Source organism: Setaria viridis, chromosome 9, assembly GCF_005286985.2.
Source record: "Setaria viridis chromosome 9, Setaria_viridis_v4.0, whole genome shotgun sequence".
Lineage (NCBI taxonomy): Eukaryota > Viridiplantae > Streptophyta > Magnoliopsida > Poales > Poaceae > Setaria > Setaria viridis.
Window position 1 is genome coordinate 43839560 of NC_048271.2, and position 64876 is coordinate 43904435.

The following is a 64876-nucleotide window of genomic DNA, read 5'->3' on the forward strand; positions in this document are numbered from 1 at the left end:
AACGCCCGTGGCTGTGCCACCGTGTCCGTGCGTTCTGCGGCGCGCGGGGCCCATTTTTAGGAACCAAATCGGCAGTGAATCGCGCAGCCGCGGCGAGGGTGGCAAGCTGCTGAGTGGTTAGCTCCGCCGCTCCGGCGCGACCTTCCGTCGTTGAGCGGCTTCTAATGCGGCTGGTGAAAGCTTGTGGAGCTGAGCTCAAGGGATTCCAATTGGAGCAGGGCCGTCGGTCGGAACTCGGAAGCCGCCATCGCCGCCGTTCGACGGCGGCGTGAGGGGTTCCGGCGTGACTGAAGATCAGGGGCGCCGGTGGGCCGATTGGTGTCCTCGAGCCTCTCGTCTCCATCGTCGTCCGCTGGAGCCGGTGAAGATCAGGAGATGCCGAAGGGATTCTGGCCCGCCGAACCGGGACGTCCGTCGGTGTCGGAAGGCCTCATCACCGCCGGGTTCCGGCCGCCGGCGAGGCGGCGAGAGGAGGGAGAACGAGCGGTATCTCATTTGCTTAAACCATCCTTACTATTAATCGCGATCCATTTTAAAGGGTTTTACGTAAAATAGTCAGCGGTATTTTTAAATAACTCCTAATTTGGATAGGATTAATAGTCACGATCCGGTATTTTGCATAATACCCCCTAATCTGATTCCGGTACTTTTCGAACCCGTCCTCGTTCTCGTCCGCAGTGTCATCCCCTTCCCTCCCTCGACGGCGCCGTGGCTTCGCCGGCGATCTGCGGTAAGCTGGGGCACACGTACCGCCCAGCTGCACCTAGCTGCCTCCCTCGTACTCATCCTCCTGCACCCTTCTCCGTCCCCAACGAGGGGTCCCTGATGTACGCGGCGGCCCACCGGATGATCACTCTATCGGCGCAGAGCTTCTCCGAATCTGCCGCCGCCGCCGCCGCCATCCTGGGAGCGGCCGAGTGGGTCCCTCGTTCGATCTCCCCCGACGAACAAGGATGGAACTCCGGGAAGAAATTTGTATTTTTGGCACCTCAACACGTGGCTTCGCATATTTGACATTGACTTCGCAAAATTGACACTCACCACATTAACACATTGATTTACTTGGCATATGCCTCTTTAATGATTTTATTTTCTCTTTTTCTATTTACTAGATGGTGAAAAGACTAAACTACCCTTGATTTATGTAGGTACCGCCCAGCACGTCGTATGTGCCGCCGCCCGCTTGCCTCGCTCGTACGTTTGCGCTCGACGCTGTAAGATTGGCTTCGCAAAGTTGACACTCACAACATTAACACACATTATGCCTCTTTAATAATTTTATTTCCTCCTTTTCTATTTACTGGATTGGGAAAAGACTAAACTACAACCCTCAATTTTCTCAGTTTTATTAACGCGGGCTTGCGCACGGCGCACGGTGTCGACATCATTGTCCTTGGCGGCATAGCGCTGGCGGGACGTCTCAAAGACGAGGGTGTACGGGAGGCCCTTGGATTTGTAGAGCTTGTGGTTGTCCACGAGCTCGATCAGCTTCGGCAGCTCGACCACAAGCTTATGGGTGTCGTCCAGCACGATGTTATGAACAAGGTTGTCAGTGCGTCGTGAACAAGGTTGCCAGGGATGACGACATCGACGCCGTGCGCCGTGCGCAAACGAGCGAGGCGGCGGGCGGCGGCACGTACGAGTGAGGCGGGCGGGCAGCGGCGCGTCCAACGTTCTAAGCGGTACGTACATGAAAGCAAGGGTAGTTTAATCCTTTCACAATCGGAGGAAATAAAATTATTAAAGAGATATAATGTCAAGTAAATTAATGTGTCAGTGGTTATTAAATTTGGAAGTCTACTTTTGAAGTATCAAATATGCGAAACCACGAGCGTCAAAAATACAAATTTTTCAACTCTGGCGAGGTAGAAGAAGAAGAGCGCGCACGAAGCGAAGCGCCACACGGGCCGGCTAGGCCGTCCAAAGGCCAAAGCCCGCCAGCACCGCCGCCCGTTGAGAGAGAGACAAGGGCCGGCCGTGTTGAAAGCGAGATGGGCTGTATCATTCAGGCATGCCTATGTGGCTAACTGGCCATGTCCCGTTTTCGTCAAGAAAAAAACATAAACAAGCCTGCCGTTTCATGCCTCTTTTTTTAACGCACCATTTCATGCCTTTTTTTTTAACGCACCATTTCATGCCTTAGAAGCATCACCCAACAGTTGCCATCGAAGCATCACCCAGCAGTTGCCATCATCTTCATAGGATCGCAGGAAGCGATTTTCCATTCATCTACCATGTCCTTTTCGTGACTCCTATCCCTGGAAGCAAAATGTACCCGGATGGACGAAGCTGCAAGGCAGGTGTTATCTGATATGGACCTGAGCCCTTGTTTGTTTGGAATCTGTCAGAGTATCAGAGTGTTGAACGTTGAACTGATGTACTCTGATAAACCTTTTTCTCTTCACTGACTTGGCCCACTGGCACACAACATAACAAATGTCATCGTCTACAATGGCTGCACGGTGCTAAGAACACACGGCTACTTTAGTTGCGTAGAATATAGTTTGCCCCTTCTGTTTACACGATCTTGCTTCACGAGCAGTGGCCACCCTGAATCAACGACTATCAAAGCAGTTGCTTCCAAGAACCTTTGAAACAAGACACTGAAAGACCGAAGAGTATATTGCCAGATACTGAACGACTGAAGAGCGTGCCTGACAGCTTGATCTCCATTATTTCAGGTCAAAGGCTCTCCCAGTCTCCCTTATCAGTAACTCACAGATAAGTGGATACTGTGAAGAGCGAAAGACTGATTAGAGGAGCAACAAGAAACAGTCACGAGAACAGCAAAAGGGACTACTTGTAACATCAGACTGCCTGCCATTGCACATCAAACATTTACAGGAGTGCATCCTACACTGGAGAGTATGGGACAGGAACTCCACCTTCACCCTCTTCCATTTCTTTAGGGGTTCTCTAGACACACTGAAGACTGAACTGAACACAACTTAGAGAGCAGCAGCAGTAAACAGCAGCTGCATTTTTGTTCTCTTTTTGGGTCATTTTTTACTTGCTTGCTATACAAAAGGACACTTCTTCTACTTCTACTACTTCCAGTTACTAGACTTGAACTTGAAAGACCCAGACCACAACGGCAGCAGCCAGGAGCAGGAGCAAACGCTGCAAGAGGGCACAACAGCCTTGCTCGGTTACTCGTCAGGATGACGAGCCTAGCGGGGCTGGTGGATCACACGGGGGGCGCTGCTGCCCTTTGGGCTGCCGGCGTACTTGGTCGGCTTCTCGGCGTTCCTGGGCTTCTCCCGGAACCCGCGCGGCGCGTCGCCGCCCTTCGGGGAGGTCAGGTTCAGCGCCTTGAGCACCTCGTCTGCACACAGAAGGCACATGCGGGTATGCAGGTGAGCTCACCGCGACTCATGTATCGAAATCGAAGGCAAGCCGCAACGAGAGAGAGAGAGAGAGAGAGAGAGAGAGAGAGAGAGAGAGAGAGAGAGAGAGATCCGTACCGGTCTTGAGGTTGGCGGCGGGCGCGGGCTGCTGCGGGGCCTCGACGGCGGCGGGGGCGTGCTCCGGCAGGTCGCCGTAGAAGAGGTCCTCGTCGTCGTCCAGGGCGTCGGGCAGGAGGCCGGCCGCGTCGAGCTCCTCGGCCATCTCGTCGAGCTGGGTGTGCTCCCGGGACCAGTGGTCGCGGAACCAGGCGGTGGTGGTGACGAGGTCCCACCACTGCGGCGAGAAGTCCTCCACCTGCAGCAGCGCCGCCGGGATGAAGAGCGGCGCGTCCGGGTTCAGCGACGAGGAGGAGACCGCCACGGCGCTCATGGCTCACCCTCCTGCTCCTTCCTGATCGCACCAGAACAAAACCAGATCCAAATCAGATCGCAGCGAGCGCCCGAAACCACAGCTAGAAATCAAGAGCAAGCGGCGTCAAATCCCCGGCACGAGAAAGCGAGAGGAGGAAAACAAAATCCGAGAGATTTCTAGATCGAAGGAAAACCGCAGATCTAGAACGAGGAGGATCGTAACAGACGGCGATCTAGGCACGAACGCGACGCAATGCTACAGATCGGAGGAAGGCGGGCGGGATCGCTCGTCCCCGGAGCTCACCTCTCGCTTCCTTGATGGATGGATCTGCCGGCGCGGGGAGGGTCTCGGCAACGACAACGGACGGGAAGGGGAACGAAGTATCTGGTGCGGTTGGGTGAGGGGAGCGGGCTGGGCAGCGAGTGAGAAGAGCTTCTGCTTTGCCAGTGGACTCAGCGAGGACTCGGTTTATAGAGGACGGCAGGGCACGCGCAGGCAGCGACCGGGAGCGTGCCTTCCTTGCAGCTGCCACCGGGCCGGATAGAAAGCGTGTCGCCTCAGCCTCAAGGCAGCTTCCGTGCGCGTCGGTGACTCACGCTCGGTGCCCATCACACGCTTCGCAGCACACTCTCATGCTGTGTTGTCATTTGTCAACGTGGGTTTGAACTTTGAAGCGCGTGATTTTTTGAATTCTCTGATTTGTCCTTGAAAAAGCTTTTACTTTGCAGCCCGTTCTTCAATTTAGGGGGTGTTTACGGGCTTCAATTTAGGGGGTGTTTAGCTCTGGGAATAAACTTTAGCTCTATCCCATCGAATGTTTAGATACTAATTAGAAGTATTAAACATAGTCTAATTATAAAATTAATTACACAGGTGGAGGCTAATTCGTGAGACGAATCTATTAAACCTAATTAGTCCATAATTTGACAATGTGGTGCTACGGTAACCATTTGCTAATGATGGATTAATTAGGCTTAATAGATTTGTTTCGCGAATTAGCCTAGAGGTTCCGCAATTAGTCCTAATTATCATCCAAACATTCAATGTGATAGGGTTAAAGTTTAGCCACATGGTATCCATACAACCCCTAAATCCTTTTGAATTTGGGCTCCGAATCCTCAATGCACACATGCTTCGAGTCCGAGGAGTAGGACATAGTACTCTGCCGGTACAATAGAAAAGCAACGTCGCATTTGGAGCATGTTGCAGTGTAAGAAGAGTTGCTCAAATATTTCTTCCCCAAAACTATGTGGGAGCTCTTCCACAAAGTTATTCCATAAAAACATATCAACCCACAGCAGATTGCCAATAACTAGTCTCCAATATTTTAAAACATGCCGTATTATCATAATTGGGCCCAGCCAACACCTCTCTGCTCTCTCCCCATCTCATTCTCTCTTCTTCTTCCTCCACCGGCTCTTGAACACCACGTCCGACACGATGATGCGGTGCTTGTGCCTGTCTAGCTCCGGCGACGGCAGCACCCTCACCGACGCCGCGTCCTCGTCCGCCTGCTACTTCGGGCCGGTGATAGGAACGAGGCATGAAAAGTCAGATTTGTTATCAAAAAACAAACAAAGCCTCGATGGCGGTAGTTTAGCGTACAAAGTCTGCTCTTGCGTCGGAATGGCCCTGCCTCCCGCCCTTACTAGGAGCTGAAGACGCCGTCGATGATGCCATTGACGGGGTCCCCCATGACACAGTCGACGTCTATGACCTTGTCGGCCACGGCGGCGTCGATGGCCTCGAGCGCCGCGAGCGCATTGCTCTGCAGTTGGATTGGGCCGCGGTACCTCCCTTCCCCGCGGACGACGCTCACATCCTGCTCCAACACCAGCACCTCGAACCCCTTCCGCTTGGCGGCGAGCGTGAATGCCAGCCTACCAATGCCGCCACCGGCCACCAGGACGCGCGCCTTATTGGGCTCCGGAGCTGGCATTGCCGCGGTGGTGACGAGCCTCGCGCGGCCGCTAGGGCTGCGCCGCCACGGTGCGGACGTGGTGGGGAGCGCGAGCACCGTCCGGGTGTGGCAGGAGGTGGCGGAGGGGAGCGAGACCGCCGTTGAAGGGCTCATCATTGCCCGCGGCGAGCATGGGTGAGGAGGACAAGGGGTGGATAGCAATCGGGAACCACACGTAGGAAGTTCGAGGTGATCGGGGAAGGACCGGCCCCTGCATATATGCGAGGGCGATAGAGGTATTTTTAGCATCCGCGTATTTTTACACGAAGGATGTGAGAGTTGTTGGAGGTAAGTTTTTTTTTTCCTAAATAAGATTTTGAAGGCAATGGGAGATTTTGGAGTTGCTCTTAGTTGACTCCCCGACATGATAAGCTTAAACTTTTTTAACCGGCATATGGTAAACGTGCAAGCGCGACGACCCTGCAGGCTGCAGAGCGGCGCCGATAAGATCGATCGAGCAAGTAAAAAAATGGATCAAGTTTTTTATCCAGGTCGTGTGACTCGTGTCCCCGCTACGGAGCGACGGGGAAAACGCAAAGCAAGCGGCTGCGCGCATGGAGGCCTGCCCCGACGCGACCGGCGTATCGCCACGGCCGGCCCGGCGAGACGCAGCTCGCCGTCCAATCAATCCTTGGATGGATGGACGTGTCGTCCTCCATGATTCGCGCCCGAACGGTGGCCCACGTCTGGCCACCTGGCCCCCGGCGGGGTGGATAATAAAGCTGGTGTTATCCTCCCAATTATGGCCATGATTGCTCTGCCGGCCCCATCGGTGTTTCGCAATTGATCGTGGATTTGGTAGGAAAACAACCCATCAATCAATTGAGCGAAAATGGGTCAGATCAACCTGCTTGTGCATCTGCAGGGTGTTTAGCCCCGTCGTATCGAATGTTTGACACTAATTAGGAGTATTAAATCTAGACTAATTACAAAATTAATTATACAAACTCTAGGCTAAATCGCGAGACGAATCTATTAAGCCTAATTAGTTCATGATTTGACAATGTGGTGCTACAGTAACCATTCACTAATGATGGATTAATTAGGATTAATATATTCGTCTCGCGATTTAGCCTAGGGGTTCTGCAATTAGTTTTGTAATTAGCTTATGTTTAGTCCTCATAATTAGTATCCGAACATCCGATGTGACAGGGCTAAAGTTTAGCTCCTGGTATCCAAACGCCCCCGTAATGTTTTTAAAAGGAAAAAATATAGTAGAAATGAATACTTTGGATATGCTTTTGCGTCTCTAATCAATTAGGAGTATCTTCATGCATGGCTTTTTCCCTCGACGTTGTCGGCTTTTCTAGCTTAGACCAAGGAGGCAAGGACCCTTGTTGAATAAAAAATATATAGTGTTTTTTTTAACTCGGCAATAGTTTTTGAGGGTTGATGGAAATGATAAGCGTTGTGTTAGCAAGGCGGCTATAGGCGTCGAATGCTGCGGAAACCGGAAGGGAAACACGAACTTGCGGCCAGTAGAGGAAGATCCAAGGGGCTCAAACCTTTGTGACAAGATTTGGCGAGTTGGGTAGTAATCCAAACTGGCCCGTAATAACTTCGTCAATATCACGTGTGAGCATGCGAATGGGTTGTGTGTACGTTTCTAAAAAAATATGTATAAATTGATAATGGCATTGGCTTTAGAAAACCCTGGTAATATACTTTCCATTTTATTTTTTCATTCCACCTACAATATTTGCAAAAATAAATTTTCATGCACAGGCTTCGCATGAAAATTGTGTGGAGACAAATCAAGAAAAGAAAAAAAAAAGGGGGCAACAATCAAATTGTGAGACGGGCCGGTCATCACAAAACGGCAAACCCTGGCTGGGCTAAGAATAAACAGGCCCATCCACGCGTACGGCCTTAAGGGCCTAAAACCCGCCGCTCTCTCTCGTCTCCCCCATCGCTCCGCAGCCGCAGGCCCCGCAGCAACCACCACCTCCTCTCGCCGCCGTCGCCGCCGCCGCCGCAAGTACAGCGCAGCCGCAGCGCCTCGCCGCCTCCGATCCCCCTCCCGAGGCTAAAACACTAGCGCATATCCCGCGAATGGCGGCGGCGAGGAGCCTGATCCTGAGGCGCCTCCGCTTGGCGGCGGCCCCGTCGTCAGCGGCGTCCTTCAGGCCGGCAGCCGCGCTGCAGGAGGCCCTATGGGGGCGGCGGTGGATGTCATCGGAGGACGCTAAGGGGTCATTCCTGGACAAGGGCGAGGTCACCGACCGCATCATCAAGACCGTCAGGAACTTCCAGAAGATTGACGACCCCTCCAAGGTATATACACTGGTGTCACCCTCTCCCTATCTGTGGCTAACTGGAACGAGAGGTGCTTAGTAAGCCGATACGCTGATTGCGCCCTTCTGTTTAGCATTTTCCTTAATTAGCGTTTCTCCCACGAGTGAATGCTGAGGGAAACGCAGCCTCAGCTTTGTGGTTAGATCTATGCGCAATGTGGAATAATGATAGCATTTATATGTGGGGAAGTTGGATTAAGCGTTGAAAGAGTGGTTTCAACTGGGCGTCAAAATAGCTACAAATTGTGTCGTTACGTTCCTGTGTTCAAAACTTCCAAGGCATGGATAGTTGGTAAAACTAAGCTCTCTAACCTCTGGATTCTGTGTTTTGCGTGAAGCTGTATGCTAGCAAATGTTTTATTTTCCCATTCAAAGGAAATTGAGCAAAGGCTACAAATGAAATGATGTGTTTTTCGGGAGAGAAAACAGGCATTAGTCCAAAATTGGGTGTTCCCTATACATTTTGTTTATTTCTTATACTTTTCATTTTTTTTAAAAAAAATGTAGACATTTTCAGGTCAATTTTTTTCTTGGGGATGATTATCTTTACTATTCTCTGCTTTGCACTGCCTACTGGCAGAGTAGCCTTCGTGCAGAACACAGGAGAAATCAAGCATTTACATCAACTCAGGCTACCATATTGTATATCATATCAATATTTGCAAGCACTCTAGCTAGGCTGAAGACATGAATGCCAGGGTGAAACAGATTTCCATTATACTGCATTTGTAGCCTTTTTCCATGTAATGTAATAGATATTAGCAGTCAAATTTGTATCACACTTATGTAAAAACTGAATCATGCATTTACATGCATATAAGTAATAGCACACTTTGCAACATAGTAAGGAGTGAGGACCATAATCTTATTTTCCCAGCTTACTATACAGCGTTACAGGCGGTGACTATTTAATAATCTTATAGCTGCTACTTGTTACAAATGTGTCAAATCATCTGTGTACGCCTGCATTGGTGTATGTATATGCATCATCAATAGATCCATTCGTGAGGGAGGCCAAGCTCATCGCGGCAATCATGAAATGCAGCACCTGCTTCCTTCATCTTGCATCCCTGCTGCTCATGTGCTGTGACCAATGCATGGGCATGGATATGGAGTTGCTGCTGTTGCTTTTGTTGGCATTGATGCCTATTGTAACGTGGCTTCAGACTTGCGCTACTAGACCTTTGAGTTTTAGCCTGCCCAGTCATGTGGTTGTACGCCTCTGCATGTGGCAGGAAAACTCCAGTTCCTCTGCTGCTCTGCTTTACTGATGGCGAAGCAGTATCAACTAGTTGCTGCTTTGCCAGAGCAAATCTTGGCAGATTAAGGGTTGCGTCCATTATTCTGCCATTGCCCAAAAATTGGCATGTTTTCATTGTCTGCGCATTGGAATTGCTGTTGGTGAAATGAACCTGTCTGTCCAGCCGATAGGCCTGTGGCTGTGGGGGGCATTGGTGCCGGTAGGTGCTGCTTGTCCTGGCATGATGGAGATGATGACGCTGGTGTCTCTCCATGGTGCTGTTGAGGACTCCGACGAGACGAGAGGCAAGCTCCTCAATAATAGTTAGGTCAAGTTCATCAGCTTTCGTAATGCCAATATCCAGAAGGATCTCTGATGGAAGCCACCAGTGAACTTCATTGAGCTCCGTCATCTGGCAGCCAGCCATTTTGAACAGGGATTCAAGCAGTTGTTGATGCAATGGGGCTAGGGGGATATGGTATTGGTAGCTAAGGGCATCAAGGATTTTTTGACTTCTGTGCGTGTGGATGGATGGAAAGTTGGGGAATAAATACCTGAAGTAGGCACAATTTTGACATGATTAAATTGTTTTCCCGCTGTTTCTATTTTGGGGTTTTGTATTTTGTATTTTGCATATGCATTTATCTTTTGTTTCTTTTACATGTGTTTTGTGTGGATAGTACAGTGGAATCCTGCAAGCAAGCTATATTTAGGAATTGATATTTTTACATTCCTTTTGTGTGTTTGTCTTGATTCCTCTTAGCTGATGTTGTAGAGTGTTAGTAAGTAGGGTCTAAACTAGTTTTTCTGCGATTCCTTCCATGCATTTTTCATGTTTCCAGAATTCAGATGCATCGAGCAATTTCTTGCAAAATTGGATTGGCACGATTATGAAAATTAATAGTAGGCAATTATTGATCCCTAGTATTTTTAAGAACTCTTTCATAGATTTTGAATTAAATTTGATCACCACACAGTTCATATGAATTTCTGGATTTTAAAAATTAAAAATCACCAGTGTGCACAGACTGCAAAGTGTTCTGCTAATCCACATGAATCATTGTTGAATTACCTTGTTACTTCTGGGCTATGTTATGTAGCCATAACAGCACAATAATTGCGCAGGCAGGGGAATTAGCACTAGCAGTGAGACAAACATTATTGTTCAGAAATCGGTGCTTATGTGTAGAAGTTGGCTCTCGATGCATGATAACTTTGGGAGTCGGCAAGAATCAATGATAACTGAGAATCGTTCATAATGCCCTAAACCTGTCCGATGATCAAGAATCTAGTTTGCTGCTGCTTCTTGTAGTAATGCATGATGGAGCAATAAAACATCAGGTTCAGGTTTCGAGCTGCTAGCTACCTGAGTTCTCACCTTGAGTCCCCATCTTATGCCCTCTTTTTTTTGTTGCACTCATTTGTAAATTCCAATAAGTAAATGCTATTGGTACATGAGTATGTAGTTATTGTTCTTATGTTTAAGCTAAAATGGTTGATGCCAAATCCTGATCAGTTTCCTTCTAATGATTTGTAGGTGACACCAGATGCCCATTTCAAGAATGATCTTGGCCTAGACAGTTTGGACACAGTGGAGGTTGTCATGGCCCTGGAAGAGGAATTCGGATTCGAGATACCTGACAATGAAGCTGACAAAATCGACTCCATCAAAGTTGCAGTTGACTTCATTGCCTCACACCCACAAGCGAAATGATCAGGCATATTGCCTTCTATAGTCTTTTAAGGTTTTTATGAAGAAGAGTTTGGCTTAATGATCTTGTGACGGTTTCAGCATTTTGCTGTTGCTACTGCCCTTTCTGGAATGTTTTCTGCTACTATGAATTGTCTGCACTAAATAAGATCTTTGATCCAGAGAAGGAACTAGTTTTCCTTTATGGGGCTTTACCCTCTCACCAGAGATATAGTTGTCTTTGCTTTTATTGGCCTATTGGGATGCTGATGAGGCACTTCTGAGCAGTAGAGCAATGAGTACATTACCGAGTTGGCCATTATTGAAGTGTCATGCTTTGCAAGTGAATTCCCCCTCTCCTTTTATTGTCATATCTACTGTCTCCGTCCTGCCAAAGAGTGTCCTAGCTCAAACTGTTTTAAGTTTAACCAAGTTTAATGAAGATTATCAATATTTATAACACTAAATAGGTAATGTTATGAAAATATATTTCATAACGAATATAAGGAATCTAATGAAACTTGCTAGACATCAAAAGCATTGATATATTTTTATAGGAACTTAATCAAACATAAGGTGGTTTGACTTAGGACAGAACTAAGATGACACTCTTTGCGGGATGGAGAGAGTACGCTTTTGCTGTAGTGTGAAGTGTTATGCAAATTATGTCAAATCGTTTGCGCTGTGTTTGATTGACACAAGGTTTCGGAACATGATACATGTTATTCCTCTTCACTTTGAATTTATACAAGAACAAGAACCAGATTAATCTGTTCTAGCAAGTTAGCTCTCTGCACTGTCACAACGAATGAACAATAGCTGAAGGAACAATTATTTTATTCCCGCATTTGCTTGATTTAAATCATGACTCCAATGCTTGCTGTCTAACATTTGCATGTTGTAATGCTCTTTCCATGGTCAATTGGTCATTGTCCGCTTCGTGTTTAGTAAGTCCATTCCAGTGGCAGCGCGAGCTCCTGATGCGGAAGGACGTGGACGCCAAGATAATGCCTCCGCTCCATATGGGCAGCCACGGCTCCCATTTCCTGCTGCGACTTCACGGTCACCATGGCCGCCTGCTGTCCACGCTGATGAATGACACGGGCATGGTTGCCGTTGCCCAGCGGCGGCAACCTTGCTGCCTTGGCCGTGCGGCGAGCGACCTCAGCGCGCGGGAAGAAGACGCCGGTGCCAGTGCCGCGGCGCGCTGCCGTCGTCGTTGGCCGTGCTCCACCGGCGAGCGGCCAGGTTGGTGTGGAACCCGGCATGGTGGGCATCGTCGGGTGTATAACCACGCTGTTCCTCCTCATCAAGCCCTCCATGACCTGCCACGGCACGGCCGGCGGCGACGGCAAGAACGGCGGCGGCACGGCCATCACCCTCCGCAAAGTGCCCTTGCCGCCGGCGAGATCGAGGGAGCCACGTCCAACAGTCACCTGTGGGTGGTGGTGGCAGGGCGTTTTCTTTGGGGCGCCGCCGAGGACGCTGGCAAGGCGCGCGGCGAGCTCGTCGACGACGTCGGGGACCTGCCGCTCTGCGGGGTCGATGACGACGACGCCAATGTCCTCGAGAATCTCCCCGGGCAGCAGCCTGTTGATGTCGGCGTCGTCGAGCTCATGCATGCGGTAGCTGTCGGCCATTGCGAAATCGATCGGTGGTCGAGTTGAGACCAATGTGGAGAGCAAGCTTAGCTTGAGCGCGGCGTGGTTGCTGATGTTGGAGCTAGCTTGCGAGAGGAAGAGAGGCTTTCAGCTGTGGGGATGGAAGAGGGGTAAAGCGACGATTTTATATACAGAGCAGATAGGCGGGGAACTGGAAGCTAGGCATGTGTTTTTAACCCTGCATTCCTCTTTTCGGTGTTTTTTGCTAAATTTTGTGCACGTTTTATTGTGAGTTGAAAAGACAACGTGTTTTCGATGCATTTCTAAACAAACATTGATTTCTATATGAGCATGCGGGGTTCTAAATTGAGGCTTTGGATATTTTTATATACTATCTTTGGGGTTTTTGTAGTTTTTTCTTGCATTGCGTGCCTTTTGATGAAAACTTGCATTGTATCTTGGCCAATGGAAACATGGATCATGTGAGAAATTTGGAAAATGTCTATTTACAGTACAGTTTGTTGCCTCGGATCTTTTGCCTCTCGCACGACCATGAGATAATTTTTCTAGTAAACCAAGTAGCACACTACCAATAAATGCCTATATTAATTGTGCAGCGTAGGTATATTTTCATTTCCTTCTTGAAATGAATGAGAGATCATGGACTCATGAAAATTTGTAGTACATGTTTTGAAACCATGTTTGTGCCGCATGTGCATCATCGATATCAAAAATGTTGCTTATAGATCCCCCCCTCTCAACATTTGCTGATTAAAGTTGTCATGTGCAGTGTCAAGCAAACCGGGGTAGCACGTGGGTGTGCTCCATATGCATCACCTAATTTCCGGCTTCATTTTTTCTGGATTAACAGGGTTCCTTTATCCATCAAACATTTATGCATTCCTCTTTGTATCCCAATTTTGTTAACCAATAAATAACAAAAGCACCAAAATCATTTCAGAGATAAAAGAAACACTATTGATTTTGTGTATCATGTTGTGCATATATGTTTTCATTTTCTTTTGAATGGGTTGAGCAATGAACATATGGAAGTTTGTAGGAAAAAAATGCCTTTAGGACATGGGCATTTCAAAATCAGATTGTTCCGGACAAACATGACTCTGGTCAATTGTTGACAGTTCCGATCCATATCATTTTTGTTGTTATTATTTTGTCTTATACAGTTCATAGGTGCACTATAAATTTCTCAATGCAAAACAAGAAACGTTTACGTACATCAAGTCTTTTAAACTGCAATAAATAATACGACTAAACATAAACAATAATGCAGCATAACTTGCATGAGTGTAGCTCATCGTGCTTATGTGTTGGTGACAACATATATACTCCCTCCGTCCTAAATTGTAGGTCATATTATTTTTTTGGATACATATTTTTTTTTGCTATGCACCTATATATACATTATGTCTAGATACATGGCAAAGTTATGAATCCAAAAAAGTCAAAATGATCTATAATTTGAAATGGAGGGAGTACATGCTAATATGCTATCCATTTTAAAAGTTGCATTTACGCAAGAACTACGACCGTCAGATCAAGTCCAGCTTATTGAGCATCGGCTAATAAGCTTATGCACTGCTACAACTCAACAAGCATTTATGTTAGGGCTGTGTTTACTTGGTACAAATCAAGGTGCCAGGCATGCATGTAATGCTTGAAAGCTGCCATTATCACTGTATGATTCGTGGATTAATAAGCTCATTCCTGTGGCCGTGCGAGAACACCGGGCAGGCATGAACACCAAGATATATACTTGTGCTCCATTTGGCCAGCCATTGGTTGCATTATTTCTTGCCGCGTCTTCACTACCAGTCTACCACCATGGCAGCCTGCTGCTGTCCGCGGCGATCATGAAAGAAATGAGAGTTCTTTCTGTCGCCCGGTGTCCGTGCCGCTGCCTTGGCCGTGCGGCAAGCACCCTCAGTCCGCGGCAAGAAAACACCGGTGCCAGCCCGGCGACGCGAGTGTCATGACTCATGACCGGCAAAAACCATGTTGTTCCTCAAGCCCTCCATGGTGTGCCAAGGCACGGCAGGCGCCGGTGAGAATGGCGCGGCGGCACAGGCACCACCCACACCGAAGCCGACGGCGCGCCCCCTGCCTGATGCAGTCACCGGTTCTATCTCCCGGACATGGACGCTCAAGCCAGCAGCTCGCGACGGGCCTCGAGCACGCGCCATGTCACGAGTTGCCGCGGCAGGTTCGCGGTCGCGGAGGCGCAAGCGCCGCCGGGGAGGACGCCGGCCGGATGACTGTACAGCGGCGCGGGCCGGCGGGATCGGATGCGCTGATCCAGAAACGTCCACGCCGCGGCAGCGGCCGTGCGCGGCGATCCCTGCGGGAGTGCGGGTGCTGCATTCGTCGCGCGGGGAAGGCGGGGAGAGCCTCGCTACTTCGCCGCGCAATCCCGATCCAACGTCCAAGATAGGCCAGGGGTGGACGGTAAATGATCGGACCGGCCGGAACCATTGGCGACGGGCCGGCGGCCACGCCGTCTAGACCTCCACCGCCGGCATTCCTGGTTCCAGAATAGTCAGCAACGTGTTACAGCCGCGCAGAGTGAAGTTTTCATCGACTGTCGTCTTGGACGTGTGGTGAACGCCGCCGTCGCGGCGGCGCGGTTTGGCGCCAGGGCTCGGGCGGCGATGACTGCGAGGTGCAGGCAGCGCGTGCTGGTGGAGTCGCTAAGTAGTCGCCCAGATGGACAGGCAGCTCTCTGTGTGTGTCGCAGGCAGGGGAATAGCCGATCTGGGACGGCCTTGCCCGGCGTCGCCACCCGCTTCACCACGGCCGCAGACTCACAAAGGTAACCGTCCCTTTCTTTATGCTGCTCAATCATGAATGCCTGCCACTGCCATTCGGGTTTTCGTTTCCTGAAGATTGGCCGGGAAGGTGGCCGTCATCACCGGCGTGGCCAGCGGCATCGGCAAGGCGACGGCCAGGGAGTTCGTCCGGAACGACGACAAGGTCGTCCTCGCCGACGGCCAGGATGACCTGGGCCGCGCTCTCGGGGCGGGCGACGCCGCGTGCTACACCCGCTGCGACGTCACCGACGAGGTGCAGGTCGCCGCGGCCGTGGACCTCGCCGTCGCGCGCCACGCGTCGTGGGCTCCCTGGCGCGCCCGGAGCTCGCCGACTTCGACCGCGTCATGGCGATCAACGCGCCCGGCGTGGTGACCGGGGTCAAGCACGCGGCGCGCGCGGGTCCCGGTCCCGGTCCCGGCCCGCCGCGGCGGCAGCATCATCTGCACGGCCAGCGTCGCGGGCGTGCTCGGTGGCGTCACGCACTCTCGCCCCACGCGTACAGCGTCTCCAAGGCGGCTGCTGTCGGCGTCGTGCACGCCGGGGTCGGGGAGCTGGCGTGTTAGAAATCAACTGGCGAAACAATTATGATTATAACCACAAGAGGCGCAGATTTACGTGAAAACTCTTTTAGAAGCAAGACATGAATACATAAAAAGATGATCTTCACTATTCAATATATCTGGAGATCTACAAATGCTAGAAATTTACAATGAGTGGTTAAATCAACCCAAGCGGATTACAAGAGGAATAGAAACGCAGAATGAATTGTGTTACTCTCTATCGTACAACATTCAACTGGTTTATATAGACCAGAGCATGCAGGCAATCCAAACAACGAAGGGCTGAAAAAAACCCATCCATGCAACCTGTAAACATGCATGCAAGCTCCCAGAAAATGCCTCCCCAACTTAGGACAAGCTAAGTTAGACATCGCATGTAGAAGCTTTTAGAAATTCGGAACATATTCCAACAAACTCCACCTTGAGACGAATTCCCTTCTCCAATTGAACGAAGAATCATTGATATAATGCCTTTAACGACAATAGTAACCATACACAAAAAAAATATGGATTATAGACGGCAGCACCAATTAAGTTTGAGCAAGCTTAAACTTAGTACCAGGAACTGACTTTGTCGTCATGTCTACGAGATTGTCATGAGTACTAATCTTACATACTTTGATATCACCTTGAGCAATAACTCCTTGAATATAGTGATATCTAACATCAATATGCTTTGTTCTCTCATGGAACATTTGATCCTTTGTAAGGCATATAGCACTCTGACTATCACAAAATATAGTGATACAAGAACTATCGCTACATAGTTCATTGTATAAACTTCTCAACCAAACAAATTCTTTGCATGCTTCAGAAATAGCCATATATTCCGCTTCAGTGGTAGACAAAGCAATAGTCGCTTGCAAACTTGCTTTCCAACTAACAGCGCATCCATCAATGGTGAATACGTAACCCGTGAGTGATCTTCTTTTATCTAAATCACCAGCATAACTAGAGTCCACGTAACCAACAAGTCCAATTTTAGATTTTCCAAATTGTAAACATGCATTTGAAGTTCCTTACAGATATCTAAAAATCCATTGGACCGCTTTCCAATGCTCTTTACCTGAATTAGCCATGTATCTACGGACACCACTTAATGCATGAGATAAATTAGGACGCAAACAGACCATGGCATACATAAGAGAACTAACTGCACTTGAATATGGAACTTTAGACATGTACTTGACATCTTCATTTGTCTATGGACATAAATCTGAGATAATCTAAAATGTGCAGCTAATGGTGTACTCATGACTTAGCTTCATACATGTTAAAATGATGAAGAACCTTCTTAATATAACCTTGTTGACTAATGTATAATTTTTCAGCATGTCTTTCTCTAATAATTTCCATGCCTAAAATCTTCTTTACTGCACCTAAGTCCTTCATCTCAAACTCACTACTCAATTGTGCTTTTAGTTTTGTTATTTCCTCTTTATCTTTTGCAGCAATCAGCATGTCATCGACATACAAAAGCAAATAAATGGTTGAGCCTTTAATAGTTTTTAAATAAACACAACTATCATAATTAGATCTCTTAAAGCCTTGAGAGATCATGAATGAGTCGAATCTTTTATACCACTATCTAGGAGACTGTTTTAAACCATAAAGAGTTAGGTCCTCTTTTCCAGGAATAACAAAAAATTCTAGTCGATATGTCTTCTTCCAATTCCCTATGTAAGAAAGTAGTTTTAACATCCAACTGCTCAAGTTCATAGTCATGCATGGCAACAATACTAAGCAAAGTTCGAATAGAATTATGGTTAACAACAGGAAAAATACATCATTGTAATCAATTCCTGAAATTTGGCTATAACCTTTAGCAACCAACCTTGCCTTGTATCTCACTTTGTCGCTTGGGGAAATGCCTTCCTTCCTTTTGTAAATCTACTTGGGGTGGATATGCTTCTTTTCTTTTCGTAATTTTACCAAGTCACAAGTGCCATTCTTTTCAAGTGACTCCATTTCATCATGTATGGCAGTCACCCAATTTTTGCAATCGGTTGAATTAATAGCCTCACAGTAAGTTGAAGGTTCTGTATTACCTTCAATTTCTTCTGCCACACTCAAAGGATAAGCGGCAATATTGATTTCATTAATTAATCTCTTTGGTTCTATAATTTTCCTCCTAGGCCTATCAACGGCAATGGAACGCTATCGCGGTGGTGGCGACTGCGAAACAATGGGAACATCCTCAATAGTAGAGGAATCATCAACAATAGGTTCGACTGAAACACTATCATTTACTTTTTGTGGTGCATCAACAAAATGCTCCACCTGCACACTTGACTTCTATTGACTCTCAATAGGAACATCAGTAGAACTATCATGTAGCATAGCAGATTCATTAAAGACCACATTTCTACTAATTAAAACCTTTCTAGTTTATGAATTCCACAATTTATATCCTTTAACTCCAGATTTATATCCTAGAAAGATACATTTAATAGCTCTGGGCTCCAATTTTCCACTATCAACATGAGCATAGGCGGTACAACCAAAAACTCTCGATTCCGAATAGTTTGGTGGGGATCCAGACCAAACATCTATTGGAGTTTTCTTATTAATTAGAATCGAGGGTGACCGATTAATAAGATAGCAGGCAATGGAAACAGCTTTTGCCAAAAACTTCTATGCACTCCAGCATTAGACAACATGCAACGTGTCTTCGAGATGATTGTTCTGTTCATACGCTCATTTTGCTGGGGTGTGTAAGAAATGGTGTAGTGTCTAACAATGCCTTCTGACTTGCAATATGAATTGAATTAGTTCGAACAGAATTCCATCCCATTATCAGTGCGAGGCTTCTTTACCTTCTTTTCGGTTTGCCTTTCAACCATTACCTTCCACTCTTTAAAGGTTGAAAATGTTTCCAATTTGTGATTCAAGAAATAAGGACAAACTTTTCTAGAATAATCATCAATAATTGTCAACATATAACGAGCACCACCTAGTGATGTCTTATGAGATGGCCCCCATAAATCAGAATGCACATAGATCAGAATACCTTCAGTTGTATGTGTTGAGGTATTGAACCTCACTCTCCTATGTTTGCTAAACACACGATGCTCACAAAGTTGTAGCTTATTGATGTTATGTCCATCAATAAGCCCTCTCTTGCTTAACTTTGCCAAACCAAGTTCACTCATATGCCCGAGACGCATATGCCAAAGCTTTGTAGCATCAGAATCAGATAATGCCTTTGAAATTACAGCGGTATTACCTGTAATGGTAGTACCTTTCAAGAGATACAAATTGGAAGATTTCAAATCACCTTTCATAATGATAAGAGAACCTTTGGATATCTTCATAACTCCACCTTCAGCAGAGTGTTTATATCCTTTCAAATCTAGAGTACTCAACGAGATGAGATTTCTCGTCATAGTTGGAATGTGCCTCACATCAATCAAGATCCTAAAAATACCATTGGACATCTTGATTTGAATGGATCCAATGGCTACAATCTTACGTGGTGTGTTATCACCCATTAACACATAACCATCATCTTGCACTAACTGATAAGTGATAAACCATTCTTTATGAATGCATATATGAAAAGTGCAAGCAGAATCAAGAATCCATTCATCATCAATCTTTGCACATCTAGCAAAAGCAAGAAGCACATCACCTTCACTGCCACTTTCAGCAGCAACTGAAGCATTACCTTCATCTTGAGTTTTACCTTTATAAATGTGCAATTTTGCATTTCCTTATTTTTCAATTTATAACACTCAGATATATAATGAGTGGTCTTCTTGCAATAATTGCAAAACTTTTTGGCTTTGCCTCTAGACTGTGAACGACCTCTATAGCCATTTGAAATTTTACCTCTAGATCTACTAGAGGATCCTCTCTCCATAGTCCTGCCATCTCTCCATAATCCTGCCACAAACAAATAAGCCTTTTGCTTGTGGACTTGAACTTTCAACAGATACTCTTTGTTTCATCTTTTCCTTGGCTTGCCAGGTTTCATAAACTTCATGAAGAGTGAGAGTATTGCGACTATACAATATTGTATCTCTGAAGTTTAAATATGAACTAGGCAGGGAACACAAAAGGATTAGACACAAATCCTCTTCATCGTACTTTACCTTCATTGACTCAAGATCAGCAACGATCTCTTTAAACTATGAAAGATGATCCAACACCTTTCCTCTATCTTGCAACTTATGCAAAAATAAATTTTGCTTAAGGTGCATCTTACTAGTGAGATCCTTTGTCATGCATAGCTGCTCCAACTTTAACCAAAGTGTAGCATTCGTTGTCTCTTTTGACACTTCCTACAAAATATTATTTGACAAATGCAGGTGAATTTGAGATAAGACCTTACGATCTTTTCTTTTTTCATCGCCAGACCAATCGGTGGCATTTTTCCTACCAAAACGCTCCAGCGTATTATCTAGATCAGTATGCGCTAGAACCGCTCTCATCTTGACTTGCCATAGAGAAAATCTGCTGTCTCGATCCAACAATGGAAGATCATACTTCAAGGATGCCATGTTGAAGAAACCTGAATTGAACAGCCAATGAACTTGGCTCTGATACCACTTGTTAGAAATCAACTAGCAAAACAAGTATGATCAAAACCACAAGAGACACAAATTTATGTGGAAACTCCTTTGGAAGCAAGACACGAATACACAAAGATGATCTTCGCTATTCAATATATCTGGAGGTCTACAAATGCTATGAATTTACAATGAGCAGTTAACTCAACCCAAGCGGATTACAAGAGGAATAGAAACGCATAATGACTTTGCTAATTCTGTTACTCTCTACCATACGACATTCAACTGGTTTATATAGGCCGGAGCATAAAGGCAATCCAAACAACGAATGGCTGAAAAAAAACCCATGCATGCAACCTGTAAACATGCATGCAAGCATGCTACCACAAAATGCCTCCCCAATTTAGGAGAAGCTAAGTTAGACGTCCAACGGTCGATGCATGTACAATCCTTTACGAATTCGGAGCATATTCCATCACGCATGAATGCTGTCTTGCCCAACTACATCGCATCCAACGAGTCCAAATACGTAAACAGCCACAACCTCATCGTGGACGGTAGTTTCATGGTGGGAAGGCACCCAACATGCCGCCACCTGCAGCGTGACCACTATTCCAAAAAGTTCAGACAAGTCCCGTACGTTATTCTGCCGTACAACTTAGGACTGAAGACCCCAATCTTATTTCCACAGCTTGAGTAGACATGACAGCAATTAACATCGACGATGACAACTTCACAATTTTCTTTTGGTTCAGCCACTTGTTTTGTCGTCGGTTCATCAATAGACCCACTCCTGCGGGAGGTCGAGCTCGTCGTGCCAACCGTGAGATCCAACATTCGTGTCGCTCCTCTTGTTGCGTGCCTGCTGCTGCTCCAGTTCATGTGCGGCGGCCACTACATGGGCATGACCGCATGAAGACGGAGCTGTTGCTCGCACTGCTGCTGATGCAACTTCTTCACGTCTGTGCCACTGCTGAGTCCTAGCCCCGTTGGTTGTCCTGTGGTGGCACACCTGCTGTGCGCGTGGCAGGAAGGCCCCAGTACCTCTGCTGATGCCTTGCTTCGGTGCCGGAACGACACCAACTCGACGCTAGCTCGCCAACGCCGCAAACCTTTGCATACTGATGGTGATTGCCATGTCCACCGCGCTGGCGTTGCTGAAAGGATACAATGCATGGACTCTCATTGGTGTATCGGCATGGCCATCAGCGATGCGCCGCCGACTGTCCATTTGATGGACCTGAGTCTGTGGGGGTCGTTGGTTGTGGTGATGCTGGTAGGAGTTAGTCACCAAGGCCAGAGGGAGACAATAGTGTTGTTGGGAACCTTTCACGGTGGCGTCGAGGACGGTGGCGAGATGAGAGGAGAGCTCCTCGAGGATGCATATGCGGCGCAGCTCGTCGGCGTTTGTAATGCCAATGTCATCGAGGATCCCCAGTGGCAACAGGCGGTGGACGCCGTCGAGCTGCTACGTGTTGTTCTTGCAGCAGTAGTCGGCCATTGCAAACCAAGCGGTGGAGATAATCGGCGTTGATGCCTAGCATGGTCAAGGTGCTTGCTGTTGGATCTTGGAAAGGGTGCAAAGGAGAAAGAGCAGGAAGAGATGCTTTGAACTGTGGAAATGCAGGGGGTTAGCACGAGGATTTTATAGAGCTGAGATCTGTAGAGAAAGGTAAGGCATGATCTGTCGCGCTGAAAAACTATTGCGCGACTCCTATCATCTTCTGACACGCACTCTTGTAAGCAACTTGAGATTCTCTCAAGGTCGGAAGATTTATCAAAGCAAATAACACCTGTCGCATTCCATCTACATCATGGTTGACATTATCAATAGAATTTTGATTCGTTTTCTTTAATCGCACATAACTCTCGCATGCAACAATTGTTTTCAATTCTGTTTGCACCATTGTGTTCCTTATAATGAGATCTACAAAACAAGATCTATATTTGATATGTTTTGAAGTATTTTTATGTAACTGACAACTTATATTGATTGTATATTAGCAACTTATGTATAGTTTGTATGATAACTTATGTATCAAGCTTATGTATGTTGCAATTAGCTTATGTAGAGATTGTGTATCTAACTTATATGGAGATTATGTAGCAACATTTAATCCTATATTGTATGTCTACTTGTCTAGTATAAAATTTATGTAGAGACAAATAATGCATGTAAGATAGTGTAATAACTTGTGCGTAGACACTTATGTAGTATGCTGGTAGTAACTTTATAGATAATGTGGTAACTTATTTAGATACTTGAGACAGGCAAACAATATGATGGTACAACTTACTTTTGTAGCAATTTATGTTCATAATTTATCGAGAGGTTTACGCAAAAGTCGCTACACACCTAATATATAAATAGCTACTACATATTTAAATAAGTTGCCTGTAAATAAAAAATATTCCAAAATATATGCATCATGGATCTTATCATATGAAAAAAAAGAACACGAGTCACAATAACCCACCTCCCTCCCACTTGACAGTAGCAGGCTGGATCGGTCGCGCACTCATGCGCTTGCGCGACTAGTCATCAAATAGATTTTTCCATAGAGAAAACATTAAGCACCTTTGCCATGTTTTTTTCTTTGTTTTCAACCCCGCATCTCTTCGGAGGTTTTTGCATGCTTATTAAGCTTAACTTCGCTGGTGTTATCTTTCCTGGTTGTGTTGTGTTTTACTGTGACAATGTGTCTTGTATGTCCGTTAAAGCAAACATGGGTCATATGTGTATATACATGGGATAAAGTGGCTATATTTGGAATGATGATATGGATTTTTTTCCGTTAGTTTTTTTTTTGTCAGTGACGATGTGCTGATCTGCATTTTATCTAAAAGAAACATGGGTAATCTGGTCAGGTAAAATAAATTTATTACAAACACAAACATAGTAGGAATATCTGACTAAAAATATTAGATACGCAGGGCACCTGATTAAAATTTACATTGTTGCACAATACTGCTGATCAAAGATTCACTTAACCTTTATATATTCAAAACAGAGAACTATGACTTACAAAGAGCAGATCGAAGTGTGATTTAATAAAAAGAAATTACAAAGTGTGGTTTAATAAAATGGAAAAACAAAGAAGTGCAGATCGAAACTACGGGAAGAGCTGTGCTATTGATCTCACATATACACATTAAAGAGCCTAACCAATTTTCACACAACAATTTATATCTAGAACAAAATATGCTATAGTGGTAGCAGATTTAGCTAAAATCTTAATTTAATTAGTAGAAACAAACGCCTTGGTCTATTCAAAGTCTACAGGCTTGCATACAACAACACCGCTCAAAAGTCAGGAGGATGCGATAGGGAACTCGGTACAGTGAAGGTATAAATGGAATATCATGCTGAGACATTGATCATAATTCACGGAAATTGTACATGGAGTTCTAAATTGGTAAAACATGGCTGATGGTTGATTTGGTATAACTACTACGGAGAGAAATAAATAGTTGATACTTGGTAGTTGAATACGTAGCACTATTATATACCCAGGTGATATTCTACATCTAGAGAACTTCAAGTAGTAAATCTTCAGTAGTTACCGTTCAGTCATTTGTTTACAGAAATTTGGTTTGATAAATCAGTGTGGTGTAGCTATACCAATTGAAAACATATAACATACATTCCCAAAAAGAGTATATATAATATACATGAATACAAGCCATGGTTTTCTAATATTTCTTGAATGTCCATGTGTTAAAGAGTAAGAAATAATAACAATATCAAATGTTTCAAAATCCTGAAACGGAACTATAATGATTATTCTATATGTACGCAACGCAAGGTAAAACTCGCAGGCTATGATAGAACAGACTTTCAAAGTACTATGTGATAAACGTTGAGTTCCTTACCTTTCACTACATTCAAAGAAAATTCAACCTGAGGCTGAATGTGGTTTAGAACTACAAAAAAGCATTTAAATGATTAGAAAATAAAAATAAACTATGCGCAAAAATCTATTGAGCATCCAAAAATGTTAAAAACAATATATTTCAAGATAAAGTCATTTACCCATGTGATGTAGATTTTTTTATACAAAACTATATTAATTGTTTCTCCCGACTGTTTATCTAGGCTTTTTGACAGATGCTACTGAGAGAAAAATAAGTAGCTTTATGCATAATAAACAGTATAATCTCATTTAATAAATTAACTTTAGCATTTGGATAAACATATAAAATAAAGAAACATTGTTTCAAATGTGTTTAATGATCTAGTAGTGAGGCTATGATCAAACATTCCAACATATAAGATGCTATGCCTCCATCAACACAAAAGAACGTGATACAAGTAAATTGAACTATTGAACTCATAACAAGCCGCACAACAGAATAGGTAGTGTAACTAAATTCACCGAATAAGTAGTTATAGCTAGAATTCTCCAAATGCGGAAAAGACATCATCAACAAATATCACTAAATAGAATAAGTAGTGTAATTAAATTCACTGAATAAGTACCTTATGCAAAGCTAGCTTATTACAATATATCCGTACTAATAAACCATCATTGGATAAAAAACGATGTTGGAAAAATCCCAGGTGTAAATAAGAACTACCACCAAGCTCAAATAAATTCTCCCAGACTGCTGCTTTTCAGCAATGATCCAGCTGTTGTACAGTCACACTATCAGTGCCCATCTGTCAATGATCCTGAGTACAGCGGAACATATGGAATATATGGCACTGAGGAGTCTGACCCGAGATTTCGTATGACATGCACTTCCTCATGATCAACATCATATGCCATTAAAGTTTGGTCCCAGCCAGCAGCATAGAGAATCCAATTGCAATCTGGATGAATTGTAATGACATGGTAGTTACTGGGTGGAGTAATTATCTTTTCAGTCAGCCGTCGAATGCTGACGCGATGCTTCAATATCCAGTCCTCTGTAGCATAGTTCTCAAGAACCCAGATTGACATGTAATTATCATAATCATCCTGATTTATATAGCACAAGCGGTCTTGGTATCGACCAACAAAACCAGGATCCCAACCAAACATAGGATTCACATGTTCTGGCGACGTGGTCATCCACCATTTCTCCCCCTCCACGTCTACAGCCACTATCGCAAACTGAGCAATGACGAGATGCAGAAGACCGTTGAAAAATAAACCACTTTCATCACCAAGTATGCTAGTACGGAAGTTCCATTGACTTTCCTTGTAACTCCATGATCCAGTTTGGGACGAGTAGATCTCCATCCCTGCCACTAATCCACGGTACTTGTCCACAAATTCAAAGACATGGAAGTGCGAGGAAACAGCAGGATCGAAACCCAACCAAGCAGCGCGGAACTTGCCACCGGAGCCTGAGTGCGGCAAGACAACCCAACTCTCAGTAGCTGGATTGCACACTACGTAGCAGAACACGTCGAAGGAAGTGCTCTCGGGGCGACGGCAGAGAAGAAGGCCATTGCAGGAGTCCTGTATGCTAATGTGCTCGTGGCCGGGTATGAAGGACAAAGAGGGGCAGATAAGAGGAGGAGACTGGCGGCGTCTCTCCCAGTCCCAGATATTGGTGAAATGACGAGCTTCTGCGGGGAAACGCCCGGGGTTCTCGGTGATGTAGAATAAGCCGGCGAGGGTCTGGGGGAGCCTCCTGCGGTGGTCGGGGTGGGAGATGAGGCCGCGCCAGCGAGTGGAGACGCACTTGCAGCGACAGAGCGATTTGACGGGCAGCCGCGACAGTATCTGCACAATGAGATCGTCGGTGAGCCTGGCCGCCGCCTGGTTTCTCCGCCTCCTGTTCTTAGACCTCTTCGCCATCTCCCTCCTGGGTAAGCCAATCTGCTAATGGATTAGAGATAAAGATCCATGGCAATGGACGAATGGAGCTTTTTACGGTATCTAACTGCATCACGAACCGGTGATCGACGAAACGGCGGCGAGAGCTCTGTGCTCCCCCCGTTCGAACAGGCGAGATCCTCGACGCGGCGGCGCCGGTAGGGTGAACCTGTGGAATATAGATGTACATGCAGCCCGCAGCCCGACAGACCGGCACGAAGTCCCGCTTTTTGGCCCATCCCAAGCCCGGCCCAGCCCGTACCTCTTCGGGCTCGGGCTGGCCCGGTCCGATGCCTTGTGCCGGGCGTGGGCCGTCGCCTAGGCCTGACGGGCGGCACGGCCTGGCATGAAACTAACGACCGGCACATTACTGGCCCGTGTCTCACCCTTATCCATTCCACACTCGATCTTATCTCACCCACGGTCCACTCCCCTTCCCCGTCCGTTCCCCTTCCTCGACGACAGCCAGGTGTTGCAGCTCATCGGTTTTGATGGCAACGCCGATGTCCTCGAGGATCTCCGGTGGCAGAAACCGGGGATATCGTCGTGGTAGTAAGCCATTGTTACTGTGTTAGAAGTTAGAACACAGAGGGATACTGCTGGGAAAGCGTCTTCAGTACCAGTTTCTAACCTCCATTTAATACCGATTGTGCAACCGGTATTGCTACTTTGGTACTAAAGGGGGCCTTTAGTATCCGTTTAAATAACCGGTACTAAGAGGTATTAAAAAATAAAAAAAATTAACGGCACCCAGCCCTGCATCCCGCCGGCCGCGCCTGGCTGCCCTGCCACCGCGCCTCGTCAGCGCCGGCTGCCCCTCCCCTGCAACCCGGCGGCCAACCCTTCTTCCCGACCGGCCACCATTCCTACTCACCTAAGCCAGCGGGTCGGCGTTGGGCCTCCCGCCGCCGTCCTTGCCCCCGTCACTACCCTTGCCTCCTGCCGCCGCTCTTGGCCTGTCGCCGAGAAAGAGAGAGGCCGCCGCCCTTGCCCCATCACAGAGAGAGAGGGTGAGGCCCCTTACCTTGTCGGCCCACCGTGCCTTTACCCCACGGCTCCCCTGTGCCGGATGCCGCATCCTCCACCTGCACCATCACTCCTCGTCCTGCGCCGCATCCTCCACCCGCACCACTGCTCCTCATCCTGCGCCGCATCCTCTGGCTGCCGCCTTGCCCAGCGCTACCTTCACACCTCGCCCCACCGCCTCTCCTCACCGCTAGTGAGGGGCGAGCGGAGGGGGGAGGGGAGGGGTAGCAGCCTCACACCTTCGGCCTGCCACGCTAGAGGAGGATGGGATCCAGGCAGCGGTGCAGAGAGAGAGGAGAGAGAGAGAGGAAGATATGGGGAAAAGAGAGAGGACGGGAGCTGGTACGGGGGAAGTGGATAAGGCGGATGGGGCGACAAGGTACTAAAGGTTGGGAGCTCCAACCGGTACTAAAGGTCACCCATTAGTAGCGGGTAGAGCCTCCACTCGGTACTAATGTGCCTGAGGGCCTTTAGTACCGGTTGGAGCTCCCAATCGGTACTAAAGAGGGTCACGGGGGACTCTTAGGGAACTAGCTGTTAGACTCAGTATTGATGCTCACATTAGTACCAGATCAGAAACCAACTGGTACTAAGAGTTAGGACCAATGCTCAGTTTTTCAGTAGTGGGAGGAAGATGGGTGTAGCGGCGAAAAGGCTTCGATCGAGGAGGTGGTGGCTAAGGGATAGAGGCTCTGGTCGAGTGCATGGCAATGGAGGGAGAACTGGGGAACAAATACCCGGAGACAATGAAGAAATTCGGCATGTTTTTGTTGTTTCTTCTCTGCTTCTATTCTGGGTTTCCTACCTTTGGATATGCATGTCCTCTCTCTCGTGCTATGTAAAATGTGTTCTCTGTGGATCATATTTACAAACTTGCTTGTTGGTTTAGATACTTTCCATGTATAAGTGGAGAGATGTTGGAAGGATTATTCACACGAAATAAAATTGTGGTGGTGTCTAGTGGATTATAGATAAGAGTTTTCAAAAGCTGGTTAACGAAATATAACTGATATGTTTCTTTGAATCGAAGTGTTGCTCCCTAATAGCTAGACAATATGGATTTAAATCCTATTTTAGTTCTGAAATGGGGTAAACTACTAGGTAAAATTGTATAAACACTCCCATAAATAGCTCCAAGTTTGACATTGCCTCCCATAAGTCATTTTGTTGCAAATACCCACCCACCTACTTAATTTTATTGTAAATACCCATCCAGTATTTGCAAACTTAACCAAATCAACTCGTTTTCAAAAACAGCTAGCGAGTCAGCAATGTGGTCTTTACAAAAATCAAATACTTCTAAGAGTAAATAAAATATTTTACTAAATTGATGCTCTAACATTACCAATGTGGCATTCTAACAAATTGTATGTTTGTAAAAAGTGGTGCATGCTCACTCACATAGAGTAGCAATAATGTCCCCGTCCATTTCTTAGTTTTCTTGCTCTATTTGGAGGACATGTATCCGCTCCATGCTTGGTCTTATATGTCTTTGATAAATTTAGAGCACATATACTCAATATACTCAAATCACACAAGAATGAGCGAGAGACTATAGAAGTGTATGAGCATTGTATGTCTTCCTATGCCTTGCACTCTCTAGAAAAAGAGTAAATTGCATTAGAAATACAAGAACTATGCATGTGCGAGCAAATTGGTCCAAGAACTTGTAATCTGATTAATCTGATGCAAGAACTTGTCACTTTGGTGCATACATGGTCCAAATCCCGCCACGTCGCGTATTTATCCACGGTGGACCATGATGTGGGCAGGCTGGGTTGTTGATGCATGGATGAGCTCAGCTATGAAAACATTTTCTATTGCACGTTTCAGATTTAAGAATGAAAATAGTTTTGAAATAATTTCGGATTCTAATGCACATTACATTGGTGCTTCTACAAATATTATAGACTAAATTGCATTATGTCAAAATCCTTATTTTTTTATACACGTACCTATCGTTCCATATTGATAAACAATCAAAAGAGCATGTCTACTTCGTAATATCCAACACACTATGTATTTCATCTCATTCCAGATTTATAAACAGACACACCATGTGTATTTCATAATATCCAAAGTTACATTTCCTATCGATCATGTCAAACCAACAAGCTGAGCCGAGCCGAGCCGCGAACCATGTTTCTGACGAGCCACGCCACGACCCATGTTTCTGACAAGCCGGGCCGCGACTCAGCCAGCCAGCTCATTGTCCACCGTAGACAAACACGCAACGTAGCGGGATTTGAACACTATAGACACCAAAGTAACAATTTCTTGTATCGGATTAATAAGATTATAAGTTCTTGGACTAATTTGCACACACCTACATAATTCTTATAGAAAAACAACGCAGCCCAAGCAAACGAACCCAAATAAATGAAATTCTCATAAAAAATCAAGCATGGGCAGGGGTGGCACGTAGAAGAGGCCAAAAGGGACCCAAATCAACATTACCCAAATTCGAGTACTCTTGAGGAATATGTGAATTATTATGACACCAAAATACTTTAAAATATTAAGGGAAAAAATTACTAGTGAATTTTAATTTTAACACTATTAAGGTACATGTTTGCTTTTTAAGAAAAATAGATTCGTTTTCATTTGTTTTATCACTAAAAAAGATTCATGATTTTTGAAGGTGGTTTAGATATCGTTTTACCCTACTTTTTAAGTCATCAGTTAAGGGAACTCACCCCTCCATATAAAGGATAAAGACCCTCTTGAACATGAATTCTAACTGATTGGATATACCGCACAAGGAATCCAAGGAAGATGCAAACATTTTATTCCAGGAAATCCCCAATGAAAAATACAGTGTTCCCTCTTTTCGGTTAGGCGTTTGACAGAAGATGCACTGGCATAGAACGTATGGTCGACATGAATTGGTTAGGCGTTTTGACAGATGCACATGCATATAACAGTCTGCTCGACAAAAACACATACTATTCGCTGCGTCTTCTTTCAGATACAAATATCTATGCGCTACAGAGAAAGTTACCATTAGCATGCATGCCTGCACGGTCAGAAATGATCAGACACGTTCAAACTCCACGGCAGATGTTTCCAGCCGTGCTCCTTTTCTTTAGTTATCAACACGAAAACTATGATCAATACAGATAGCTACGCTCTTTACACAAAATTATTTCTATGCGTGCTGGTCACTGGATCATCTCTCATGCTTATGTACACAATGGTCACAGCCAGCACAATGAATACTGCAGAGCAGACTGCATGCAAACCTTTGGAGGGCAACCCCTTTGCCTTTAAAAGGCAACCTTCGTGAGCTTATTGCCACCGCACTGATGACGAAATCACCAATTTTGCTGATTTCCTTATGGGAGGTGTGCGGTTAAATACTTTCTTGACCACAGAAGGCTCCAGATCTGCACCCATTTCTGATGCCCAAGCTCAGCGTGATAAATTATTCTCTTCTTGCCATTTAGCATCCAAGGTTGTCATCTTCTCATTCAGTAGATTTCACTCCGTCTTGCACCTCTTCTGTATCATCATATTCATGGCCTGTGTGATTTTCCACTTCATCTGCTGGTTTCTCATGATCAGCAGCAGCAGCTGGTTCCTTATCATCACTCATGCCCTTCATCAGCCTTTTTGATCTTTTAGGCCTTGGTTCAGCAATTTGTTCATTTTCTGCGTGACCACTCCCTGTAAGATCACCTCCTGTAGGGGCCTCTCCGTTCTTGTCCACATTGTCATTATCATGTGTCCTCGAATGTTTCTTGTGTGAGCTCTTTTTCTAGAAATATTTTAATAAACACTTCAATGAGTGAGCAGGGCTTATACGACAAGACCAAACAAATAATCTAAGTGATGGATAAACAAGGTGGCAAATAAAAATATGAAGACTAATTTGACGTTTGATGCTTTTTGCACACTCAGTTAACAATACAAAATGTTTATAAGCAGAGAGTCCAATACAACAGTAGGCTTGGATTGCGAGCTAAGCCAGCCCAATATAACATCAAGATGCAAGCTCATGAAGGCAAATACAAGAAATTCAAAGTAGCAAAGAGTTCTCAAGCCAAGTATTTCAGTTTAGAGCTTTGCTCTCAATTTGCATTGATATTGCACAAATACAGCAATCATATGTTATCATATGTGCAAGTCAAGATCAACGGAAATAGCCCAAAACAAAACCCCATATAAGTTTTCCAACCATAGAAATTGTAGTCACACAAAATTGAATTTTTAAATGTTTTCTTATATACTAAATTTAAATTTTAAGCCTGCATAAATTATTGTGTCAGTGATTTGCATCCATGTGTATTCACAAATGAAGAATGCTCAGGAGACCGCAGGTACACAGATCAAAAAAGAATAATGACTCTTCAGAGGGATATGATGTAGCTTCAAATGTATTTCACACATGTACCTTTTTGTTGGTTGCGTTATCTTGATCTACAGCTTCTGCAGTAGCATCATCCAAGTCCTCTAGTGTTAAATCTCCTTCTTTGTCGACCTTGATGCCCTTCGCTCGTCTTTTCTTTTGTCGATCCTTTGCCTAAAAGGGTAAATGGAGGGGAAAAAACAATATTCTCACAAGACTTTCCCATTGAATTTAAATATAACTTTTTTGACAAAAAGAGGGGAAAATGGCATTATACACTAAAAAGAAATTGGTTCTAGAAGCCATTGTTTCAAGGGACGCAGACCAGTATTTTCATAAATAAGTCTAACGGACAGGTAGAGTTTACGAAGGGTATGTGCTACAGGTGTCAGATAAGTGACAAAAAAAAGGGAAATGATACTGTAAAGTTACCTGCATGGATATTTCTTTCAACTTATGTGCAATTTGTGTGTCATCAAGAAGTAATGAAACAACATCCTCTTGTCTCATCAAATGATCGTCCTGGACATGTTTCCCCTTCATGACCAACTCTTGCACTGCATTTTTTTGCTTTGCTCTTTGCAATATTTTCTCCTCAATAGTATCTTTGCATATAAGTCTATACACAGTTACCTAAAATTGCATATTTCAAAGAAAATATAAGGAATTGAGCTATTATAAAATGTATTCCCACAAACAACAAAGAAATTTGGTTCCAGAAACAGTCGAGAATACAAATGGTTACAGTCAACAGTTTGCCAGGTAGCATCAACAGACTCGCTGCTTCTATGTTACCAGTTAATTTGTAAAACTTTCTGGAGCAGAACCCCTCTTCCAAACAAGCTAAGAGGACTTTGATAAGGATGATTGCTCTAGGGAATTAAATCATGGGGGTTTGATATAAATCCTCCATCCAAAGTCCAAACAGGCCCTAGATTCGGAACTATAGTTTGCAACATTGCAATGTTGTAACCCAAATTGGAACCTCAACATTACAATAATGCTGGCTGCAAATCAAGTACTACACTTAAGACATTGAGTCCACTATGCTACTACCGTCGTTATTATAGGATAAATTGAGGGAAACCTAGTTATCGACTAATGAGTAACGACAGTGCTCTCTTTCAAACGTTCAATTCCTATATAACTGATCTTTATTACAATGAAATGCTTAAAGGTGAAAAGTGACAACCAATGAATTAAATAGATTCAGTTCATCAAAGCCCCTATATCAAGTCTAGAACAGCTACTGGTCGCAAATACTTCTTGTTTGGACATCAAACTTCCAAAAATTGACGATCTATATACCCTTTTAAGCACATATACATTGAAAAACGTGAAAACCATGTATAAATTTTCCTCGAAGAATACCTTCATCACTTTGTCAGGTTTTATAAGCATATTACAACAGGAAAGCATTCAAATATAAGCTTTGCAGATCGCATCAATATCCGAGACAACAAATATTTGCTAAAAGATATGCTTTGGAATGCTATTGTAAGATTTGACAGGATTAACAGTTAAGTCTGACTTTGTTAAAATCGTCTATCTAGACAGAGTATGTGTATTATTCAGTCCATGCTTGCCTTTTAGAACAATGCACTCTAGGGCAAAAACAGCAAGATAGAGTGGTGGATACTTCCAATATAAACTGAATGGAAGGAATGATGACTAAAAGTGGACACAAGAGTTAAACACCTCGCGCAATCTAACTTTTTAAATGTGAAACAAGCTAATCATAAAATAATATCATACAGCGGTTAGTCAAATATCTGAAGCACTAATGTTTTTCATGGTAAAAAGTGTCCTAAAGGAAGTTCAATGATCATTCAAAAACATAAAAATGGTAGTCAAGGAAATAAAGTTAGCAGGAACTGAAGTTTCAGTTACCTCTTTTGTCTGACCAAGTCTGTGTGTTCTATCCATTGCCTGCTGATCTTGAGTTGGATTCCAGTCAATTTCATAAAAAATAACTGTATCAGCAGCGGTCAAATTTATACCAAGCCCACCAGCTCTTGTGCTTAACAAGAAAACAAATACATCATTCCTACAGAGAAGAAAACATTGGTTAAGGCCATGATTCAACAAGGTTATATCATCTTATTGCAGCAGCTCAACTTGCCACCTAACCATTAATACATTTACCTATTCTGGAAATCTCGGACCATGTCACGACGGTCCGAGATTGCAGAAGACCCATCAAGTCTGAAGTACTTGAATTTTCTGAAATTCATGTAATCCTGAAATAAAAAACATATAATTATCATAATTAGAAGGATGAAACTTTTAGTGTACCAGACTCAAAAGTACTTTCTTCACGAATAATGGACAGACATATCATTTTTCTGGTAGGGTTTTCAACTTTGCTGAAATATTTAGAAGTCTATTTTCAGCTCCTTAGCCAATTCAAAATGTTGGTATTAGAGATAGTGGAAACCAAATCAGCTACCATGCTTCTAAACATCATTAGGATACACATGGTTATGTAACCTTTAGCTACAAAAGGTATATGAATTATTGACTTTATCCTACAAAAGATAGCTCGTAGATTTATCTATTTGCATAAATATTTGTAGACAAGACGAATAGTCAAACCAATGAAAAAGTCAATGGTGTCGTATATTTAAGAACAGAGGTAGTACTAATTTCTGTTGAGTCCTATGCAACATGGAATGATCCCAAAAAAATGTAATTTGCATGATTATCTATCAATTAAATGTATCAAGATTTTAGTTCTCATTCAATTTATTCAACTGAACTACTCATTGGAATTCTATCTGCAATTTTGTCCAAAGAGTTGTACTTTAACAAGAACTGGAATGCATAAAGAAACAAGTAATACCTCAAGGATGTCCAACATTTTAGTCATCTGAGCAAAAAGGAGCACACGATGACCTTCAGCTCGAAGGCGCCGTAATAGCATATCTAAGGTGTGGAGCTTCCCAGAATCCTGTCATTAAGCACTCCATATTAGTAACAAGGTACCAAAATTACTAAAGGAAGGTGGAACAAATACAGAGATGAGGGCATTTATGCTAAGGAGTTCAAATGTTCTAACAATCTAAGCAGTTCGAAAGGCACCTCAAATCCACATTGATTTAAATGATAACTTCAGACCTCCATTTGGAACATTGGATGGGGGTTTCTTCTAAAAACAATGTTTTGTTCAAATTTAACTAATCTAAGGAATTGAACCAAATATCCAAACAGGCCCTAAAAGGGTGATGAATATATGCAGGTAAAAAAATAAACATAAACAACAATATGCAGCATAACACAATAGAAGTGATGAAAACTTACAGTGAGCATTTTAGCTGGATCAAAATTACTCATCGGCGGAGAAGACCCAAATATCCTATAGGGTAGCTGCAGCATCGGCTCAAGTACGGGCAAATCAGTATGTAGTTCTTGTATCAGAGGATGGAGACCAGCTGGTTGTCTAGGACCATTGAACTCGGAAGTACGAGCAAATCCCAGGAACAGTTTCTTGGCCCAAGGATCATGCATCTCATCGGTGAACTTGTAGGCAAAATTTCTATCGGCACACCAAACATTTATCTGGCAAAGGGGAGGGGAGGGGGGAGGTGTTAATGAACACTGGCAATATTTGATAAAACAGATAGATTTAGTAATAACAACTCCTACTTGGAGGTTACAAACTTTTAACATTAGAGCTAAAATGTATTCAGAGATGATCACACACTGATGACCTCATGCAATGCACTATCCAAAAGAAACCAACATGGATAGGACAAATGGACTCACAGGCGGTGCTCTAGCTGGCGGAATAAAAGCATATGCTGAACGAAGAAGCCTTATGTTCGATGCAAGCCTGTCATGATGAGAAAGCACCAGTGCTTCATATGGGCAATCACCTGGGCCAGTTCCAATCTTTGTTCTAAGAAAACTGGGCTTGGTCTTTGTAGAAGAAAGCAATCGAGCAACTGCACGAATGCTTGTGGAATCATTCTGACTAAAGACATCAGGACCTTCTGAATCAATGAATGCATCCATAATTTCATCAGTGTAGTTCCTATTCAATTGCATTGCTAAAAATGCTAGTCTCTCAAACAATGAAGAAGTGGCCAAGAAGGAAGCTTCAACTGGGGATATATTTGATAAACGCGTAAAGCCAAATACACCAGATGATAGAACAGACACATCTGATGAACTAGCTTCTGGAATGGCTGAACAATGGATATTGCTGGGCAAAAATATATTAAACAGCCTGTTCAAATATCCACTCCGAAATCCACAGCCGTTTCCAGAAATTTCCATGTTGCGGATGATTCCCTCATACACTAACTTTGGAATCTGAGAAGATTGTGGTAGATAGATATTAGCATATTGTTTGTGCTCATGGAAATATATGCGGGAGGTTGTAAACTGCATGTCCAATAAAAAACAAAGGCAAAGATAAACAGAAACTATACCTCAAACGTTATAGGATTTCTCTTGCCGGCATAATATACATCTTGTAATTCCCCAAACGGGGGAGAGAGAAGTGAGTTTGGGATATCAGCAAAGTAAAAGTAAGAACTTCCCTCATTGCGCTCAAACAGCTCCGGGTGATTGCAGACCTGCAGAGGAAGAGCATCCAGTTACAAACAGAAAAAAGAGAGAGAGAGAGAGAGAGCCAAATTTAGCTAAATTTACATTAGGGAAGGAACTACTTTTGGACAGTTGGGTTCTTATAAATGATTTTCCACATGATCAAAAGTGAGAAAAGTATTATGGATATATACTACCTTCCGTAGCTGCATGACAATATTCATCAGGCTAAGTAACTTCTTATCATTTAGATTGCCGCGACTTCCATCAAGCAGCTCATTAAGAGATATCTTATTTTTTATGGCTTGATAGAAGACTTGCTGACGAGAACTCAATTTGCAGGGGACAATTTCTTCTTTCTTTTTGGTCATTTCAGCGATGACATCAATCTTAACCCGGCGCAGCATAAAGGGCTTCAAAATTGCATGCTATAGAAATGGAGAAGTGTCATTATAATCTTACAAGGATAACAAATTGTACCAAACCCCCCCCCCCCAAAAAAAAATCAATAAAAACAATAGAAACAGTATGACCACATCTTACCAGTCGACTAAGCTGATGTTCATTCAAAGCTCCCCCATGCTCAGCATGACCCTCAATACTGGCAAGCCAAAAATATCGTCAGCAAGTCTTAAGGATGGACATAATAAAGGTAGAACTACAGCAAAGATAGGTACCCCTTTGAGAACCACTCGTTGAATTGTTCATGGCTGTCAAATAGTGTGGGCATGATGAAATGAAGAAGTGCCCATAACTCAGCCATATTATTCTGTATCGGTGTCCCAGTGAGCAGCAAACGATTTCTACAGTTAAAGCTCAGCAATGTCTTCCAGCGCTGGCTGCAGCAGAGCGACGCAATTTGTCAAGCAAGGGAGGTATATAGGAGAATTCCAGAATAAACCAATGAAGGTTGGCATGAATTGGAGGATTTTTTTTATTTAAAAAACGTGTAGAGTCACCTGCTTGAACTTTTTATAGCCTGGGCCTCATCCAGCACCATGTATTGCCACTTAACACGTCTCAAAAGCTTCTCTTCATTCACAAGTATCTGATAGTTTGTAATAAGAATGTGGAAGCTAGCATCTCTGTAGAGTTAAAGAGAAAAGTCACATGATTAGACATTCATGTTATGGACCTTTTGAGGAAACGAGCCACCTGCATAAGTTTGTGCCCTAGCCAGCAACTTACCTGCGATAAAGACGCTTGGGGTTGATATTCTTCCGGAGAACTATCCTCTCTGGGCCCCAGTAAGGAAGTATCTTTAGGTCAGGGCAGAATCTAATCAACTCCTCAGCCCAATTATTCACAACAGATGCAGGAGCCACCACAAGAAAGGGGCCCCATATATTTTTGTCCTGCGTGATATACCAATGTCCCAAGCGAATGGTTAGTGTGCTACAGGATCGGTTACAAATGTCAAATAAATCATGTTGTATTACAATAACCAAGCACTAGCTTGACTAGTGGAAAGATAGCTTTTAGGTTAAAAAACAAATTTCCCAACCTCAGCCAAATGAGACAGGAATGCCATAGCCTGAACGGTTTTGCCAAGACCCATCTCATCAGCAAGAATGCCATTCAACCCCTGCAACAATTCAAAATTATTAAGTGAACCGAACACTCATACCAAACGGTCAGAATGCATCAGCTGTTAACAATTTACCTGCTCATAACAATTAACCAGCCACTGTAAGCCCTTTAACTGATACTCTTTTAATACACCCTTAAACAACTCCGGTGTCTGCACAGATGACTTCTCAGGCATTGTTGAACTAAAAATAAGATAGCAGCAAAGCAATCAGTTCTAGATAACTCATTCATAGTTTAAAATATTGAACCAAAATTTTCAAACAGAACTTACGGGTGTAATAAATCAATCTTGCTTGGGTCCATGCTAGATGAATCATCAGTTGGAAGACCAGACTCGGAAGTCTGACGAAGCCTCACAATTTCACTATCAAATGCATTTGTCTTCATCTTTTGTTGAGAGACAGCATGCTGAGCTGCTCTCAAGGCCTCTCGCTTTAATTGAGCCTCCTCAGGATCTTCTTCCTCATCTTCATCAGGGACATCTTCCTCATCAGGCGGTGCTGAGGCACCAGTCTTGTTTTGCATGAAATGACTATAAAGCTCTGTTTGTGAAAGCAGAAAGTTTAGCCTCTGTTGCTGTCTTTTTGCTTCACGTAGCTCCTCCTCACGCTTCAAAGCTTCAGCAGCTTCTCTTTCTTCTTTTTTCCTTAACTCATACTGATAAGATGGGGAAAACATGAGTGTCATAATCCGAAGGTGTCTTGTTTTGAAGACAACTAAAGGGAGAGAATATATATCGAACTTGATGCAAATAATGAACAGATAATAAAAAGAATTAAGAAAGCAAAAAAAAGTTTTAGCAAGGGTAAGGGATAAAAGAAAACCTGCTCTTTGTCTACTCTTTTCCAAAATATCAGCATATCCCTAGCCAGCTTCCTTGTACGTATTGCAGCACATCTCATCAGTTTCAGTGACCGGCTTACTTTGAGTTTTACCTGGATATTTCAGACATGCATACAACAAGACTGTAAGCAAGAGCACATGAAAATTTTACAGTACAGGGCAACAACATGGATGGGTAAAATACCTCCCGTTGGCAACTATCAGAGAAGCGCTTCGCATCTACTTGCCGTTTCTTCAGCAAAGCATTGAAATTCCTGTGATGCTTTGGGATGCTTTTGGTAGCAAGAGACTGCCATAGTTTGTAAGTTTTTTCGGCCTCTTCTTTCACGATTACAGAAGGTTCCTTCTTTATTATTTGCTTCTTTGGTAAGCTACGCTCGATAATCTGCATTCATGATATGGCCATGGTTAATAAATACAGAATGTACGAAATGCAAATAAAATTAAATCAGCTAAGAGCCTAAGACCAACCTCATATGTATCTCCTTTTTCCAAGACTTTAACATAATGAACCTGCAAATTGCCAGCTTCTGATATAATAAACCTCCGTATTCTCCCAGCTGCTCCTTCTGGGATTGCAAAGGGGTCCTCAGTAACTTGAAGAGAAAATTTCTGCACCTTTACCCTTTCCTGAAGAGATTCAAACTGTGGCAGAGGTTCAGATAATCCACCACGATTGGAAGCCTCGAACTTTTGGTCAGTACCAAGCATTGCTGCTAGGGTGCGCAAATCTAGCATGCCCTTTAAGAAGTGTTCCTCGACGCGTATATCAGAAGAAACAGGCAGATTAAGGGATGATGCTAACTTATCATAACCCTCCGGAATTGAGTAGCGTATATTATCCCCCATATCTAAATAGGTGGAATCAAGGGACGCTACAAGCTTATTAAAACCACCATAGGTTTTAATACATTCTATCCCACTGTACTCATGTGAGGCTTCTACTTCATCCAATGTTGCAACATTCCTGAAATCGCTTATGTGCTTCATAGTTTTTTTACCACCATTTTTGTCTTTTATTTGGGGACTTGCCACACGAGGAGGATCAGAACCAAAAGCACCCTCCTTGAACTTTGACCTCCTGTACTTCTGGACATGTTCACTGAGCATTGTACGGTAGTGCTCCTCTGTTATTCGGTTACTATATCCATCTGCCTCATCATCATCACTAGCACCATCCAGATGCCTTTTACGCTTCCGATGCAGGCCATGGGAAGCATCATTTATACCGTTGTACTGATCCAACAAAGATCCATGACCTAAAAAGGAAAAGTTGAATAAGAAAGATGGTGCACAAAGAAGCATGGCAAATGGGTAACAGAACTACTGAAGCTGCACAACGGATTTCAACAATGAGCAAGTTCAAAACAACTCTTAAACAGAAAACATCAAAATAAAGGTCAAAAGGTAAAGATAAAGGTGGCCAACCTTCGCTGCTTCCACTCCCATTCGGGCTGCTATGCCCATAGCGGGCAAGATCTTCTGGTACAGGAACCCTGAAGTTCAGCAAAGGCTGCAACAGTATTTTCAGTACAACCCATCATCAGAATGGCATTGGTAAGATAAACAGGCCAGAAAGACGTGTCTACTTCACGAAGTTCAAAAAATTAAGAGAACAGCAGTGTTACTCTATGAAATTCTAGACTACCTGACACCAAAAGGTTAAGGAGCCTACACAGATGACAGATCAAATAGATAGATATGGAACTATAAAACTACATGAATAATAAAATGATGGATCAATAAAACAAAATGCGAATGACTAAACAACTCTAGCATGACGACCCGAAATTCCCTTAGCAGGCACAAATCAGAAGATTACCAAACTGCATAAAATCAAACCCCGCAAAAAAAAATTGCTGACAAAAACTATGTAAGAGATAGCATGAAAAGAACTATCAGAGTACATGCATGTGGTAAAAAAATGTTTACCATGCGTGATTGCAAATGCTTAGAAGAACAGAACACAAAGCAAAAACTAGTTTGTGCGAGTAGTGAGTTTAGAGAATACAAGAATAGCAATAGCAAAAAGTGATAATTGACACACTGCAAACTAAGAAGACCACAATGACACAATGCATAGCAAAAGAGCACGGATAGATCCAAGCAACTAATAAACGGGGTCTGTAAATCAAAACATAGCATAACTACATTAAGACCAACGACTTAGGTGAGCAATTGTGCTAAAAAATATGAAATGAATATAATACTATAAATTTTGACAAAAATGATGACCGCGCACAAACAAAGACAGTTGACATAAGTTAAACAAGACGATAAGCACACCAGTTGATCACATGCCTTTTTGGTTTGAAACTTCTCTTGACAATCTTGCTCCCACATTTCAAGCCTTCACTCTTTCCCAACAACTCGCAAATCCTTAATGCACTAATACCAATGCTTACACTAGAAATAAACCAGCAGAGTGCAAACTAACTACAGCAATCGATTGCTATAATCCAAACCAATTAAACAGTAACATTGAGTATCAGTCACTAGAAACTATTGGAACAGCACCGCCAAACAACACGCATTAATCCAATTCTAGCCAGCCCCCAACACCCGAACTAAAAACGAGTCTCCAGCACAAAATGCCCACTAAATTACACAGAGAAAAAAAGGCCACAAAAGTTAGTAGCCCTCCAGACGAGAATTAACCCAAAACCGAGCGACAACGAGCTCAGCAGCCCACCCATTGCATCCACCACGCAGCGCCCCGATCCAACACAACCCCTAAAGCGCAGAGAAACCCACTTGGCGAGCGAAAGAGAGAGCGGAACCACCCAGCGAACAGAGCGGCTACCTCGAGGTTGAATAGCGCGGAGTAGGAGAGCCCGCCGCCGCCGCCGCCGTTGGCGCCCCCGCCGCGCGGGGGGGCGCGGCGCGGGTCCATGACGAAAACCCTAGCGCCCCTGCGCGCCGCGCGAGGAGGGGAGCCGGGGAGGGTGGACGCCGGAGGCGCGGCGTGGCGGCTGCTGGGTCGGTCCCGCGGCGTCGGCGGCGACGGGATTAGGGTTAGGGTTCGTGGGGCGGAAGGGGGTGGAGGTGGAGGGGGAGGGAGGCGGTGGGGTGGGGTGGAGGCGTTGTTGTGACGTGGTGGGGGAAGTAGTAGAAGGAGGCATGGCTTTGGCTTGGCCGTGAGGGGGGGAGAGAGGAGAAAGAGAGGGGAGCAGGGAAAGCGAAACGGGAAGGGGCTGGGTTTCCGCTCCGCTCGCTCGCCCAACCAACGTACGTACGCCCACTAGAGAGCACAGAGCTCTTGGATTTTGGAGCACGGCCTTCGTTTTATTTTCCTCTTAACTTTGTTTGTCCCCTTTCGAGCTAATTTTGGGCAAAGGATTTGTATAAACAAAAAATTTCAATGATAGTTTCAAACCCATCGGAATTCAGAATCGGAATGAATTTTCGATCTCGAGATATACTGCATAATCTATACTCATTAAAATAGGGGCGCATGTATCTATTTATAAACGAGACTATGTGACTGTATGTACCAGTACAGTGAATATCTACATCCGTGTTTTATAAAATAAGATAAGATTTGGTTGTTAATGGCTGATCAAGCTCAAATAAATATGCATTTAAGAAAAGACATGGTAAATATAATATCTACCTATGTTAAGTTTGTATCTCTCTAAATCCTGTTCCACACGGTAGGTCGGTGTTTGGTTTGCGCCAGACATTTAATGTGCTAAAAGAGTAGCTTTTTTATGTTAGACGATCCTATTTCTCGCCAAAAGTGCGGTGTTCATTTTGCCCGCTACACTACGACACGGTGTATTCCAGTAGGGACCAAACAAGTGTATCAATTTTTTTACCGAGCATCGTGTATTCACTTTGACTTGAAACGTTGGTTACCTAATTTTGTTTGGCTTTTTTTTATACACGCGACGCTAATTGGGCTATCATTGCAGGTGTTCACACCAATGCAACCCCACGCCCCTTCGTCTAGCTTGAAAATGTGAAAGTATTTATTTATAGTTTTTCTAAGAGCATTCTCAAGTAAACCTCCGTTCCCCAATCTTTCATTTTAAGTAAAATGTATGGTCGGTTCTTAAACTTATCTAGTTGTCCGATTGTATCACTTAGGTTCCCGTACGCTCAAAATGCATTTCCGGCTCCTTAAACTTAGGCTCGGGTGTCATTTAGATCCATATTCTCCCAAAATGCATATCTAACCCCCTAAACTTGACTTCGGATGTCATCTGGATTCATATAGTATTGTCATCTTAATTAAATTGATAAAAACTTATTTTGCAGAGATACAATTTAATTATAGTCAAATAAAGTGAATTTCAACTCAGCATGTGTGGAGAATATTGATGTGCTCAATCCAAAAGATTGATGATTTCTTACTTTAGAGGTAATATCTTAACTTGTTAGGTGCGCATGACAGGCATGCTCTAAAATCAAGGGTTTATAAGACAAGTTATTGTACGAATATTGGGAGAAGATGAAGGGGCAATAAAACAAATAAAATTTGATCTTATCAACTACATACCATGTTAGTGGGATGGCACAACATTTCAAGAGTTTAGGGATCTAAATGGTACCCGAAGCAAAGTTTAGGAGTGAGATCTGCAATTTGAGAGAGTACGGGGATCTAAATGACACCCAAGTCCAATTTGGGAGCTAATATGTATTTTGAGTGTATGGGGACCTAATTGACCTAGCCGGCAAGTTTAAGAACCAGCTATGCATTTTACTCTTTCACCTTTTCCAATAATTATTGGTATAAACCAATAATCCAAATCAACTCACCTCAAATAGAGTGCGAGGTATGACTCTTCCAATAAGGTGGTTGGATAAGGATGAAGTTATACTTTCTAAATAATTATTAAAGAGATATTGGGATATCCCAATTATCTAGTTGTTGGGAAAGGTTTATTGAAAACTAATGGAGATATTTTAATATATGTATTGGTTTCACTACTTATACAAGTCCTATCGATCCAACTTTTTTTTTATCACAATCCCACTTTCAAAATGCTTGGTTGTGGAGTTGTTCTTTTCATGCCCAAATTGTATATTGTTTTAGCTTTTCTAAGTGTATAGTTTTTTCTATGCACTTAAATATAATATAGTATATGTCTAGATGTATACAAACATCTATAAACCTAGAAAAGTCAAAACAAACTACAGTTTGAAATGGAGCGAGTAGTATTATTTTCTTTTAAGACCATGAATTCTATATTTCAAAATGCTTGACTTTCATACTTATACACCTTTTTTTTTATCATAATCCATCTGATTTGAATTTAGATAAATGTTTATAGGTATCTTTAGATTTAAGCTAATTGGGTGAATACTGGTTCGTAGCATTAATGAATCCAAATAAATGTTCGAATGTTTTAAGTATGTATATACGTGAATCGAATGTTTTAAGCATGCATATACGTTTGAGTTTGAGTTGCATCTTCATGAAAACTATTTGTTTCAACTATTAGATTAAAGTTTTCTTATTTACTAGCAGAAGTTTAGAAACCAAATCAATAAAGCTAGCAAAGGAACATAAATATTTTATTTTTTAAAAAGGTACAAATGAAATCCAGCTTCTCGATACAAAATAGCTCCGACTCATCTAGAGCTCCAGGTGTAGATGTGGACAGACCCCGTAGGATAAGCCGGAGTCGCAGCACCTATCAAAAAGGCTTTGAGTCAAACTCGAACATGCTAGATGTTACTTAGGGGATGTTTGGATACCCCTGCTAAACTTTAGCACATGTCACATTGGATGTTTGGATACTAATTAGGAGTATTAAACATAATCTAATTACAAAACTAATTGCACAGATGGAGTCTAATTCGCGAGAGGAATCTATTAAGTCTAATAGTCCATGATTTGAACAATGTGGTGCTAAAGTAACCATTTGTAATGATGGATTAATTAGCCTTAATATATTCGTCTCGCAAATTAAACTCCATCTATGCAATTAGTTTTGTAATTAGATCATATTTAATCCTCCTAATTAACATCCGATATGACCCTACTAAAGTTTTAGCACCTCGTATCCAAACACCCTCTTAAAAAATTTAGCACCTCATATCCAAACACTACCTTAAACCCTTTCACCAGCCTAACCTATAATCGTGTGTTGCCACTGTGAAGCCTTCTCCACTAAGAAGTCACAACACAAGACGATTTGGAAGAAGCCAACGCCCTACCAAACAAGGATGCAAGTACGTAGCAATTCACGAAGTCGCCAAAAACAGTAAGTTCAGAATAGAAAGCGGTAGTATAAAAAAAATAAGGATGACCTGACTCGATTTTTTGAAGTAAGATATGTAACTGTAATTGTTGTACAGATAAACATTGCGATCCAACGAGGTAGGCTAGCAAACTGCTCTACTTGCCCTATTACAAGATTTAGGTACGATAATAAAGTTACAAAAAAGGAGACGAATCGCTAAGCAAATCACCATCTTTGTAGCAGCTGAACCAACATGAATCCTTTTTCTGGCACTACAGTGATAATGAGGTTAAGTAGCTACACACTCCTGAGCCCTGACATATCAACTTTAGTCCATATCTGTACCCAAGATTACTCTGATTGCTCAGGAACTTCGTTGTCTTCATTATCTTCACTTTCGCTGTCTTCATTATCTCCATCATGTTCCTTATGGCAGGGTACATTCATGTTCTGCTGCGATGAAATTATTCCTGCAATGGCTTTCATGGCAGCAGCAGTCCTATCGCTGCTTACTCCGTCCTCTTCAGTTTTCTCAACAGGCTCGGCACCTTCAGATGCACCATCGTCACTCTGTTGAGGAGGGGGTACAAAAAAGGGAATTTTACCCCTCTGCCAGTCATGAAGAACCATCTTGGCTACCGTTGTCAGGTCAGGCTCCCCACCCTGAGAACCAAAAGCATAATCATTAGGGTAAACAATATCATTACTAGGTGAATTGTCAAATAAATCACACCATGTCTAACACAGGAGTACTATAGGAAACTGTAATAAGCAGGTATATATAGTTTCCCTACAAATTAGCTGGGAGAAACACTTGGTAGAAATATAGCAAGACTCAGCACATGCAATACCTTGAGAAGTTTTCCAGTAGTCCTGCACAGCTGGACAAGAAAATCGTTATCATCAGCCCTGCAGAGAACAGATAAATTCAGCCTAAGACCGTGCCATGGGTTTAATTGTATCAAACTCTAAAGATCAGTGTCTATACATAGGAATATGCTGAAAAGGCTGTTAGTATATATGCATCAGCTCATCAGGGAGTATATAAATAATGCACGGTGTGTTCCTATCAACATGAAAGATGCAACATACCAATCTTGAATTTTGTACGCTCTTTGCAGATGCTCTTTTTTAACACGCCTCAGAACTTCACCAATGTGCTCAGCAGCATCCGCCAAATTTGTCACTCGTACCTTGTGATAATTACATAAATTAGAAAGAATACATGTATTGATGAAGGGATGATAAGAAAAACTAGTGTTTCTAAGATGGTTGACATCAGAACAAATACGAGAATATTCAATAGGACATATCAACACTATTCTCCTTAAAAAGTGTAGAGTACCGCATCATGTTGAACTAAAACACCGTCTCCTATGTGAAGATAGCTTGCTAGTTATGTGCACATCATTTAGCATAGTTATCCAATGGTCTAGCTATAACACGTTCTATAAACTACCATGAATTCAATGGGTGGTTAAATGCTGCATGGGTATTGAAATTGCGTTATGGACTGACTACTAATGAGCAGTAGCTAGCTTTTATCTCTCTTCATTTATTCACTTCGCCACGTGTGCAAAGAAAAAAAAAATCAGATGTGGATCTAACTGACAAGTTACTGTTGGGGACCTTAGATATCTGTTCTATGCACAATAGCAACTAGGGGGACACTAGATGCTTGAAATAATTTTTTTTGACCAATCCAACTAAAAAAGATTAAATGTGCAGAGAGCTGAGATACATACCACACCCTTTAAAACTATATCAGTTTCTGAATCATTATTTTGATACACAACGCCAGGACAATCGATCAAAAAGATCTTTTTAGTGAGAGTGATGTACTGCCACACTTTTGTCTCTCCAGGAATGGGCGCGACCTTGCAAACCTGCAGGCATAATCCAATCCTCAGAATAACCTAAAACGATGACCAGAATGACATCTTGAAAGCATGGAGAGGAGAGAATTACACTCTTCGACCGTAGTGTGTTAATAACTGATGACTTCCCAACATTGGGGTACCCAACAAATCCAACAGATATAGCTTGTTTGTCATTCTTCAAACGAGCAAACTGCCTCAATACTGACAAAAGAGATCCCTGGTCGTGTTCAGAAAGGGTCATTAGATAATAGAACAGAGATGTTACACTGAAAAAGATACTCCAAAATGCAAACTTACTTTGCCAAATGACTTGTTGATGCTAGCATGGAATGCTAGGGTGGGATAGTTCTTTGACAGGGTCCTTAACCATCCTTTTGTAGCCCAAGCAGGGATTAGATCACACTAAATGAAAAATAGAACAAATAATCAATATGCCATCAGATATCAAACAGGAAAGTGACAAAGCTTTTGTACAAGGATAAGCTGCAGCGCTTAAATTGATACCTTGTTTAGTAAGAAAACTAAGTGTTTGTGTTTGCAATTCTCCTTTAGATGTTTCTCTAGATGGTAGCATCGAGTGCCCATTGGATCCCTAGCATCCAACACCTGCAGGATAAAAAAATATATATATACTTATGAAACCTTTGGTTGAGTTCACAAAGTAATTTTCACATTGACGGATACAAGGCTGTGTACTAACCTGCACAACAACATCTGAAGAATCAATAACTTTGTAGAGTTCACCCCAGATTCTTTTGCTCTGACCCTTCTCAAACATTGTATGCCTCACTAGATCCCGTAAGCCATCTTCTTCTTCCTCCCTTGGCAACTTTGAGGAAGCATATTTTTGCTCAAATGCATCTGAAGGAAGATAAAACAACAAGCATGTTCATGCAAACAAAACAGAAAGACACCAAACAAGGCTGTGCGAAAAATGACCATGTTCACTATCCAACTGGCTTAAAAATTGCATGTTCTACTCGCAATTACAGAACATCAATAACTGACAGCATTGGTGACCAACAATAGTGGAGTCAACTTAAAAGGTTAAACGGGACAAATCAAATTGCCCTATTCTAAAGTGACATACACCACTTTCGAATTCTAATTATTCAGAAGCAACAAAACTAAATCATCAACAGACATGACTCACCTTGAGAATCATCAGCTTTCTTCAGCAAAGATTCATAGTCAAGAGCAGTTAGTTTCGGGCGTTTCCTCTTGCCCTTTGGCCCAAAAGCATGCTCAAAAGGCTCAACATCAAGCAAATGGGCTCTCGCTTGCTGCATCGAGACAAGCAAACTTACATAAGAACAACTCTCAATAAAGTAGGGTAATTTATAGTGGGTAGAATAAAAGGCTGTCATGTTTCCTTATTATTAAATATCCAACCGAGACAACACTTCATCAACCAACTAGAAAGGGGAACAATATTGATACCAGTTGCATCAAAAAGTCACATGCATGCTATTGTTTTGCCCCTTTCACCAACATTTCAACAGGCTGATGACCATCATGACTGATGATAATGATATACGCAAGAGTAGCACCTTTTGATGATCCTGCAGTAGTGATAGAGGCAGCTTCCGCTCTTTCAGGATGACACTGAAGTTGTCAGAAAGATGATTCTGGAGTTCCTCCCGAAACAATGCAAGCTGTGGCTGGCCCACAACCCGGGTATTGCCTGCAATTACCAAGAACCAGATCAGCACAAGATAGGTACAAGCAATCAGCATCCATCAATGGACATATAACACGTGTGGCAAACATCAGAACAAGCAACGATTGCTACAGCGCAGCAATTCATCCTGGAGCCACAAGGCAGCATTTGACAGCTTAACTGATGCACCAGCTGAGGCCAATTGAAAGCATATAGGCACAGAGAGGGTCGGGATGGGCTTGGGGCGATTTGCTCACCGAACCACCGGCGGTCGGGCTCGATGCGGGTGTTGGGGAGCTCCTTGGACTGGAACTCGTTTCTGAGCACCTTCCCGGAGCGGTCCCTCTTGGGCCGCGTCTTGTACATCTGGAGCCGCCGCACGGTCGCCGCGGACCGGGCCCCGCCGCCGGCGCCGCCGCCCGCGCCCTTCTTGTCATTGGGGCGGTTGACGTCGTTCGAGTGCCGCGGCTTGCCCGACACGTTCACCGCCTTCTCCTTCTTCTTCGCCATGTCCCTCCCTCTTGTTCTTGATTCTCTTGTGGGTTCGCGAGGGGGGCGGCGACCGGCGAGAAGAGTCGTAGGAGAGGCGGTGGGAAAGAGGAGGAAACGAGGTAGGGAGTGCTAGGGTTTTGAGAGGACACGGATGGGAGCGGGTGGAGGGCGCGTGCGTCTCACGTGCGCGTGAGGTGATGGGCCTTTTGTGGGCTGGGACTAGCCGAATAGAAGGTACGCAAACTGTTGACTTGTTGGCCCATTACTCGCACGACGGCTAGCCTGTGCTTGTACGTAACGAAGACTCGGTGCCGAAGTTGGATTATCTTGGAGGTACTCCCTTCCTCCAACCAATTTTAAAGTTTGACCAAATTTATACAAAATAATATTAACATTTATGGTACAAAATAAATATCAATAGATTAATCATATTTTTATATATTTTCATACTAGATCTATTTGGAGATGTGAATGTTAGTACTATTTTGTATAAATTTGGTCAAACTTAAAACTGTTTGGCTCCTTAGGAAGTGAGAGTTGCATTCTTTTTGGGATGGAGAGAATAGCATAAAGTCGAGCGTATTTTTCGATGCTACTGATCCTATAAGAAATACTCCTTTCGTTCCAAAACGTAGGTTGTTTTAAGTTTTTTATAATTATATCTAGATTCATAACAAAATACATGTATTTAGAAAAATCATTTGAAATGGAGAGAGTACTCTTCATATAAGCTTAATTTGCAACCAGTCATTTTTTCAAAGAATATGTGCACCGCGCTTCTCATGTCTGTCCACGCATGAAACCAAGCCTTTTGGCAGTCAGCTTTGCATTGTTGCATGTCTCCTCAATGCAAACCACCTCGGACCTCGCCAGGCTTTTTTTTCATCTCATTGTTTTTCTTTGGCGTTGAGAAGATTGAGAGGCGTGGTCATTCTCAGCTCTAGGTATGATGCTCAGTTAGGACTTAGGAACAAGACAGGATAGCACAAAGATTCCTACTATACGGTGAACATTGAAGAAAATTGATATATAAACAAGCACGAGAACGATTATAATTCTTTCTTTTGAAAGTTATTTCGTTGCTATGCATGTGGTTATTATGTCCTTTTAAAGTTGGTAATACTACCTCATTAGACCTGTTTGTATGTGTTATTGCTAAAGTTTAGCACATTTAAAATTTAACACTTCCACCCATTAACACTTCCGCTAAACTTTTAAAATTTAGCACTTCCACACATTAGCACTCCAGCTAAACTTCTCACTTCCACCCATTGGCACTCCCGTTTAGAGGCATGGCTAATAGATAGAGCTAAAGTCCATGTAATGTCACTTTTACCCCTTTATCTTCTCACCTCCTCCCTTTCTCTCTCCTACTTTTTATCTTTTCACAGGCTATTAGCATCCATTAGGTCTTCCCCACCAGCTAATATTTTTGCACCTTTTTGAGGGTGGCCTAAATCCCATAAGCCCTCCTGTTTCGATGGGCTAATGCATAAAGATGCTAAATTTTAGCACTTTCACCCATTAGCTATGCGATCCAAACAGGTCATAATCCAAACTCCAAAGTATAATACAGTACTACCTAATCCACGAATGGAGAAATAAGAAATTAGAGGAGGGTGAGAAGGAAAAATGTAAATCCGACGGCCCACACGAGCCCAGCCTGAGCCCATAAATCTGCCCCCGGCGCCAACCATGTCTCCCTTGTACTCCTAAAACCCTAACCCCTCCGCCGCCCCCAAACCCCAACCAGCAGCAGCCGCCGCCGCCATCCGCCGGCGAGATGGCGCTGTACCTGCTGTTCGAGTCGGCCTCCGGCTACGGCCTCTTCCACGCGTATGGCATCGACGAGATCGGCCAGAGCGTGGAAGCTGTGCGCTCCTCCGTCCTGGACCTCGACCGCTTCGGCAAGGCCGTCAAGCTCACCGCCTTCAACCCCTTCTCCTCCGCAGTCGACGCGCTCAACCAGTGCAACGCCATCTCCGAAGGTCCGATTCTCCCCACCTAATGACGCAGCCTCGCTGCGAGGCGCGTCCGTTTTGACGCGGGGTTTGGCCATATTTTTGGGCAGGGATCATGACCGATGAGCTGAGGAGCTTCCTGGAGCTGAACCTGCCCAAGCCCAAGGAGGGGAAGAAGGCCAAGTACAGCCTTGGCGTCGTCGAGCCAAAGGTCGGCTCCCACATCGCAGAGGTCACCGGCATCCCTTGCCAGAGCAACGAGTTCGTCCAAGAGCTGCTCCGCGGCGTCCGCCTCCACTTCGACCGCTTCATTAAGGAGCTCAAGGTGCTTATATTCGCATATCATATTATGCATTATAAGCTTTTGTTGTGGCTTTGAGTTGCGTAAATATTGAAGCTTTGCCCGCTGGGCGTGTGGATAGGTTATCGTAGGCCTACATTTGTGGTAAAGCTCGAAGCATGGTTGTGCTTAATTTTTTAGTTTTATCTGTGGTTGATTGTAGGAGTCGGACTTGGAGAAGGCCCAACTTGGCCTGGGGCATAGCTACAGCAGGGCCAAGGTGAAGTTCAATGTGAATCGTGTTGACAACATGGTGATTCAGGCAATATTTCTTTTGGATACTCTTGACAAGGACATCAACTCCTTCTCCATGAGAGTTAGGTCTGTTAATTTTTCTTCTGTAATGTTTCTTGATTGTCTTATGTAGGCTGTAATCTGGAGTCATTGCATATTTGTGTTTGAGGTTATCAGCTCTGGTAGGGTACTTTGGGTGTATGGCAGTATATTGATTGCTTGCTTAAAAAATGCAGGGAATGGTTCTCGTGGCACTTCCCTGAGCTTGTCAAGATTGTCAATGACAACTACATATATGCCAAGCTTGCTAAATTTATTGTGAACAAATCTGATTTGGCGGAGAAAGATGTTCCTGCTTTGGCTGATATAGTTGGTGATCTGGACAAGGCTAAAGAAATTGTTGAAGCAGCAAAGGCTTCAATGGGTAATGCGATATGGCACTGTTGATTTAGTTCGACTATAGTGGTCATAGTAAATTCACATGTGATTTGTTTGTTCTTGTTTGTTTTCAGGCCAGGATCTGTCACCAGTTGATTTGATTAATGTCCAGCAATTTGCCCAGAGGGTTATGAATTTGTCTGAATACCGTAAAAACCTTTATGAATATCTTGTGACTAAGATGAATGATATTGCGCCGAATCTAACATCATTGATTGGTGAAGTTGTTGGAGCTCGCCTAATCTCTCATGCTGGCAGTCTTTCAAATCTTGCCAAGTGCCCTGCCTCCACTCTTCAAATACTTGGTGCTGAGAAGGCACTTTTCAGGTTGCTGTAGAAACATTTTATGATTTCCCAGTGTTTTTGTAATTCTAATTTGACTTTAGAAATAGTTCTCTTAAACTGATCCCATATGAATAAACTTCGGCAAATAGTCACAACAATATTCCTCTTACACTTCTCTTTATTGTCCACCAGAGCACTGAAAACTCGAGGGAACACACCGAAGTATGGTCTCATATTCCACTCGTCCTTTATTGGCCGTGCTACAACCAAGAACAAAGGCAGAATGGCTCGCTACCTGGCAAACAAATGCTCGATTGCATCACGCATTGATTGCTACTCAGGTTAGTTTCAGGGAGTTCTGTTAAAAGACTCTTTCGCATGCTGATTATTCTCATTCAGAAGACATTCCTCTTGATTGTTTTTCACCTGTATATGTGACTTCAGAGGCAAGTACCTCTGTCTTTGGCCAAAAGTTGCGTGAGCAAGTTGAGGAGAGACTGGAATTCTATGACAAGGGTGTTGCGCCTCGTAAAAATCTCGATGTGATGAAAGCTGCTATCGACAGTATGGTCAATGGAACCTCAATCGATGATGATGGTAATAGGCTAATTCCTTACATCTATCAGAAATGCAAGCACTTTCAATTTTAATTTCCACTGGAACAGACCCATTCCACGTTCAATGTTGTTTACGGTGTTCTTCAATGTATGCAGATAATGAGAAGACTGATGCATCTGCCAAGAAAAGCAAGAAAAAGAAGTCCAAGACAGAGGCTGATGGTGATGCAATGGACCTGGATAAGCCCTCCAATGCTGCTGATGGCGAAGCTGAGCCTGGAACCGAGAAGAAGAAGAAGAAAAAGAAGCATAAGCTAGAGGAGGAGACCCAGGAGCAGGAGAATGGCGCTGCCAATGGTGACGCTGAGGTTAACGAAACTCCCAAGAAGAAGAAGAAGAAGAGCCGCGAAGTTTCAGAGGATGCTGAACCTAAGACAGCCACTGAAGGGAAGAAGAAAAAGAAGAAGAAGTCCAAGGCCGAGGATGATGAGTAGTTTACCTACTGTATGGTGACGAATTCGAGTATTTGTTGAAAACAGAGATGAACATCTAGGTTGTGGTCCATGCAGAGTTCGATGAAATCCTGCTCGACTATGAAGTTTTCCTATCTTCTCTATATGTGGTTTTGGTTCCCGTCGAGGGTGTGGAATCCTAGTAGACTGCGTGGAATTTTTGTTTGTTGAAGAGGCTAATGCACTCGTGATCTGTCAGCTAGTATCAGGGTTAAACCCTTTTTGCCATGTGGTGGTTTGGGATTATTTCAGTTCTGAAAGATCGAACCCGGTAGAGCCTTAGTTTGGTGTACGATTGTGATGAATGCGACTATGCAACTCCAAATCCATTTTTAACCGGACTCCGGACTTGTTTTCGACAAGGAGCTCGAGGCGATCGGCCAGGATGCGAATGACTGCTAGGGAGAGGATGATGGATGACCGTGTGGGCTCAACGCCGGGAATTGGCCAGGAAGCATGGTTGCTCGGAAATCGTTTCCTCCCTTCGGGAAGGAAAAACAAGTTGGTTCTCATACGAGCTAAATCACCAAAGACAGGCCCAAAACTGTTATGACTATTGCATCTCATGCTCAGACCAAAATCCCACTCCAACGACAAGGACATCTCCGCCCATGCGGCAAACTCCACGACTCAAGCCTCAGATTGACGATGCTACGCCAAAAGTACAGACTCTTACGTTCTGCACGTGAAGCTAGAAGGGCAAGCAAGTAGCATGAAGAGTCTCAAAATCTTAGCAGAAGTTGTACACAGTATCATTCAGACATTTTCTTGTAACAGTAGTAAGTATTTGTTTGGGGCACCTCAAGAAATGTTTTATACATAACATGCGTGACAAGTAATTTCTTGATACACAATCTATTGAACCTGAATTACAGTGCTCTTTTCATCTTTCAACCTCCCTTGAGATGTAAATGCCATTACTTCGGGGCATGAATGTTGGTAGGCTGAAGCTTGTCTGTTTAGGCGCAAAAGCTTTCATACCTTCGCTTGTCCTGATTTCAAGTCCACATATTCCACAAAGAGTTTCTAGTTCCAACTCCTGAATGATTGCACATAAGATTCAGATATTACCAAAAGGCCAACAGCAGTGCAATTCATAGGTTCTAGCTTACTGTAAGATTACCTCGATCATCAGGATTCCTGACAAATGTTCCAAAGGGTGGTGTTGGAGTTTGTAGCCGCTATGGTTAAAGTACATTAAGGCTCTAGCTCGGACCTTCAGCAGCGACGTGGTAGAAATTTGAAGTTGATGCCCAAAAACAAAATAATCAGCAATAGTTTAAGCTTGTGCACAAGGCAAAGAATATCATATTGTTTATTTTCCCTCCTAACATGAGGGTACTAGTTTTGATATAAAACAACTGAAAAACATCACTAGTGTCAGAAAGACAAACTCCAGATGGTTTTACTTTTTAATATGAAAGGATCAAAACAGAATTAAAAGTATAGTTGACAATCGAAATAACTTGAAACCATTTTGCCACGAAATCAATCATATGTTCAGTATTATATAGGCTTAAAAGGCATTTTAGTGACAACAAATAGGCCTGTTAAAAAAAGGCTAAGAAACCAATATAGAAGGATAAGGTTATGCCTTCAACGAAAAATGCCAACCTTTGCCATCTCATCTGGACTCACCTCATTGAGAAAAGGTTCTACAAGGCGCAACTGAAGATCGGTTGCTTCAGCTGCTATCATGCAAAAGAAACGCTTGAAGTTTCCTAGCTGGTAGCATCTACAATAAACATATACAATTATCTAAGATTAAAAAGAACATGGTTCAGCATGAAAGTAGTCAGCTATGAATCAGCTACATACTTATGACTAAAACATACAACTGGATGCACAGACGGAAAGTCAAAATGATGACATAAGCTTTGGACTGAATTATGAGAATAGAAATAGGAGCATGCACAAAAAAAATGAAGGTTCACATTGGCAAGCAATACAAATAGAAGTTACCTCAATAAATTTCTCACAAATATCATTTCCTTCGATTGTCTAACTTGAGTAGCTAATCGGCTATACCACAAAGAGAGTGAATCTACCTGAAGATAAATAGAAAATCAGGCTATGTAGTATTTACTAGATGGAGTAAGGTAAAGCACAAATCACCTCAATAGGTAAATAGAACAAGTTTGAACATGGAATGGAAGCAATAAGAATGGGGAAAGAATTTACCATTTTGGGTATCTTGCAGCCTAAATGTAGAAGCACATAGAAGGAATAATATTCGGCCTCTCTTTTGCTGTGGGAATCACTCTCATGGATTACGTGATACATATCAAACAGTGAAAGCAAGCATTTTGTTAGCTGCTCCATGTTTAGGAAACACAATGAAGCATCTGAATCCTGGCAAGACCTAGCAAGTCTCTGGTGGGACCTAATATGAAATGTTACCTAGGAAGTAGACAGGTATTAGATAAAGCTATAAAGAGAAATACTTTAATATAAGTTTGCACTGGAAGCAATGATATTGCTCCAGCTGAGAAAAAAAAGTATGCAGAAATATAACAAATAACAAGGCCAATATTTTTTTTTAAAAAAAAAGGCTACCAAGTGAGTTAAAACTGGTAGCAAATGCCTGACAGAAATTATGACCCATTAAACAATAATTCAGAGAAAAAAAACATAATTTCTATTCCGAATTGAGAACAAAAGAGAAGCTAAACAACCATTTGAGCATATCTAGTTATCCTGCCTGATATCATGTGCATAGAGTGAATATTTGGTCAACATTATAAAAAAGAATAGCAACATTCCTTCAAGAAAATAAAAAGAAAATTAAGGTTGTTTTGCAGAGTACAGAAAATATAACTTAAACCGAATGAAATATGGTTTTTGAATCAAGAGAAACTGCCATCTGGCCTCCCCAAACTTAGTGTCAAGGGTCACCAGACTAAACTCTATTGAAATTTCAATGTTAAAATTGAAGCTTCAAGAAGAACAAGACAATGTAGAATTATAAAACATTGTTGAAGAGATAAAGGGAGTTCACAAGATGGGAATATACCACATTCTCATATATTTGAACTGCTTGATCATTCACTATATTCTGCATACTGAGGTCTTGTCTTATAGACCTTGTCCTATCAAAGATGAAATCATGGATTGTCTCAAATGGATGCTCTGAAGAATCCAGTAAATGCAAAAGATAATCCATTGTTTCTCGCAAAACCGGTAGAGGACGTATATCTGATGCCATTACATATGTGGAAGATATAGTTCTGCAGAACTAGCATGAAACCAGGGGTTAGAAAAAGAAGATTGGAATTCACAGAATACTCATGGGTAATTTCGATCTTTGATAAATAAACAAAGTTCATGCAGTCATTCAGACAAACAGAAAAGCATAATTGGCTGCCTGAAATTTTTCAGTTGATAGATCAGATATACCATGAGATTCATAAATGGAACTATTTTACTACAGTAGAATACATCAAAAATATTTATGATTTTGTAGCCATCATTAGTGGCATGCATCATTTGACTCACAACTCATTGCAGCATGGGAAACTCATACTTGGATCAACAGGTAAAAAACTCACTCTTGCGATGTCTATATTGCTAGTTACAGTTCATAATTTCAGCAGTTAGTAAAGACCGCAAGGATGTAGGACAGGGGATTATATAATTTTATCATCATTTGAGGAGATAAAAGCTCTGTTTTTTCAAAGATGGCCTCCTAGGCTGCTATAGAAAGGTTCTACTGATTTACTACCATCTACTCTCACAAACTTCTTTCTTTCTCTTCCAATGTGATGTCAAATTAAGTTAAGCGGAATTCTTTAACAAGTTATCAAGCCTATTCCTTGCGACCTTCCATTCTAGCCATTCAGGAACACAGGATTGTCTCTAATCCGATAACTCTAGAAGAGGAGAGAATCCCAAGCAAAAGGAAATGCAGGTCTAACTAAAATGTAGGGCCAACATGTCCTCATAAATAATAACAACCCAGCTTCGTTTTGTTCTGGAAATGATTGGACAAAAAGAATGCACATGAAGGCAGGTGCTGACATCGGTGGCATATGCAACAATAGTTTGCAAATCGCAACTAACATAAAGAGTTCGCCGGTTCCAGCACACGCGGCGATCTCCCTGTAAGAAAACGTACATGGACAGTTGCATGAACGTATGCATCCAACGACATAAATCCAGAGAGAGCAGGCGCTAACCTAACTACCACATGGAAGGGCCAAGCTAGTCAGGCCATTTGAATTGGGAGAAGACTACAAGCAGTCAAGCACATACAGGCAAAAGGACCAGCAAGGAAGCAAAAGCCTCACACATCGGCACGAACAAACGCAAGGCCAATCAAGAAAGGGACGGCTCACCTTCTTGACGGCGAGGGAAGGAGACGTGCGCGCGGGGTCGCCGCCCACCCGCTCGAGCACGGCCAGGTCCCTCAGCCGCTCCCTCAGCGCTCGTTCCCTCGCTGCAACGGAGACCACGGCAACCATGAGCTCAGGCGCCACACGAACGATCAATCTGGACCGCTCTAGTCGCGCGATTTCATCGAACAGGTGGTGCGCGTTGGCGCCACGGGAACATCAACCCGGCTGTTGCCATCGCCTTCGCCTGACCGGCGGCTAACGCGGACGAGAGAACGGAGGATATTTACCTGGGCACATGTCGGGGCAGGTGCCCATGATCGGCGCTGCGTCGTCGACGGTAGAGGCTGGGGCAGGGTTGACCGCCGCGGAGGAGGCGGTAGAGGAAGGAGGTGGTGGGGAGGGGCGGCCTCCGCCGCCGCCGCCTCGTCCGCGTCCGCGTCCTCGCCAGCCTCGGCCGCGGGAGGAGCTCCAGCCCCGGTGGCTCGCCTCGCCGCGGCGGTCCATGGTTGCTGCCTCTGCCTGGCTCAGCGGCGTGGAAAGTTCGGTGCGGGCCTGCGGGGACTTCGATCTGGAGCTCCTGGAGTAGTTTAGAAATTTGGAGATGGTCGAGGCCTCGAGGGATATAACTCGGGGGTGCTTGGGAACACCCTATTAAAATTTAACACCTGTCACATCAGATGTTTGGATGCTAAATAGAAGTACTAAACATAAACTAATTACAAAATTAATTACACAGATGGAGTATAATTCGCGAGACGAATATATTAAGTCTAATTAGTCCATGATTTGACAATGTGGTGCTACAGTAACCATTTGCTAATGGTGGATTAATTATGCTTAATAGATTCGTCTCACGAATTAGCACAAGGTTCTGCAATTAGTTTTATAATTAGCTCATGTTTAGTCCTCTTAATTAGCATCCGAACATCCGATGTGACACTGTTAAAGTTTAGCACTTCGTATCCAAACAGCCCCTTGGAGTAGCCGCTTCAGTCAACCTGCTTGATTCGGGGGGAAATGTTTAAGGAAAAACTCACCTATTCAATTTATCCAGGTCACCCTGACCAAAATGCAGACTTAATTTACTCCCTCCTCCTATTGATACCGGCTAAACCGGATCTCTACCTGATTTTGCCTACATGGCATGATTTGCATATTTGACGTGGACTACATGTCACCTAGCCGAGCCGTTCCGAGCGCCGCACTAGCTTGCGCGAGGGCGCAAGCTGAGTTACAGTGACGCACCTCGCACGCAGCCACCCTCGCGATAGCCAAACTGCAGAGCCGAACCTCGCACGCCCACCATCTAAGCCTCACACCTGGTTTCTTGCTCCACGCGCGCATGTATCTGCTACTCGTCTAGTCAAACGCTTTTGCCTGCGTTGTCGATTTGAATCAAAATAAAAAGACACGGCAACACCGATCTACTTGCAAGCCTTCAGAAAAATCCAGGCTTATATGCTATCATGATAAGTGTGAGCAGCTTCACACGAGAATGCATGCGTCCTTGTCAATTTCACAAGAACACAAATGATGCAGGATAAAGCTTTTTCCAATTGCGGCAACACAAATGACACCCAGCGATCCGATCCATAGAGTACATCATTTAGCATTCTATTCATGCTGAATAATCAAACAAAAAATTTAACAAAAATGAGTCCCAACAGGAACACACAGGAACATGCTCTGGAAAAATCTCAGCCACCTTTTTTTCTGCATAGTATTGTTTGTTCTGAATACTTTGAAGAGGGAACATTCAAATCTGAAAAATAAGGACTATCAATGTACATTGTGTGCATAGTAACATTAAACATCCATTTAGAGTAACACAAGGACTAAAACTATATAGAAATGGAAAATAACAATAAAAAGGATTGCAGCTTTCGACTCCCAAAATGCTATCACTTTTAGGCAGTTTAAAGACAGACAAACAAGGAGAAAACAAGGAGAAAGTTTAAGCAATTCTGCCACTTCAAGTAATACAGCACACACTAGTATGTTAGATTACTGGTTGCTGGAACCTAACCACCAGAGCTTTCGATCAATCAGTTAATGCTACTGATGTGGGTTTTTTCTCTAAAGTGACAACAAATTCTCCTGAAGGATACTGGTAGTCATCAGTTTCGCAGAGAACATGAATATAAAATGCCTATTTCAGACTTCCTGTGTGTTGAGAAAAAAACAATCACGGAAGGCATAATAAGCATGATATAGCTGCATATCACAATTCACAATTTCCATCTATTGCATTCCAATTTAATCCCTAATCTCACGCCTTCAACAACCGATTAATGGGATGCCTAGTAAAGCGTTGTTCCAATCATCCAGATTGCGGCGGCAGAGAAAGGAAGGGCGAAGGGGAAACTGTCGGAGGAAAGGAAACACAAGTCGATCGGGGTAGGGGGTAGCGAGGAGCTCGTCGAGTGCGTTGTAGCTTGGCTTAGGCGACGAGTGCAGCTGACCAGGCACAGGTGGCTCGGCTAGGCTTGGTGGCTTGGCACATGCAATCCATGTCAACTGAGATGGATCAAAACAATGTACACGTGGATGAAACCGGGTGGAAATCCAGTTTAGGGGGTAAATTCAATAGGAGGAAGGAGTAAATTAAGCCAATATTTTGGTTAGGGGGTGGGACGGACAAATTGAATAGGTGAGAGGAGTAAAATGGACTTTTTCTAATGTTTAAACTGCTCCACGGTCATTTTCGAGTTTCCGATACGAAAACTTATTTCGAGTGCTTCAACTTTGTATAAAATAATCCGACTAAGGGCTTGTTTGGATAGAAGAGTATTAGGGTGGAATGAAGGGGATTAAGTCTAAAATGACCTAATTTCTCCTCCAATCCCTCCCATTCTACTCTAATCCGCTGCTACCCAAATAAGCCCTAAATAAAAATAATAGTGCAACCAAATCACATCACTTGATGGTTTATACGTCCTTTTAACACCTTGACAAGTGTGCAAGTCATCCCATAGAAACATGATGTCCTAGGTTCCTATCTTCATCTTTTATGAATCAACATACGGTGATTGGTGAATGATTTTTGTTAAAACGGGGAAAACGAATTTGTTGTTTTTTAACATGGTAAGATGCACATGCAGGCACGTGTTCAAAAAATTTCCATAAATATATTAAAATAAGAAAAATGCAATATAATATATAAAATGTATTTTATATAGTAACCTGTACGTGTACGTGAGAATGGAGATATTTCTTCGCAAGAAATGACAATGGAGATATTCCAATTAACTGATGGTCAGTTTCAGTACCATTCGATATCATTTTTCCCTTATATAAGTATCATTTCTGTGGAGCTAGTTTTGATCACCACCATCCAGAACAAGATCATTGAACGATCCAGTTGATTCTAGCGACCATGATATACACATGGTTCGGTGGTGCGGATCAATTGGCCTCAACTTTCAAGGGTGCTCCTGTGCATGATTGTGAACTATAAATTTGCTGTTAAATAAACTACGAACGCTTGCATGAACCAATAACATGTCATACCTAGGGGTGGTAATGGATCATGATCCTCGTGCCTCCTTCGTAATCCAACTCAGCCATATGTATATTTAGCTCAAAATCATATAGTATGTTAGCCCAGCTCTTGTTGGACCCGATCCTTAAATTTGCTAGGCTAAATTAGAGAACTTTTTACTACACCTAATCATACCTGCCGTGTTGGTCGTTTTTCCTTTGTCTTTCCTATTACGGTAATTCTCCCTTGATTTTGCACGTTTCTCATTTTTTGACCGCTACTTTATGCAAGATCATGATGTTCAATTCCACGATGATCTGCAATAGTAAATGTGTCAACAAAAAATCAAAAGTACAAAAAAAATACACGTATGCAATTAGAATCTTCAAGTTTACAGCCACCAATTATTTGTTCTACACACAATGCCGTCAAACCAAACTCTTCTCTCAGTCCCTTATATCCACGATTGGACTCTTTTTTTCAAGGAACGGTCACGGACTGTGCACCATTTCTATTGATAAAGCATTTAAACTGTACACCAAAAGAGAAATCAATCACCGCTCGGAAAAGCCAACTCATGGTTCGTTGTGTTTGTGACAAAACCACAAATAGAGGGAGACAATCTATCAGGAGTTAAGATTGGATGCTATTATTAAAAAAATACAATGCAATAAATCTGCAGTATATCACCAAGTAGCACACTGATTTATCATGTATGACTTCCATGTTCAGTAGCAGCAGGGTTGGTAGTTAATACCAAATTATAGGGAAGAAGGCAACGCGTCTCTCAGAACAACTGAAAAGCAACGTAGTTGGAACCTGTGCTAAAATAACATGGTAAAGGCAGCACAAAAGTACACAAGGATCTGAATCAAACAAAAGCCTCACCTGCCGGGCGTAGTCGATGGTGCGCGGATTTCGTGTTGCGCGCGGTGGAACTCCTAGCCAAGAGCAGATGGTGATCGACCGAGGCAGCACTCGTATCGTGGAAACCTTGCTGCGCGCAGCCACCGTAGCAAGTCGTGGCGACAGCGATGCCACATTTGCAATGCGCAGTCGGGATAGATCCTCTAAGGAAGAAAGGAGATGAACTCCTACTAGTAAATCATATTAGGATTCGTAACAATGTAATCTTGCTAGGACTCCTACCTTATAACCGATTAGTAATCTCGCCCTCTGAGTATATAATGGAGAGTAGGAGTTCCTAGATCAATAGGCGAAGATCTTATAGAACCACAACAGAGGATCAAATCTTCAACACCAAACAACACCCGAGCGCAGGGCGCAATATACAACACCCCAAACAAGACGCAAGGTATTACGCTACTCTGACGGCCCGAACCCGTATAAATCCGTATCCTGTGTTCTCACTTTTACCTTGAAGTTTCAGGTCCGGCGATCCCCCACCAACCAATCTACTACCTCGGGATACCTCTCAGTAAGTTATCGGGTATAAAACACTGACATCTGACGCGTCAAGTAGGGGCTCTCGCCAAAGATCCACCGGCGAACTCGATGGCTTGAGTCGTCATCAAGCCCACCGTCACATTCGAAGAAGGCGCGACGTTCATCTTCGGCTCCTGGGTCTGCGTCGTGGACGACACTGGGAACTTCCACCGCCACATTGCGCCGGCCTCGGAGGAGAAGCGCTACGATATCAACCTCCATCGTCAAGCTTTGAAGGATTTCGTTGAAAAATTCAACAAAATTTTCGATATCTTCCGAAGCTCAAGGGACGAGTCCGAGTACAAGACGACGCTCATGTTGGCAAAAACATTGTGGCATCGCACGATCTTGATCGAGCCAGTGGGAGTTGCTATGCAGCCGCTGTATGAGTCCGCAGGTGGAATACACTCATGAACTCATGGTGGTGGCGGTGGCACTGCCAAGAAATAGTCGTCACAACCTCAACATCGACAACCTCCTCGAGCAGCGCGGTGACAGACTATGGCGAATCCTCGACAGAGACGATCCTCGAGCGGTGGCGGCGTTGCCTGTCGTGATGATGAAGGTATGCGGCCACGACTAGAAAAAGAACCTCTACTACCGGTCCTAAACCGCCCTCTAGTGGTGGTTGGCCAATCGGTACTAGAGGAGGTCCCTCCAGTGCTGGTTGGAATAACCGGTACTAGAGAGTATTAAAAAATTAAAAAAATCGAATCCCCTCGCGAGCCCCGCCACCACCGGCGGCGGCCCTCCCGTCCCCACCCCTGCCGGCGACCCCCGCCCCCTCCCCCGCCGCTGGCGGCTCCCGCCATCCGGCCGCGCCTCCGCCGTCCCTCTCGAGTGCCTCCCAACTCGGATCCAACTCCTCCTGCCCCTCCGAACGCCACCGGCTCCTCTGCCACACACCACCGCCGGCTCGTCCTCTACCCAGCGGCGCCTCCTGAGCGTCGCCGCCATCCCGCCGCCCGCCGCCGCTCCTTACCGCTGGTGAGGGATGAGCAGAGGGGGGAGGGGAGGGGAGGCAGGAGGAGGGCTGGGTGCTGCCACCGCTAGCTCCTGCGCCGGTGAGAGAGAGAGCGAGAGAGGAGAGAGAAGAAGGGGAGGCAGGACAGAGGATAAGGAGGAGGTGGTGCGTGCGTTGGTCAGGATAAGAAGGAGCGTGCGTGCGTCGTTGGAATCTTGAAAAAATCCCAAGTGTTGGTCGGGTGGATGGGGAGGCTTCCAGTACCGGTTAGGAGCTTCCCCCAGTACTATCTCTAAGTACTGGTTGGAGCCTCCATCCAATACTAAATTCTCTAGTACCGGACTCTAGTATCGGATGGAGCTCTCATCCGGTACTAGAAGGTCTTTAGGGCTCCTTACTTTGAAACCGGTACTAATACTAATATTAGTACTGGATCCAAATGCAATCGATAGATAAGGGGTCAGTTTTCTTGTAGTGGGCTCCTCGACGGAGACAGCCCCCCACGGCAGCGACGTGGGTGACGATGGCCTGGGGCTTCTCGACGTGAGATGGAGACGACACACCCTCAAGCGGCGTGGTTACGACAGCCTGCGGCACCTCGACCGGCGTCGACCCCTCGGGCAACGTTGGAAAATTGGAAGAAGCAATCACGCGTCAGTTGCTAATTGCCGGCTAATGTGATCTCGGGTGCACGTAGCTTTTGGCAAGTGGAAACGTGCGCTTGATCTCGGTGGCAATCAGTCCGATGCAAACTTGGCAAGTGTACGAGAAGTTAACCATGCCTTCCTTTTACAAATTGAGGCATTCTTTTGGAAACTCCAAAGAAGGAAACACAACATGATTTCTCGCTTGGGAGATGGATTTATGCGGTGGGTACGGCAAGCGGGTAGATGGTTTCATGGTGAAAAAAAGGAAAATAGCAGTCATTTTCTAAAGTGATGTTTTCTCCTTTTCCAACACTTTCCAACCCCTTCCGACAATAGGTCCTTTGTAAGGGTACGGGAAAATTATTTTGGGTAGAAAACATTTTTAATTATTTTGGATCCTTATAGTATAGATTTGGATTCTTATAAGTATATATATAGTATGGATAGACTAGTGAGGCTTAACACTACAACGTCTGGCATATCTTATACCGAACACAACACATGGTCTATTTGATTCGGGAATGAATGCACTATGACTGTCATAGCGAGTTTAACTTTCTTTTGGTTAGAGAATGCCACTCTTAGCTTCATTGGGAATATGGGAATTTTATAATTGCAGTATATGTTCTTTAGCATGCGAACCTAAGAAGATACAATGATATTATGTGGATATCGCATCTTTCTTCAAACCTCGATATGTTGTTAGATTCACCTAATAAAAGGCAACTCATGTATTTTGTTTCTTATTGTCTTCAAAGGGTGACATTGACCACCTTTTCTATTAAAACAGTATCTATAAAATCTAATAGATTCATAATAGCACTCTTCATGATAAAGATAAACCTACA

The 64876-nt window shown here is 43.6% G+C and overlaps 7 protein-coding genes and 1 pseudogene across 7 annotated transcripts; 3 read left to right on the forward strand and 5 right to left on the reverse strand.

Moving 5' to 3' along the window:
* Positions 1 to 2797: 2797 nt before the first annotated feature.
* LOC117840244 (protein EARLY RESPONSIVE TO DEHYDRATION 15) lies at positions 2798 to 4222 on the reverse strand. Its single transcript, XM_034720723.2, has 3 exons — positions 4063 to 4222; positions 3465 to 3798; positions 2798 to 3325 (listed from the first exon to the last, which is right to left on the reverse strand). Exons 2-3 carry the CDS (start codon positions 3775 to 3777, stop codon positions 3171 to 3173), a joined length of 468 nt encoding a protein of 155 aa, XP_034576614.1. The 5' UTR covers positions 3778 to 3798; positions 4063 to 4222; the 3' UTR covers positions 2798 to 3170.
* Positions 4223 to 7611: 3389 nt separating this feature from the next.
* Positions 7612 to 11166, forward strand: LOC117841080 (acyl carrier protein 2, mitochondrial). The gene is made up of 2 exons (XM_034721650.2): positions 7612 to 7993; positions 10791 to 11166. The coding sequence occupies exons 1-2, from the start codon at positions 7772 to 7774 to the stop codon at positions 10965 to 10967; spliced, it is 399 nt and encodes a 132-aa protein (XP_034577541.1). The 5' UTR covers positions 7612 to 7771; the 3' UTR covers positions 10968 to 11166.
* Positions 11167 to 15148: 3982 nt separating this feature from the next.
* LOC140221426 (momilactone A synthase-like) lies at positions 15149 to 16224 on the forward strand (annotated as a pseudogene).
* An 8745-nt stretch (positions 16225 to 24969) lies between these two features.
* Positions 24970 to 26718, reverse strand: LOC117835069 (F-box protein At5g49610). Its single transcript, XM_034714429.2, has one exon. It carries the CDS (start codon positions 26228 to 26230, stop codon positions 25091 to 25093), a length of 1140 nt encoding a protein of 379 aa, XP_034570320.1. The 5' UTR covers positions 26231 to 26718; the 3' UTR covers positions 24970 to 25090.
* Positions 26719 to 30192: 3474 nt separating this feature from the next.
* LOC117836404 (chromatin-remodeling ATPase INO80) lies at positions 30193 to 41631 on the reverse strand. The gene is made up of 22 exons (XM_034715817.2): positions 41410 to 41631; positions 40035 to 40119; positions 39078 to 39865; positions 38791 to 38991; positions 38588 to 38698; positions 38035 to 38420; positions 37837 to 37945; positions 37678 to 37758; positions 37362 to 37528; positions 37133 to 37258; positions 36851 to 37012; positions 36717 to 36774; positions 36371 to 36601; positions 36056 to 36202; positions 35388 to 35936; positions 34923 to 35180; positions 34465 to 34572; positions 33768 to 33862; positions 33513 to 33669; positions 32055 to 32255; positions 31668 to 31796; positions 30193 to 31031 (listed from the first exon to the last, which is right to left on the reverse strand). The coding sequence occupies exons 1-22, from the start codon at positions 41497 to 41499 to the stop codon at positions 30741 to 30743; spliced, it is 4530 nt and encodes a 1509-aa protein (XP_034571708.1). The 5' UTR covers positions 41500 to 41631; the 3' UTR covers positions 30193 to 30740.
* Positions 41632 to 44845: 3214 nt separating this feature from the next.
* Positions 44846 to 48950, reverse strand: LOC117836406 (nuclear/nucleolar GTPase 2). Its single transcript, XM_034715819.2, has 11 exons — positions 48595 to 48950; positions 48228 to 48361; positions 47831 to 47960; positions 47378 to 47538; positions 47182 to 47283; positions 46975 to 47079; positions 46766 to 46894; positions 46543 to 46683; positions 45890 to 45990; positions 45649 to 45706; positions 44846 to 45460 (listed from the first exon to the last, which is right to left on the reverse strand). Exons 1-11 carry the CDS (start codon positions 48845 to 48847, stop codon positions 45149 to 45151), a joined length of 1626 nt encoding a protein of 541 aa, XP_034571710.1. The 5' UTR covers positions 48848 to 48950; the 3' UTR covers positions 44846 to 45148.
* A 1580-nt stretch (positions 48951 to 50530) lies between these two features.
* On the forward strand, positions 50531 to 53384 carry LOC117836405 (nucleolar protein 56). The gene is made up of 8 exons (XM_034715818.2): positions 50531 to 50817; positions 50901 to 51115; positions 51294 to 51451; positions 51601 to 51788; positions 51877 to 52129; positions 52280 to 52428; positions 52532 to 52684; positions 52801 to 53384. Exons 1-8 carry the CDS (start codon positions 50613 to 50615, stop codon positions 53136 to 53138), a joined length of 1659 nt encoding a protein of 552 aa, XP_034571709.1. The 5' UTR covers positions 50531 to 50612; the 3' UTR covers positions 53139 to 53384.
* Positions 53385 to 53864: 480 nt separating this feature from the next.
* On the reverse strand, positions 53865 to 58071 carry LOC117836407 (SAC3 family protein C). The gene is made up of 8 exons (XM_034715821.2): positions 57778 to 58071; positions 57491 to 57591; positions 56170 to 56391; positions 55338 to 55556; positions 55119 to 55204; positions 54795 to 54891; positions 54280 to 54372; positions 53865 to 54195 (listed from the first exon to the last, which is right to left on the reverse strand). The coding sequence occupies exons 1-8, from the start codon at positions 57992 to 57994 to the stop codon at positions 54040 to 54042; spliced, it is 1191 nt and encodes a 396-aa protein (XP_034571712.1). The 5' UTR covers positions 57995 to 58071; the 3' UTR covers positions 53865 to 54039.
* Between the last annotated feature and the right edge of the window lie 6805 nt (positions 58072 to 64876).

Bases quoted from the DNA above. Each gene is read 5' to 3' on its own strand.
- LOC117841080 (XM_034721650.2), top strand. From the start codon at position 7,772: ATGGCGGCGGCGAGGAGCCTGATCCTGAGGCGCCTCCGCTTGGCGGCG. The intron at 7,994-10,790 runs GTATATACACTG...AATGATTTGTAG, and splicing joins AGATTGACGACCCCTCCAAG to GTGACACCAGATGCCCATTT.
- LOC117836407 (XM_034715821.2), bottom strand. From the start codon at position 57,994: ATGGACCGCCGCGGCGAGGCGAGCCACCGGGGCTGGAGCTCCTCCCGC. The intron at 54,373-54,794 runs GTGAGTCCAGAT...TCGCTGCTGAAG, and splicing joins TAGAACCTTTTCTCAATGAG to GTCCGAGCTAGAGCCTTAAT. The intron at 54,196-54,279 runs GTAATCTTACAG...GCAATCATTCAG, and splicing joins CAGGAATCCTGATGATCGAG to GAGTTGGAACTAGAAACTCT.
- LOC117836405 (XM_034715818.2), top strand. From the start codon at position 50,613: ATGGCGCTGTACCTGCTGTTCGAGTCGGCCTCCGGCTACGGCCTCTTC. The intron at 50,818-50,900 runs GTCCGATTCTCC...ATTTTTGGGCAG, and splicing joins GTGCAACGCCATCTCCGAAG to GGATCATGACCGATGAGCTG. The intron at 52,130-52,279 runs GTTGCTGTAGAA...ATTGTCCACCAG, and splicing joins GCTGAGAAGGCACTTTTCAG to AGCACTGAAAACTCGAGGGA.
- LOC117836404 (XM_034715817.2), bottom strand. From the start codon at position 41,499: ATGGACCCGCGCCGCGCCCCCCCGCGCGGCGGGGGCGCCAACGGCGGC. The intron at 39,866-40,034 runs GTTGGCCACCTT...TTTCCTTTTTAG, and splicing joins TGGGAGTGGAAGCAGCGAAG to GTCATGGATCTTTGTTGGAT. The intron at 32,256-33,512 runs GTAACTGAAACT...ATGCAATTTTAG, and splicing joins GACTTGGTCAGACAAAAGAG to GTAACTGTGTATAGACTTAT.
- LOC117840244 (XM_034720723.2), bottom strand. From the start codon at position 3,777: ATGAGCGCCGTGGCGGTCTCCTCCTCGTCGCTGAACCCGGACGCGCCG. The intron at 3,326-3,464 runs GTACGGATCTCT...TTCTGTGTGCAG, and splicing joins CGCCGCCAACCTCAAGACCG to ACGAGGTGCTCAAGGCGCTG.
- LOC117835069 (XM_034714429.2), bottom strand. From the start codon at position 26,230: ATGGCGAAGAGGTCTAAGAACAGGAGGCGGAGAAACCAGGCGGCGGCC.
- LOC117836406 (XM_034715819.2), bottom strand. From the start codon at position 48,847: ATGGCGAAGAAGAAGGAGAAGGCGGTGAACGTGTCGGGCAAGCCGCGG. The intron at 47,080-47,181 runs GTATCAATTTAA...TTTTTCATTTAG, and splicing joins TAGTTTTCTTACTAAACAAG to TGTGATCTAATCCCTGCTTG. The intron at 46,684-46,765 runs GTAATTCTCTCC...TTATGCCTGCAG, and splicing joins ACACACTACGGTCGAAGAGT to GTTTGCAAGGTCGCGCCCAT.